Here is a 72,089-nt window from a genome sequence, read left to right on the forward strand (position 1 = left end):
AAATTACTAACCAGTAAATTTAATTGGTTTATGCTGAAATTTTTGTCACTTTCAGGAAATTTGAATTTTCATATGGGTTTCTTAAAATCCAAAAGGTGATCTTCATTTTAATAGTATTAAGTCCAAACATTGAAAATATTAAGTAAGAGGTTTTAGGCTCCTGCCCTTCAAACTGTACCATTTAGGAAGCATCTCACAGAGCCATGCCTTTTTCATATTAAGGATATAGTTTGCAAGCAACTATAATGGCTTTGAATAGCCATTCTGTTCTTTTATTTTTTTCTTCTTAAAACTTCAAAGCACATAGCAACAGCACATTTATTTACCATGTTATTTCAGCCTGGGAACCCATTTTAAGAACTAGAAATAGGCACATAAATGACACGTTAAATTTTCATCAGCAAGTCAGTGAAGTGTTTTCCTATTTGACACATCATAGTGTGTAATGAAACATAATGGTGTGAAACTGCTAAGTTGAAGGAAACTGCATGTGGCCTAACCCAGAGAGGGAAAAAGTCCTTTTCAGAATATATGAATCCTAGTTAAAAGAATAGTGATATATTCAGAGACTGATTTAACAAACTAATCTATATGGACTCTAATACCTTTGTTATTTTAATTTTAAGTATATATTTATGTATATTCTGGATAAAAGTACTCTTTTTTATTATGAAGCAAAATAGGAGAATTTCTTCTGAGAATTTGAATTCAGTTTAAATTTATTTTGAGCATCTATTTGTAAAAGTGACAATAAATCTATATTTTTAAAACTTTTTAAATGCTTTACATGTGCTATATTGTTTATTTTTCAAAAGTGCATAACAACTCATTAATATTCTTCTTGTTTTCCAAATTAACACATGAAGCCTTTAAATATGTTAAGTGATTTTCTAGATAACTTACTGTGTGGCTTCAGAGACAACACTCACTCCCACAGTGATTAAATAATTGTGTAAGCTCCATAAAATTTACAGCAAATATAGAAAATTAAAGTGATAGCATCATAATGCAACATCATTGTTTGTTAGTTAGTTTGTGGAGAATCAAGAAATGCCTTTTCATTTAGGCAAAGGCTTGTGGAAAGTGTGGCATTTCAGTTGAGGATTTAAAGATAGCTATAAATTGGATAGGGAAGGTTGGGTGAAAAAGCAAGTCATGAGGGCCCCAGTGCAGTGACCACTTGATGTGCCTCAGATAAGGGCTTTCAACAGTGATCTAAATCAGAACTACTTGAATCTTATTTTATTGTTGTAAACTGATGAATTCAAGATACCTTTCATTATCTGAATCATAAATTGTTAGTTACATGCATCCTGTGCCAAACCCTTTTATTTTCACAAGAAATATGGACTTTAAAATTCTCCATAGTCAATATTTGGCCTGAAAATTATTAGTGTTTGTTTTCCCTGAACTAAAGAAAGAGAAATTCTTAAATACTGGGTCCTATGTAAGTATTGGTGGTGTAAAATTGGGTCCTATGTAAGTATTTTCCTTCTTCCTCTGCTTCATGGCTGCCCTGAGATAAACCGTTTTCCTCCAGTATGCCCTTAAGCTATGAAGTTTCTGACTTGAGGCTAGCCAACTATGGACTGAATGCCCTGAACCTTGAGCCAAATTAAACCTCTCCTTTAAGTTGTGGGTGTCATGTATTATTTCCCAGCAATGGGAAAGTGATGAATACAATTGGTTTTGCCACTTGACTTTGTAGAGCCAGGTTGCAGATCCTTAGATCAAAAGATAAGCCTAAACTGGGCATAATGGCTCATAGAATCTCAGCACTCTTGGAAACAGGCACAATCTGGGAGTCTTATTACAGGTTTGCACTCAGCATGGTCAACAGAGTGATTTAGGGAGACCCTGTCCTACAATTTAAAAATAAAACAAGACCGAGTTTATAGCTCAGTGTTATGTCCCTAGACTTAATCCTCATAACAGAAACAACAACAAAAAAAGAAAAACAAAGAAAAGAAAAAATTAAACTAAACCAGGCACTCTATTGACTTCCCTCTGGCTTTGAATTTTCCTTTCAAGCATCAGAGTGTAATTATCTTGCAAGACTTCAGAAGATAGTCCTCAAAATCACATTGTCTTAAAATATGTGAGACTCTTCTAAAACTGATTGCTGATGACACTATCATTTTAGTCACATCTGGGTAAAAACACTACTACTATCTTAACTCAAACCCAGAAAGCTCTAGCTTCTTCTGTTCATATTGTTGAGTGCACACCTATGGAAGATGTCTGTGTGCACTCTGAAATCTGTTTAGTGACTCAGTGTTCCAAAGAGCATGGAACAGCCCACAAGATTGGATAGGAAGAAAGCCACAGATTTCCTGCATGTACATGAGTTAAAGATGTGTTTCTTTGTTCATTAAATTAACCTTTGATTTGTTCATTCATTTGCCAATGTATAGCATCACCCCCAAGTTTTATTATTCCAATCTAAGATGATATTTTTCAGATAAAAGTGATGAAAAGACAAAAGCTACTATGTTCCATCAAGGTAAAAACTTCCCTTCCTCTTAAAATATGATTCATTTTTATCCAGTTTGCTTCTCAGTAGTATTATCCAGTTAAATAATGGACAGTTCAGGGCTCCATATGAGTTCATTTTAATAAAAGAGTTTTAATAAGTTTGTGCTCCTTTTCTAGTTGAAAACATGTAAAATTTGCAAGTGAAAGAGAATTTGTACTTATTTATTCTGTTTCGTTTTTGGAAACAGGGTCTTGCTGTGTAGTTTAGGTTGGAACTCACCATGTATCCCATGCTGGCCTGAAACTCATTTTGAATCTCTGCCTCAGCCTCCTGAGTATTGGGTGTACAGGCATGCATCTCCATGCTTGGTTTATTTCTATAATAGTATCTGCTTAGATTATTTTTGATCTTTTGCAAATAAGAACTTTCAGAAAGGAACAAGACATTTTTCTTTCACTAGATGACAGACTTTCTATTGCAGGTTGATTATTAAAAACAGATTGTATAATAGGTATAACATAGAGTTAACAAAATCTCAAAATATTTAGTCATTGGATCACGATAAGGTAGAAGCACATGTTGATCTGTATTTACATTCTGGAATAAATTGAAACGTACACATAAAGCATTCCAAAATATAATAATTTCATGATCCAGCTTTGACCCTATACTCCCCGTGAAATTTACCTGGATAAGTCTAGACAGGAATATTGTCAGTTACACTGAGGCTCCCTTAAGACATTTTATTGATGTTATTCACCTTTGTAATTATTCTCATACAACTATATTTCTTGGATATGGTATCAGAAAATATACATCAATTTTCTGAAGCATGAAATCTATATTTAGTAATTTTTAAAAAAAATTATATCAAATCTTTTGAAAAAACTGAAATTGTTAGTGGGTTTTTAGGGATATATTTATACCTTTCTTAAGATCTCCATATTGTTAGCAATTACTTACAGTATAAAATTATACTTTCTGGAAATCACTATTGGGATTCTTCACTCTTACACTACACTTCTTCAGTCTACAGCACTTCAAATGTTTTTCTAGCACTATAGCTTTTGTATTTAAGTATGTATTTTCAGTTTTTGTCACACACAAAAACTTTTGCAAATTGAGGAAAAATTCAATGTGTTCAACACATACACTTTGTTATCTTCCTGACTAATATCAGTACTTTTCTCAATGATAATTATTATTTTTATTAATAGATATTTTAAATTATTAATTTAATGATTAAGTGTATTAACAGTTTCAGTGTTGGTAGTACAATAATTTATTGCTATGATTGAGAACATCTCTTTCCACGAAATTTTTATCTTTGCCTTAAAACTTATTCTGTTTTAATTTTCAAAAGTACTGCAGGATTTTATTTACTAATATGTTATTTTAGGATTTTTCAGGGAAAATAAAGTAATTTTTTAGCTTTTTTTTTGTTTATACTGTTTTTAGAAGCAGGTTTCCACTGTGTTTCCAGGCTTGGCTTGAACTCCAGGGATCCAGAGATCCTCATTCCTCAGCCTCCTGAATAGGTGAGTACAAGCAAGTGCCTTTATGCCCTGCTTGCTGTAGTTATGTTCTTTCATAAAATTCCTAAGAATCAGATTTTATTGAATAATTTAATAATACAAACAATAAACTTCTGATATTAGCCTGATACAATTTTTGATGTCATATTTTGATGATGTTCTTAATTGATATTATATATATATATATATATATATATGCAAAGTTGAAGTGAACTGTTAGTGAGGATTCAGCCCACTTAGAATTCAAATATTTCAGTTGCGAAAAATGTCACATTAAAATAGTACTTTAATTAACAAATTTAGTTTGGTGGCACATTTCAGAAGAAAAATGAATCTGTTAATTCTCTAAATTATCTTTTGATTAATAAATTTATGTTGTAGTGAAAATATTAGTATATATTATTCAAATTTACACATGGAAAAATCTGAAGAAATTATACAGAGCAATAATTAACAATTAGGAAGACTAAAGGGAAACAGGAAGTAAAGTAATTAATTTATTTTGTTAAAATACAATGGGGGGACAATTTTCCACTTCTTTCTTCCTTGAATCAAATAAAGGAAAACAAATACTAAAACATTTTTTAATAACTTTGCTAATATTTTCACAAGTAGGAAGTACATTTTTAATATAAAAATTCAGGTCTTCCCTAATTTCCTGTCCATATCTAAAAAACACAAAGCTCTGTTTTAGAGATTTCTATATTAATTATTTTTATGCATAAACCAATGTTATACATTATAGTAATTTATGAAATTAGGTCAGTAATTTATAATTACAACCAAAATGACTTAAATCCAGTTGAATCAAATCATATCCTATTTAACTTGTTTAAAATATTGAAATAATCATATATTAATCTATTAAAATATTGCAGCACAATAAAAATCTGCATACATGTCCACTCATTGAATTATTCAAAGTACATAGATCAAATGGTGTTCTATTGTCACTTGAAGAGAAAGGTCTTGAATTTACCTGATGGGTTTTTTGTGTTTTAATAACAAATATTATGTTTATAATCTCAGAAATAACAAACATCTTACTCAAAATGAAATAGTATTTGTAGGCAAAAAAAAAAAAAAAGTCTAAACTTGATTTCTTGGCTCTCGTTTTAGGGTTTCTAAAATGACCTTTTGTCTTTCAAAATGAAGAAGCTAACCAGCCACTGGCTGTTGAATCTGATACTGGCTGTGTTGACAATTAGCTTCTTTGACAGGAGATTCCTTCCTCAAGAGTAATTTCTCTCCACTGCAGAAGGACTAAACGAACAAAAAAAGGCAATGATAATAATCTATTAACTTATCCCAAGAAACAAGAGTACATTTTGCATTATACAGGCATAGCCAAACATTCTGATGTGAAGGCTACCCTTACTTTGTAATTACATTGCCACCTATAGTATCATTTTGTGTTTCCTGGACTCTTGCTAATATGATCTCAGATGTACCAACATTCATGATGAGTCTTCAGGGGATAGTACTCTATTCTAAACTGAAAAGCAATAGTTACAATCCTTAAAATGAGCATGGTCTTTTTTGAATTTAAAAAAAGATCCCAGAATAGGAAAATCTGTGAAGATAGAGAATAGCTCAGTGGTTCCCAGCATTTAGTGGGGAGGGATTAGGAGATTATCCCTGGTGGGTTAAGCATTTTGTTTTTGGATAAAAAATGATCAAAATTTAATTGTGATCATGATTGTGTAACTGTCAGTGTGTGTCTTAGTTAATTTTTTCTCATTGCTGAGGCCAAATACCTAACACCCAAAATTAAAGGGGGAAAGGTTTTTTTGGCTGACATTCCATAATCAGTTGGCTCCAAGGTGGGGTGGTAGAGGGGCAACAGTTCAAGGAAGCAGAACACAGCAAGAGCAACAAGGGACCTTAACAGTGTCTTTCTGCCTCTTTTATTTTATTCAGACTATTTAGGGCAGGTACCACTCATACCCTTAATCCCAGTACCCTCAGGCCTAGGCCCACATGCATGAATCAATCACACACTCTAGATTCAGCCACTTCTGAAAAAGCCTGAGGTTTTAGAAGGACATCTAAACACACACCATAACAGTGTGCTAAAAATTTACTCAACCTTACACTTTGTTTGGAAATTGTGTGACATGCAAATTTTAATTCAATAAAACTGTTATTTTAAATAATGAAGAAATAAAATCATTTGTCCAAGTAGCAACTAATATGCCAAAATAATTCTAACAGACTAGAATGTTTCAAAGCTAATCAGAACTACTGAATATACACATACAAATTTTCCACATTCTATGTAATTTTTTTTGTTTCAACTGTAATAATAACAGTTTAGAAAGCAAATATAGTTTACTTTCACTGTGATACACTCAGTTTTTCTGTTGTTTTCAAATACTATTCCTTTCTGCCTGTCATCTTTAATGAAATAACAGTTTTCAGTAAAAGTTCTACAAGGAAGTTTTCCTTCATCATAATATAATGAAGGGCTAATTCCCCAGTTTTCTTTCTTTCATGATGCAAGTAAGAGAAAACTATAGCTAAAAGATTTTCTTCCCCAAAACTTTGTTAATATTCTCACAACTAACAATGCAGTTTTAGTATAAAATGACACATCTTCCCTAATTTCCTGAGCATGTTCCTAAAACCTATGAGGTTCTGTGTTAGGAATTTCCATGTTAAACAAACGCTACCCATTCTTTGTGGTACAAATCAACAAATTTGCTTCTGTTGACTTCATACTCTTCTTACCCTCGAATGCAACTCCTCTCTCTTCCTAGTTAGTGGTGATATTAAAATCTTCCATTGTAGTACATATTTTCCCATACAGGCTGAGTGAATCTATAGTCATTACAGTTTCCTGCATGTTCTGAGTAGATTTCAAAGACCATAATATATAACTGTCCTCTATATCTAAATGTCACTAAAACTGTCCTGATTGTGAAGCGATGCTGAAAGAAAGACATGTGGAAGTAAATAAATCATTTCAATATTCAGCTACTCTGCTTAACCAGAAACCCCACTTCCTCTCCTTCATTTCATGTCTTGAAGTCTGTTCACTAAATAGTGATAAAATCTATTCATCTAACAATTCTTGTGAAAAATCTTGTATCAGTCAATGAATTCAGAATGGAGAGTCATTTATAAACTGGTTCTTTCATTTAGTATTTTGTTCCTTATTCATCTCCACCATATAATCACTGAAATATCTTTTGAAAACACATATTTTTCATCTTAATACTTTATTCTTGTTCATTTCAAAAAACATGGAGACATCTGTTTCTCACCTTGTCTTCGCTAATATGTCTCTACCATTCCTGCCTCAGTTCCTTTGCCTCCTCTCAACAAAATCACTCTTGTAAAAACCTGCCAGGTGTAATTTTCTACTTCCCATTTCTGTGTATTTTAAATATGGAAAAGTGACTTAAAATGTCATTTTATTATACTAATTGCCAACTAATTTAATTAATGTGACCCATGTAAAAAATGGCAAGAATTTTTAAACACACAAGCTAGCAGTTAAGTTGTGTAGCAGTTGATTATACCTAGACACTACTGATTGGCATTGGGCTACCACAGGAATTATTGTTGCATAGAATTTGAAATCAGCTGTAATTTTTCACTTTAAGATTTTTATTTTTCTGCTTATGACTTTTCTCATATCTACAAGCTTAAGGTACAAGATCTTTCGTATAATGTTAATGATATCTCTTCTCTGCCATTATCCCACATTTTTTTCTGTTCTTTATCATGGAAATTTCAAACATTTTATATTCTTGTCTATGTAATTTGTCCCAGGAAAATATATATCTACAAGGTTCCCCAAACCTTATCCAGAATTGTTACCAGGTCTGATAAAAACATAGCCAAAGTAAGTTTTAGATTTGCTTCGTATTTGTATTCCTACTGTAGTCCAGATCCTTTCTGACTCTCAGTTAGAATACTGTCCTAAACTTCTGAACTATGCTAAGCTTTCAACTTTAACTTTACTAGCCATTCTGAACTACATAGCCAAATTTCTCCTATAGGACGTTGCTCTTAAAAAGTGACATTGTCAAAAATTTTGGAAATAGGCTCTATATTCCAAGACCATACACTTATCAGTCAACCATGCAAGACTAAAATATAGGCTACAACCCAAATTTGAAGGGAAATAAATGAGAAGTAAAGGTCCAATCCATAGCTTTGAAAAAGAGAATCATATTATTTTATGGCATATTCAAATGAAGGCATGAACTTTAACAACAAAATTTTGAGCCCAGCATACTGAGAATAAACCACATTTTCATCATATGCTGCTTGACTGATCTAGACCAGGTCACTTAAGAAACCATTTGGAAATTGGGAAAATTAACACTAAGTATTACTTCACAATAGATACTTTATAAAAACACTTGGTACAATGCCATGATATAAAACACTTTGCAAAATGTAAGTGTTCTTATCAAATTATTTATGGAATATGGTTGCACAATAATCTAAATCATTTGCTAGTGGAGAGAACCCAGAAAGGTGTACTCTTAATCCAATATGACAGGTGCATTGTAAGAAGACAGTCAAACAAAAATATGGGAGTAAACCATATTATACAAGAAGATGCTGGAGTTGTGCACCTAGAAACCATAGAGAGTTAAGGAATCTTGATGACACTAGAAGTGAATGAAAAATCATGGAACATGATTCTGAGACCCCTCTTGAGAGCATAACATTGCCAGCATCTTGACTGCATACTTGTAGTCTCCAGAACCGTAAGAAAAAAGTTCTTTATTTTAAGCCCTCCAGTTTGTTATAGAATATCTATAAAAATGATACCTTAAATATACTAACAGGTTTCTCTTTTAGTTTCTTTGAGCTAAGTTGTGCATTTCAAAAATGTTTCCTAGTCCACAATTTGCCATTATTTAAGGGATTCTTAATGTCTACTTGCTACAAAAATTTGTACATTATATTTTCACAAGACCTGATTTTATTATATCTTACCTGCGAAAATATTTGTTTAAGAACCGTCATGTTTAATCTTTTTAAAGATATTTTTCTTCATCTACTAACTGTGATTAGGCACCTCATCTCTATTTACCATATTTAACCACCCTATAGTGGAAAGAGTTGATGACCTAGACTTTTGCTATTTCTTAGTGGGGAAATGTAAATAGTTTCATATATGGAACTTTGCAATATTGAAGACTTAGAAAGCAGCAATACTTATTCCTCTTATTCCTATTTCTCATATAGTTAAACCATTAGTTATTATTTTTAGTATGACATGAATGGGGACTAGCAAGGTTTAGCAAAATGCTCATTTTGCTGTATTTGTTGTTTTGATTTGGTAATAAACCTTTAGCTCAAATAGATTTTCAAATTCTAGCAAAGTTGCAAGTATAAGGCATTATTATAATCCTCTTATCTAAATGAATTTCTTCCCGAGAAAATTAACAATATAAAATTTAAAAATATAATCCATAATCATAAGAAATGAAAATTAAGAAATAATGTAAGAAAAAAGTTGAAAAGTCAACTTTTGAACATGTATAATATGTTTTCAAAGCCACTTAGCTTGTCTAAGAGTCAAATTAGAGGAATTGGAGAGCAGCCATGGGAAACAAACTACATGACAGAATGACCTAGAATTGGAAAATATCAGAAAATGAAAGCAAAAGGAAGGATATACCCAGAGGTGTAAAAACCATTCTCCTTGTTCACAACAACTTTATCTAGGGTAATCTCTTGGGCAACAGAAGCATCTTCTTCCTGTCCAGTTGGATTTACTAAAAAAAAAGTAAAATTAAGGGAGAATAAGTTAAAAAGTCTAGACACAGCATATAATAAAACAATCTTTTTCTGTGACAGCAGCAAAGAAGATTCTGGAATTTTTAATCTATTTCTCCCTCATTCGAATCAGAGAAAATTCCAGTAGCTGTAGGAAAAGAGGTAGATTGGAAAGAAATGTTTCAGTGATTAATAATAAGAAGAAATAAGAGAACCAAACACAACACGTACACCAAAATGAAAAGTGTTGAAAGAAGTAAATGTAAAAGTACTATCTGGCAGAGAGCAAAGAAAGATCACAACAGAATATTGCCAAGAACAAAAATCAGTTGGTTATTTCAGCAGGAAATATAAAGAAAACTTTCAGGCAAAAGTAAGGTATTATATACAAAAATAAGAATTTTGAAGTAGAAAAATAATGGGAGAAAATAAACATTTAAATATAATGGTATTTCAGGAATGAGTGAAATTTTACTTCCTAGAGGATTGTTATTCATGATACTTTCCTTTCTCCTAGATATTTTAAGATGCTTTCAGTTCCCTCCTGTGAAAACTGATTTTTCAAACTGTAATGCATGAGTTGCCTATGTGTCTCTTTTATTAAATGCAAATCATGAGGAGGCAGGATCCTTTCTCCTTTTTGTTATAGTGATTGTTCCCTTCTTTACATCCCTAGTACACATGTACATGTATAGATGTGGCAAAACATCTATTAAGTAAGTATTTTGGGGTACATAAATAAATCATTATAAATGTCACAAACAGCAATAACTTGCTGAAGTTTCCAAAAGTAATCTTGAAGCTGTGAAATGTATACAAAGAAAATAACAAAATGTGAAATGTCATGGAGAAGATTATGTTTTTCTTTCTTACTTTTTTAGAAAATTAACTTTATTAGAACATTTTGGGTATACATTATGATAACGTTCATCATCGGGAATTTGTACGTGCTCATGATATATCTTAGTTCCTATTATATATTCATATTATAATATCTTTTAATTTATATTTTCCTTCAGTAGATTGGATGTCCCTATAGTTAATTCTATATCAAACTTTTAAGTGGAAAACTCAGAGTTCTTACTAGATATTCTGAATTCCCCCTTTGGTATCTTTTCTTTCAAATAATACATATAGATAAATGGATAGATAAGTAGACCAACAGTGATATGGGCATTCGCCCAAAAGGTTATTCTTATCCTCTCACTACATAGTCAATCATTTCATAATGTTTATAAGTAAATCTTTACCTTCACTTAATTAATCATTTCTATTTTCTAGCCAGCTGATCTTGGGCAGATATCTCTGAAATCATTAACCAAAATAAACCAATACATGGGGGCCGGGGATTTAGCTCAGTGGTTCCACTGCCTGCCCTGAAAGCGCAAGATCCCGAGTTCCATCCCTGGTACTAAAAAACAAAACAAAACAATACTTTCTTTTCTGTTGTACATTACACATTTTGTCTCTGCTGGGCAAAGCCAATCAATACAGAAAATTGGTACCTAACAGTGTGCTTACTGTTGTTATTGTGCCTATACTTGGAGATGTCCTTCTAAGGATTTTGAGCCATAAAGTTTATGGGAGGAGACTGGAAAGTTTGGAGATAGTGTATAGACTAGAGAAGCCATAGAATTGTTGTCAGCAAAAAGTGATGAGTGTTTCTGGTGGGACTTCAGAAGACCATAATACTAATAAGAATGTAGACAGTAAAGAGTGGAAATTAAAACATATAACTTGTCTTTTTTTCATTTTTTTTAAAGGGGCTCATTGTTAAGACTGACATTTTAGATAAAGAATGAGGACTCTTGGAAATTGGAATACAGAGTGAAATATTCTGGCAAAAAAATAATGTCTACATTTTTATCTGTCTCTTGTGTAAGGATGGGTTTAAAGGTGACAGAATAATTGCTCTGGTAGAGAAAATTTCAAGGCAATTAAGCATACAGGTAGCAGCATGGGTATAATTGGCTTCTAGTTAGATACACAGTAAGAACTGTATATAAAAATCAGAGTAGAAAGATTTGAAAAACTTGGATTTGGGCCTTAAAAGAAGCACATGTAAAGTTGGGACCACTGGGAGTATGGATGCTGAAGAGATAATTTAAAGGAAACCAAGCACTTTGAAGAGTGACAAGAAAACGATGCCCAAGAGAGCATCTTAGGAATAAGCAGGATGTCACATTGTAGGATCAAAGGTGTATAAATGTAAACTCCTTTGAAAGACATTGCTTGGAGATGAGAGCTTTAAGGCACCCTGTTCATTCAGGATCACCTACAGAAGGTTTTCCCCTGAATTCAGCCATTCAGACACTCAGAAGTCACCCAGTAGATTTCAAAGAGGAGCTTACTATTGCTCCAGCTGGCTATCCACCTTGGCATTGTACATATGATTTCCATGTGATGCTGGTCTTACAGGCATTTAGAATACAAGCGGTATGGAGGCTTCCATCTAGATTTTAGGGGAAGGTTGGGAGGCTAGGCAATGTCCCCCCACCCCCCAAATCTCTTGAAAGGCAGTGCATGAAGTTGTGAGAGTGCATCCAAAGTTCAAGATAAAAATGCCAAGAACATGGAATGTCTGCTGAGGAAATCCACAAGCAGTGAGAAGTATAAACCCAAACAAGAGGCAATGTGGGCTGTACCTGGCAGGGTCATAGGATGAGGCCATTCAAGTCTTCTCCAATTCATATCTTACCACAAAGTGACCTAGATGCTGGAATTAGAACTACATTACTTAATGTTCTCCTTGTTGGGTTTTATTCTTGCTGTAGTCCAATTCTTTTGTATCGTCTATTCATTTACCCTGTGTCATTGCATTTTTGGAATATGAATTTTTTTTTATTTTTACAGGGTCTGACAGTTAAAATTTTTCTTTAAGTCTCAGTAAAGACTTTGGACTTGGACTTTTGAGCAATGTTGTGACTGCTGAAACTTTGGGGAAGGAATTACTGCATCTTCCTTTGTATGCAGAATCCTTACATCATGTCAGGCAGAAAAACAACATTGATGTTATTTCTATTTGGAGATTGAGTATACTTTAAAGAGATACTTTGGGGTGTGAACTTGACAAGGAATGGGAATATTATCAATGGTGAATATTATCAACTTGATTGGCTTGAGAGATACCTACGAAATTAGTAAAGTACATTGCTGGGTGTGTCTGAGTGGAGAATGAAGGCATGACTTGGAGCCTGATGTTTGGTCACTGGCCCCTTCCTCTCCGTTTCTTCTCCTGCTCTCTGCTTCCTGGATGCCATGATGATTTTCTTTATGTGCCTTTCTGCTGGGATGTTTCTGCCTTGGAGTAGATAACCACAAACCAATACCTATAAAACCATAACCCATGGTCCTTATGAAGGATGATGTACTAATAAAAAATAAAAACTGGAAAAATGAGCCAAAAATAAACTAATTCTTCCTATAAATTATGTATCCAGGCATTTTGTTCTAGCAATGGAAAGCTGACCAATACACAGATCTTGCCCTCATTTTCTCTACCTAACAGCATGGATGTTAGTGAACTGAAATAGTCATTTTGGTCTATTATCTTTATTTTTAGTTTCTTTATTAGTGCATGTTTGCAGTGTATAATGTTTACATTCATTGTTGGAAGATGGTACATGTATATGACACATCTTAATTCTTTTATTTTCATCCCCATTCCCTCTTTCCCTCCCTGCAAACCCATTCTTCAGTCCTCTTTCCGTTTTAAAAAAAAATCTGTCTCACTGTTTCCTATTGTGTTTTTATTTTGCTCTATGATTCATTTATATTTTGAGTTCTCATAAAAGAGAAATCATGAGATATTTCAGCTTCTGTGTCGTATTTATTTCATTTACTATTATGACCTCTATATCCATTTTCTGACAACTTTATTGAGATTCCTCAAAAAATTAAATGTAAAGATTCCTTTCAACCCAGGTAATCTCCTTTTAGGTGTCATCTCTAAAGAGCAAAAGACATCATATTATAGTGACAAATGCTTATCTATTTATATAGCAGCACAATTTATAATAGCTAAATCTTGGAAGCTGCCTATTTACCCATCAACACATGAATAGATTATTAAGAAAATGTGGTTTTTATGCACAATAGAGTATGATTCTTAATGTATACTATCTTCTAATTCCATCTCCTTTGACTTGATTCAAGACTTGGAAGCCTATAATTTTAATATAATTCAACAATCTCAGTTTAGAAATTGATAATTATATTTATGCTGGAATTCTGTTTTATATTTCAACATATTTGCAAGAGATCTGATTTGTTCTGTCTATTATTTAATGCTAGTTCATTCAGTTCTCCTTTGTAAACCTTATAATTTGGAAGTATGTTACTTTATACAGCATAGTTATTTAAGTCATTTATATTTCAGGTGTCATTCTCAAACATTTTCCTTATTGTTATACATTTGGTGCTTTTGAAGGCTTTAGTTCACTTATTTTGCTGTCAAATACTATTGTTTATTATTTTCCTCCAAAATTAGTTAATTTTTTAATTTGTATTCACTGATCATTATTTCCTTCCTGAACAACATTCATTTTTAAGCATTTTGAATCCAGAGATATTATATATATTCTGAGCAAAGGTCCGGCTTTGGAGAAAAAAAATAGAACAGTATAATTCCAACTAGTTCATCAAGTGCTGGGAAGAGTACTTTTATGCCATAAGAGGTGGTCTGGACATTAAGAGAAACACTTTTTTTTCATCCAGCCCTGAAACTTTCATAACCTTTGAAACAGTTTTATCATTCTGTTTAAATTAATGCTTCATTTATTTACCAAATAATAAGTAATAAATTTAAAATCAGGATAAAATAAAATGTCTTTCTTCAGACTCATTGCCATAATGTAGAAATGTAGTAGAAGCCCTGGATTAAGACTTCAAGCAAATGCACCAGCGAGGTTTATTGTCCAATAAACTATGACATGCAGGCATTGCACCATACAAATGTACTCCTATTTTTGACAGTGCCTACTGCTGCATTAAAAGAAAGAAACAATTTTCAAGGCAATAAGCATATGACATGCAAAAGAGGCTGCCTACGTACAGTGCATTAGGTTCAAGGCAGTAGCTATGAACTGAGCATAGAGAAAGGACTTAAAACGGATTTTGTTCATTTCATATTCAGTGCACATCTGCCCTTCAGACTTTCTCTGTTTCAGACCCCATGGATTCGAATCACGTCTCTTTCCACTATTCTTCAGTGCACAGACCTGCTGCAGGAATCAGGTCTCAGACTTGCCGTGGAAGCTCACCCTTAGAACACTGGGGAAGCAATGAGATAATAAAATCATGGAGTCTTAGTGTCTATGGTGACCTCTGTGAGTTACTATTCTATTCTTCCATATACATTCACATATACATAGCAATGAGCACCTAGGATTCACTTGAAAGCTTTCTATCACAAAGAGACAATTTCTCAGTGATTGGAAATCTTTGAATACTGACTCTTCTGATTTTACCCCCAATATATCTGCTAATTCAAGTTTTTGCTTTTCTTGAGGTCCTCTAATGCAAATCAAATGTTTCATGACTATACTTAAATAGTTGAGGCATGCCCACGTGGCCTTATTTAGTTCCCTCAGTTATAAATTAAAAAGTGCATTTTCCTAATGCTGTTTCTCATGACAAGCTCATGTTAAATTTCTTTAACTTGATATGTGTTATGCTATGAGAAACTAACTCCCAAATACATATTAAGGCCACAATAAGCAAGAGAAAAGAGGAAAATCCTCACTCATCTCTCCAGACTTCAATTACAGGCAGGCTGTTATATGGTAATTTATGTTACTCTCTGCTGTTAGCATTTTAATATATCTTTAATCACTATAAGAACAGATTATAAGTCTTTCAATGATATTCAAATATCATTTTGGATTCTTTCATGTATATCTTGAGAATTAAGAAATACAATCTTAGCCAAATTTAAAATATCCTTTGAGTATTTGCTTATGTAAAATTAATTGATTTATATGGTAACATTGGTCCAAATAGAACCCTTGTGCATCTCTTTTTTGAAAGAAATACTGACTTCAGTAGACACAAACTTCTTTAAACATGCAAAATGATGTATTTTATTCTCATTAAAAGAAGGCCTATATGTTAAAACAAAATATAAGATAAAATCAGACTAGGATTGTGCACAAGTTCTGTCACTTCCAAATTAGGTAACTAGAAATTTTATCTAAGCTTTCCTCCCTCAGTTTTCTCATGTGTAAAATGATACAATAGTTATATGTACCTGTATTATAGTGGAATTCTAATTTAAAGCTTTTAGTGCAATCAATGTGTCATCTTATTAAGTTTGGCTCAAAGTGGTATAAATTGGTTGAAGTGTTGATGCTATGAAGATAATGACAGTGATGATGAATTTGAAGTTGGTAATTATGGTAATGATGTTGCAACACAATATTAAGAACAACAAGAAAAAATAAAGATGCAATCTGGAATAGAGTAAAGTAATCCTTGCCATTGGGGCTATGACAAAGAGAGGGGTGAAAGAAGGGAGAGGGGAAAGAAGGAAGGGAGTGAGAGATAGAGAAAAAGAGACAGAGACTGAGAGAGAGAGAGAGAGAGAAGAAATCCTGATTAGTCAATGCATTAGTCATCTTTCCATCGCTACAACATGCCTGAAATACTTAACTATTAACAGAACAGGTTTATTTTTGCTCAGACTTTCAGATCTTCTGCTCCATGCCCAGTTGCCCTGTTGCTTTAGGTCTGTGGCTGGCAGTACAGCACATTGGAGCACAGTGGAAAGAAACTGCTGGTAGCCTGTGCCAGGTTGCAAAAGTCAGATGATGGGGACATAGTCCCACAGTCTCCTTTCCGGGCACACTGCCAGTGGTCTGAGAACCTGTGTAGTCTTCATAGACTAAAGGGCCTAGTATCCCATAGCATCACCCTGAAGATCAAGCTTTCAACACATGGACCTATGTAAGGCACTCAAAATGGAAAATAAAGCAGTTGCTGTGAAGAATTCCAAGAATTATGGTCTCTTCCATGCCAGAAAAAGTTAAAGATCATTGATTCATGCTGGAAAACGTGTGTTATTGAAGTGAAAGTTTAACAATGACCTGTTAAATGGATGAAATAACTACAGACACTAATACTACTGACATCAGAAGAAAAAATAAAATAAAATAAAATGTAATAACCTCCTCATCCAAAACAAACAGAACACAAAGCAAATCAGAATTTAGCAATAAAACAGAGATAAAATGTATTTTTCTAAAGTAAATGGACGAAGAACGACAGAATTTGCAAATAAAAAAGTCATTCAATCTTTTGGTAGACAATCTGTCATACAGAATCTAAGAAAACATCTCACAGAAGACCATGATAGGCTAAAAAGAGAGGAATTGTTTAAAACATAATACAGTCCAGGAGCATGTTAAGTCCTTGTTCTGTTTTCAAACCTATTGTCACAAATCACTACAGAGAAGGCAGAATTAATCTCTTATGAAATCATAACGCACAAGTTCAATTATTGGGTCCAGAAGTGGGGTGTGGAAGCAACAAATGGTTAGAAAGAAGAAAATGAATTGTAAAAAAAAAAAATCTTTACACAAAAAATAAGTTAAGGCTTCCAAACAATTTAGTAAAAGACATGTAGAAATTAGACAAAAAGAGCTGAAACAGCTAGAAATAGAAGTGTTGATAACTAGAAAAGGCATATTTTAAGACCTAATAAGCTTGTGTATCCTTTTTTTGCCTTATATAATACAAAAGGTGAAATTTTCAGGTGTATCTCTCCTCATTTCCCCTGGATTGACATAATTTTAAAAGCAAAGATACTGTCTTCCAAACATGTAACATGCTGGGATAATTAACTAACTGATTTTACATTGTTTCAATTCATGCTGTTAGTTTAATTGTAATTTAAAAATTGTCATTTATGTTATTTATTCTACCTCAATAAAATCATCTCTTAAATTTTTTCTTTATGAATAAAATCTAAACAACTTCTGAGTTAATATGTGATATTTCTAAGAATAACCATCTTTGCCTCTGTTTCATCTTTGTTTGGTAAAATGATAGAATATTCATGTACTATAATTCAGTTTCTCCCTGTGCCTCATTAGCTGTAATTTAGTTCTCAGTTCCTTTAAATCACTAATTGTTTCAATGATTTCACTATGTGGAACAAACTATTTATCAAATTGTCTCATATCAAATATCTTCTTTAATGCTTGCTCCACTACTATAGAGAATTATAGTAGCTACATGGATTTCTATCATTAGGTAGCATGCTACTGAATTCAATGATATAAACACTACACACACACACAACACACACACTTAGAGCTAGAACACAGGTTGTGGAATGAAGGGGAAAATGAAGATGTGGGCTTCCTTTTTCACAAAGGCACTATCGAGTCCTTTCACCACGCTCAGGGAACCTCTGAAAGTAACGCGCAGTGCAGCTACACTGTGCTGATGCTTGTGAGGTCAATCATGTTGGACTCAGCTTCTAATTCCACAGATCTCTCCTTTCCGTTCACTTCCACATAAAAGGGATTATTCTTTTTTCTCTCAAAGGCAGATTCCTTGTGGTTGACAAATCAAGTAGCAGGAAAAATGGAAGATGGGCAATTTTATTTCTTAGGGACATTCTAAAGTCCTGAAATTATTAAACTCTCTACCATAAGACAGTTCTTCTTGTCCTAAGTAATTTATGGGCACAACACTTTTTTTGTAACAGCAAGAAAGTCGAAGTGGAACATATTATTCACTAGGTTAAAAATAAATTTATTTGCTAAAAATGTAAATGTAAATTAAATATATAGCTTTATGAAAATTAAAAGCAGTAAGTACTTTACTCTTTCCATTGTACATTATTTTGTTTTCTCAAATTATTCTATTAATAATTTAAAGATGCTATAATTATTTTAGTTTTAATGTATTCATTATTCAAACCAATTATATTCCATATGAATTTGAAGTCCATCTATCAAAAGTATGTTTTATATATGAAGGTTTTATTTTGTTAGAAGCATGCTGATCATTAGATTAAAATGGTATTATGAATGAATGTTTCTAAATATCTTAAAGTTTTTAATAATCTCCCAAATCATTTGATGACCAACAAGTTTATTATCAATTACTTATCCAGTTAACCAAACCGTGATATTTTATGAAGTCTAAATTTTTGATGTAACACACTAGTCTTTATAGCTCTGAGATGGGGCTGATCTATATTTTAGCCATAATACATAGAAAGAAGAAAATTTCAAAGGACATTAACAAATGGTGATTTTATAATGATTCATAACAAAAAATACCCAGTAAGTATGATAATAGCCATGTCATAGATTATTTTTTGCATCCAGGTTAAGAACCAAAGTATTGGTATTTCAGATCGTGGTTCTTCTTCACAAATTGTTGGCTTACCAGAATGTAATATATGTTTTTTTCCTTTTCCAAATTTATCTTTTGTTCTTTCTTTAATAACTTTCACAGTACTAGAGAATAGAGAATGAACCGCTCCAGTTCTCTGCTGTAATGCATATAAAATATTAAATTTCATTTTCTGGGTGAGAAAAATTAGATATAATGAGTGTTATACACTTGTCTAAAGCCATAGAAAAATATGTAATAGTTAAAGAACTACTAGAACTGCAGTATGAAGGCTTTTATATATTCATTCTCTTTCTTCCTTTCATCCTTTTCTCCTTTTAAATTATATTATTAATTATTAAATCATATTATTAATATTATAAAATACTTCATGCCAAAAATAGCTCCAGCAGCCCAGGAAGTGATGCTTCCCACTTCCTCTATTTACTCTGTTCACAACCACCTCAGGATTCTGTGCAGCTTGTTGACTTGGTAGATCTGCTTTCCCACCAGTACCTTCTGTAAAGATTTGTTTTCTCCCATTACAAGAAGTCTAATCCCACCGCAGTCAAATAGAAATCACAACTTCCCTCACCTGAGATCTCAGACTGCATAGGTAATTATATTATTTGAAAAAATAATAATACAATCATGTGTTAAATGCTGAAAACTACTATGATGTTTCATGGATAAGGGATTTTCATATCAAAAAGACCCATGTGGATGACCTAAAGATGCAAAAGAGAGAAAGTCATGGAATATCTTTGTTATTCTATGTTGTGTGTTAATCAATAATTTATCACTGTTACAAAATAAAACTTAAAGGAAAAAACACAACAATATTTTAAATACAGTATTTTAAATACAATATTTTAAATACAATGTTTTAAATACAACTTAAAAGGGAAAAAATGGTTTGCTTTGATTAACAGTTTCAGAGGTCTTAATCCATGGTCATTTGTTCCTGTTGCTTTGTTCCTGTAGCAACCTAGTGTATTATGGCTGGAGCACAAGGCCAAGGAGGCATATTAACTTCATGTCATGCAGAAAGTGAAAGAGAAGGAAAAAAGGAAGGACAAATGTCCCAATGTCCCTTCAAAGTATGCATCCCCAATGATCCAACTTCCTTCTATTAGGCTCTACCTTCTAAATGTCCCACCTCCTCATAATGTCATGGGCTGGGAAGCAAACCTTCAGTGCATGGGCATTGGAGGACCATGCAAGATCCACTTTGTAGCCTTGGAAAGCACTTTCCCAAAAGAAAGACATTCACTCACTTCAAAAATATGTCAAGACAAATACAAATTAACAATAGAAATAAATCCTTATGCATAATATGGCATAGCCAACACTAATTTTATATTTTTCATCCTTTTCCCTATAATTTAATTCCATACTTAATCTACTTTATTCTCCACAGCTCCATTATTTATGAATCACTGCCCCTGACTCTTGCTATTTATTCATTTATTTATTCAAGCATTGGCAATTCCAAAATTGCAGCAATCTATAGACCACATATCAGCATGTAAATACCTTTCCATCAGTGACCTCTCCATTCCCAGAACAACAGTTTCTTTCTTACTCCTGTCTCATCTGGTCAACCTTCATGTTATAAATGAAGTCTAAATCTAAGAGCAAAATTAATTAAACCAAAAATTACAACACCTTCCTTGGTTATCTTTTTAAAGTTCACATCTATTAATAGAACAATCAAAACAAACATTGAGCAAAAGTGTAAGAAATAAGCTGGTGGTAGTAGGCCATTCTTAATTCTCCCTTGACAAGATGAGCTAAACTTTTCAATTTAGATCATTTATCCTTTTGGAGTGGAATGGCCACTAGTTTTTCACAGTTCCAGGTGGAGCTACTGAGAATGCTCTAGTTTTGTGATTTAGACAATTGATTGATATCTGGATCTAGATATATTGTTCTTATTCATAGTTTTCCCTTCACTTGGACATTTTTTTGTGTGTGTTCTTGTGAACTTTTAAAATATACAGCTGCATCCTGAGGGAAGCCTTTCATGACCTCTTAAACACAGGAAAGAAAAGCTTTTCTGTCTTTGAGCACAGAAAATTGTAGGTTAAAGCAATATTTTACCAATATTTATTACATAATCTTGTTTGCTTTATTTATCTGTTCTGTATTCTCCTAAAATATCCAAAACAACAATGTTTTTCTTGCAGAGTAACTTTAACGATAATGAACACTAAAGTACTCAGCGCATTGGGGATATTCAATAAGTCTTAGGTAATCTTTTATTATCACACTTCTCATTTGTTATTTCCTGTTTTATGGTAATTTATTTTACAAACTTTTATTGGATTTCATTGTATCCACCACTATATATTACTTCAGGCTCAAAAGAAATGTAGGTTGGAGGATTGTAATGCTAAAAAAAACTTGAAAGATACAATTACCGAATGACAAAAAAGAATAAAAGCAACAAATGTGATACAACACAAGACATTTATTCACTGTAATGTTAGCCATATCAAAACTACTGGAAGACAAAAATAGGTAAAACACTTGAAATCATAGGTATTGGAAAAGATATTTTTTAAGCAGAACCCCAGTCACAGAAGAAATAGCAGCAAGAATCAACAAAGAGTGCTCACTTCAGCAGCACATATACTAAAATTGGAATGATACAGAGAAGATTAGCATGGTCCCTGCGCAAGGATGACACCCAAATTCGTGAAGTGTTCCATATTTTTATCCAGCAAAATTATCTTTCAAAATCGATGGGGAAATTAGATACTTTCACAACAAATAACACCGGAGAAATTTCATGAAAACCAAACCAGCACTCCAAACAATTTCATGCGATATCCTAGAGAAAGACAATGAAGGTCACAACTCCATGAGGGCCAACAGAGAGGAGACACCATGCAAGTAAGGCACTAAAGGGAAAGGGGGAAAAATAAGAAAAGAGCCAGCAACAATAAAACATCATGGCAAGAATGAGTCAATATCTCTCAATTATAGCTATCAATGTTAATGGCCTCAATTCACCAATCAAAAGAAACAGACTGATAGAATGGATTAAGAAGGAAAACCCAGTAATATGATGTATACAAGAAAAACACGTAACTCAAAAGGAAACTCATAGACTGAAAGTAAAAGGATGGAAAACAGTTCTCCATGTGACAGGATCCCAGAAAAAAGCAGGGGTAGCAATCTTATTTGCAGACAAAGTAGATTTCAAACCAAAACTAATTAAGAGAGATAAAGATGGTCACTACATCCTTGTGAAGGGAACAATCCAAGAGGAAGAGATGACAATCCTAAATATTTATGCACCAAATACAAATGCCCCCAATGATACAAAACAAATATTAATGGACAAGAAAAAAAAAAAGTACTAACACAATTGTAGTGGGGGACCTCAACACCCCTCTATCACAAATAGACAGATCATCTAGGAAAAAAATTAACAATGAAATTCTAGAAGTGAACCAAGTTATTGAACAAGTGGACTTAAGAGATGTTTATAGAGTGTTCCATCAAACAAAATCAGAATGTACATTCTTTTCAGCTGCACACAGGTCATTCTCCAAAATAGATCACATGCTAGCTCACAGGGAAAATCTAAGTAAATGTAAAAGTATTGAAGTTATCCCCTGTATATTATCAGACCATAGTGCAATAAAATTGAAGATCAATAACATAAGAGACAGCAGAACACCCACAAACACATGGAAATTGAATAACACTCTCCTGAACAACCAATGGGTCACAGAGAAATTAAAGAAGAAATTAGAGAGTTTCTACAAGTAAATGATAATGCCAGTACAACATACAGAAATCTGTGAGACACAATGAAAGCAGTTCTACGTGGGAAATTCATAGCAGTGAATGCCCATATTAGGACAAGAGAGAGAACTCAGCTAAATAACCTAATGCAGAACCTCAAACTCCTAGAAAAAGAAGAGAATAGCAAACCCAAAGCTTGTGCAAGAGAGGAAATTATAAAGATCCAAGCAGAATCAATGCAATGGAGACTAAGAGAACAATACAAAAACTCAATGAATCAAAGAGCTGGTTTTTTTAAAGAATAAATAAAATCAATAAACTTTTAGCCAAGCTTATCAAAAAAAGGAAAGAAAAGGCTGAAATCCATGCAATTAAGAATGAAAAAGGTGAAGCCACCACAGACCCAGCAGAAATTCAGAGGATCATCAATACTTACTTTGAGAAACTGTACTCTAATAAAATGGAAAACACAGAAGAAATGGACAGATTCCTAGATACATACAAATTATCAAATTTAAATGAAGAAGATATAGAAATTCTAAACACCCCAATAACAATGAGTGAAATTGAAAATGTAATAAAAAATTTACCAACAAAGAAAAGCCCAGGTCCTGATGGCTTCACTGCTGAATTCTACAAGATGTTTAAAGAAGAACTATCACCATTACTCTTTAAACTCATCAAGAAAATTGAAAGGGAAGCAAGGCTTCCAAATTCTTTCCTGGAAGCAAATGTTACTTTGATTCCAAAACCAGGGAAAGACCCAACCCAAAAAGAGAACTACAGGCCAATCTCCCTAATGAACATAGATGCAAAAATCCTCAACAAGATACTAGCAAACAGAATACAGAGGGTCATCAAGAAGATCATACACCCTGACCAAGTTGGATTTATCCTGGGGATGCAAGGATGGTTCAACATCTGTAAATCAATAAGTGTAATACACTATATTAACAGAGTCAAGGACAAAAACCATATGATCATCTCAATAGATGCAGAAAAGGCATTTGACAAAATCCAGCACCCATTCATGATAAAAACGCTACAGAAAATTGGAATAGAAGGTCTTTATCTCAACCCGATTAAGGCTATCTATGAAAAACCAACAGCCAACATCATACTAAATGGTCAAAACCTGAAAACATTCATGCTAAAATCAGGAACAAGGCAAGGATGCCAACTATCACCACTCCTGTTCAATATTGTTCTGGAAACTTTAGCCATAGCAATTAGACAAGAGAAAAAAATAAAAGGAATAAAGATTGGAAAGGAAGAAGTGAAACTGTCATTATTTGCTGATGATATGATACTTTACATAGAAGACCTAAAAAACTCAGTCAAAAGTCTTCTAAACCTAATTGACACATTCAGTAGAGTAGCTGGATATAAGGTCAACACTCAAAAGACAGTAGCCCTCTTATACACAAAAAGCAGACCCATTGAGAGAGAAATTTGGGAAATAATTCCTTTTACAATAGCATCTAAAAAATGAAATATCTAAGAATCAACCTAACAAAGGAAGCAAAAGACCTCTACACTGAAAACTACAGCACTCTGAAGAAGGAGATAGAAGAGGACATAAGAAAATGGAAAGACATCCTTTGTTCCTGGTTAGGAAGAATCAATATGGTGAAAATGGCCATATTTCCAAAACTACTATATAGATATAATGCAATACCAATTGAAATTTCAACAATATACTTCACAGAATTAGAGAAAACAATCCAAAAATTCATTTGGAAGCAGAAGAAACCTATAATAGAGAAAGAATTCTGGGCAACAGAGACATTACTGGGGCTATCACAATCCCCAACTTGAAACTATAGTACAAAGCTACTGTTATAAAATCAGCATGGTACTGGCAAAGAAACAGACCCAAGGATCATTGGAGTAGATTAGAAGATGCAGAAACAACTCCAGACATACTCATCCACCTCATCTTTGACAAAGGAGCCAATCGCCCTCATTGGAGAAAAGATAGCCTGTTCAATAAATGGTATTGGAAAACCGAATTTCAACCTGCCAAAGATTAAAACTAGATCTATACCTATCACCGTGCACTAAACTAAGATCAAAGTGGATTAAATAGCTAAATATCAAGGCAGAAATAGCAAACTTGCTGGAAGATAAGTTAGGTAGAACTCTCAATGACATTGACATAGGAAAAGACTTTATGAACAAAACTTCAGTAGCACGGGAACTAGCACAAAGAATCAACAACTGGGACTTCATCTTACTAAAAAGCTTCTGCACTGCAAGAGAAACTAAAAACAGAGCTAAGAGAAAATCTACAATATGGGAAGAAATTTTTAGCAGCTGTACCTCAGACAAAGGTCTACTATCTAGAATATATAAAGAATTGAAAAAAATCAAACCCCCCAAATTCAAAGACCCAATTCAAAAATGGGCATCTGAAATAAACAGACATTTATCAAAGAAGTAAAAACAGCAAATAAATATATGAAAACATGTTCAACATCGCTGGTCATTTGAGAGATGCAGATGAAAACAACACTGAGATTCCACCTCACCTCACAAAGAATGGCTGCTATCAAGAAATCAACCAATAATCAATGCTGGCTGGAGAGTGGAGAGAAAGGAACCCTTCTCCATTGTTGGTGGGAGTGCAGACTGGTGCAACCACTGTGGAAATCAGTATGGAGATGCCTCAAAGAACTAGGACTAGAAGTCCCACTTGACCCAGCTATTCCTCTACTGGGTATCTTCCCCAAAGAATTAAAAGAATCATACCACAGTGATATATGTGCACCTATGTTTATAGCAGCACAATTTGTAATAGCTAAGATTTGGAAACAGCCCAAGTGCCCATCAACTGGAAACTTGATAAAGAAGACATTTTTTTTTATAAAATGGAGTACTACTCAGCCATAAAGAACAAGAAACTGGAGTCATTTATAGCTAAATGGATGCATATTGAGGCCATACTCTTAAGTGAAATAAATAGGACACACATGTGTAAATACTGAATAGTATCTCTAGTGTGAGAAACTGAAAGTATAAATAATGATGAAAATGATTAAAATGAATAATTGATAATTTGAAATAGGAAAAGGTCCAAAGGTGGAGGGCTGGTGGGAGGGGAAGGGGAAAGGGAAGAAAGGAAAGGATAAATTATGAGAAAGAAAAAAAAAGGAACCAAAGTCTATGTAAATAGGGAAGGGTGGTGGGGGTGAAGGGTGCATAGGTAATGGGGAAAAAAATAAGAACTAAGATACATCATGTTCAGGTACAAACACCGAATGATAAATGTAAATGTATCGTATGCCTAAAATGTACCAATTAATATATATATATATAAAGAATCAACAAAGATTACATTAATATAAAAGCTTCTATAAGAAACCAATAGCCAACATCATATTAAATGAAGAGCAGCTGAAAGCTTTCCTCTAAAATCAGGAATAAGACAAGGATTTCACCATTACCACTCTTGTGTATAGTCCTTGAAACACTAGCCAGAGCTATTAGATGAGAGAAAGAATTGAAGATGGATAGGAAAGGAAAAGTTAAATTATCACAATTTGAGGATGACACAGTCCCCTACACAGAAGACTCCAAAAACTCTATCAAAAGAATTCTAGAATTAATAACCAAATTCAGTAGCATAGCAGGATACAAAGTCAACACTCAAATATTAATAGTGTTTCTGTATAGCAATAGCAAATTTACTGAGAGAGAAGTTAGTGAAACAATAAGTTTCACAATAACATCAAGAAAACTGAAATATGGAGAAATTAACCTAATTATGGAAGTGAAAGAACTGTACGATGAAAACTATAGTTCTAGAAGTGATGTCCCTTGCGGTACAGTGCTTTTTGAAAATCTTACAGAAGTGGGTCAGCTTGGTGAAGGTGACCTGAACACAGGAGACAGACTGGAGAGGCTGTGGGCACACCCAGTCTGTATGCCTATGTAGTGTCAGTCACATCAGGCTGAGTGATACTTGATAGCAGAGACTACTTTTCCTCCATTCTTATTTTTCAGTATCTAGTATTTGGCATAGTTTCTGGCACTAGGCATCTGCTTGTAATATAAATAAATGATTGATTTGAAGACATCCGGAAGCAATATCATGGTACTAAGATAGATTCTCTTAATTCATTTCTTGAAAGATGGGGTAAAACAATCATTCGATATATTGCATCAGTTGGTTGACTCACGTTTCTTGTTTAAATTATTATTACTTTATTCTAATTAATCTAATTGAATGAACTACCTATTTTCTTATAGGAATTACTAAAACTACAGAGAAACATCAAAACAAAATTATTTTGCATGATATTCGTTACAGGTTACATACTCAGAAATGATTGTCTTTCTTCCCTTTGCATGTACTTCTTCATTTGCAGTTTCTTAAAACATTCTCAGTACTTGTTGATACTTTCTTTACTTTTACTGTTAGTATTTTATTGAAAAACACAGAAGAGTCACAAATACAATATGAAAAATACATTCCTTCCACACTTTTCATGTTAAAATATTTTTGTTCTTTTTCCTCACTGTGTGTTTGCATGTGTTGATATGAGTGCAGTGGAAAACACTAGTAAACAATTACAATAATTTAAAAACATAAAACTGCCCAATTATCACCTGGAATCATTACCTTAAGGAATTTGCTGGTAGTTCAATAACATAGCATAAGAAATATCTAGGCAATATGAAGGGAGAGTCCAGGGTGGGAGTCTTTCAATTGTTTTCCTTTACTCTGACACAGATAAATGGAGAATAAATTTGTGTAACTTGTAGATAGATGGAGTATCTGCTTCTGAAAAAATATATTCCTCCCCTTTAAGCCAGTCATTGGCTGGCAGGGTCTTTCCGATCTTTTCAGGTTGATAGTCATGCAGTACAGGAACCATACATTGCTGGCTTTCCCCTTCAATCTACCTCCCCTCTGACTTCACACGGCTTAGCACTGCCTAATCATTTATTTCTGCTTTATTTTGAGTTTGGAAGAAATAATCGTAAAAATTTTGGTGGGTTAGTTCCCCTTTCTCTGCTTCCCAGACACATTTTTGATAATTCATCCTCAGGTTATTTTATATTTATTTGCCACTGATCAGAATAGGCTTGAGTGGGGTTTAAAGACCACAGTAAAATACTTTAAAGCTCTGACTTTACTTGCATAGAGTATATAAGAAATGTCATCTCTGAGCACAGGCAAAAGTTCACAAAGCCAACAACAAACAAAAACAAAAGTATAGCCAAGAATCTTCCAAATTGCCAAATGTGTTCTCCCATGCAATTGGATTAGGGTTTTTCTTCAGGGAAGTATTTCTTTTCTTTAATTTTCTTTGTTTCTTTTTTTTAATGGTGAATTGAATTTTGGAAGCATGAATATTATTATCTATTCTCCTTTCCCAAAACTATATGTATATTCATGGAATTTATGTTTAATTTAAAGCCTCAAATAAGACCTGAAATAAAAATAATGTCTATTTTTTAAATGGATATACAAAATATGCATTTAAGTGTTCAATGCAATGTTTTCTTCAGAAAAGCTTTTGAATTTTAATCGAAGATTCTTCATGAATTTTAACAACATAAATCATGCTTTGCTACTGCCTTTACTGTGGTTATCTGGAATAATGGACAGTGAGGTGTGCTAAAGAGCATATATTGGTCTGTCGACAAGGTTGTACTCATAAAGAAACTGAATATTGTTCAAGTGAGAACTTGAGGCTCAGAGTAAGATAAATGAACTTATTCAACAGAATTGGGAAAGAATTTGACAAGAAACTTATCAAAAGGAATAAAAGAGTCATAACAGCTGGCAAGGAAGAAAGGTAAGAAGGGAAACAAAAATATTTAGAATCTAATTTTCCTCAGCTAATATGAATTCTTAACATTTTTGGTAAGTCTGTCACCTCATTTAGATGCAAAACATACCCAGAGAGCATGTCTTAAAATGGATTAATATAAAATAAAATCCAAACTGTGAGTCTACTTTATTCGGAATGATAGGTTGAGTGCATAAATATATAAAAGTCTTTATTAGCAGAGTTGAATTAATAGAGTGATGAAAGGGGACAACAGTGGCACCAAGAATTATGAAAACTTGGTACTTGGAACACCTATCTGACTGAATGGTTTTTTAAAATGTTTCATTTGTATCTTAACTATTTAGAAACAGTACCAGTCCTTCCCTGCCACCTATCAGTTTCAGAAGCTGGTTTCCTATGTACAGAAGAATTTACTTTGACACTTCCTAAGACTTAATCTAGACAGTACAGTAAAATTTGAAAATAGCCACTGAGCAGGATTCACTTAAGGTCTAAATTATTCCTTGCTGCTGAAATTGCAATCTTATTAATGTCCAGCTGAAAACACAGTGCTTACAAGTATCTAGACCCAAACCCAAGATTTCTTCTTTATAAAGACTACTGAACCAATTGTTTCAAATACCCAGATAATTTGTCCTCATACTGTTCTTACACGAATAAGTTTGATGCAGATATTAATGAATGACTGAAGGGCACACATGTATTTTCTAAGAAGCATAGAATCTTTATTCCACAAAATATAGTGAAGTTACAATATATAAGTAACAATAATGGGAAGGATTCCTATGTTCATGTCAATAGTTCATTTTTTCACTATTCTTTTGAAAATTTGTTACCTACATTAGACACATAAAATCTTTATGCTGAGAACTGAAGGCAAGGTGGAAGAGATGTATGTTCATTGTAACTTTAGTTTGCTTGAAGCCTCTCATTTGTTAATTCGTGGGTCAAATGTGACAAGTGGGAGGAGAAAGAGCATTGTTTTTCTAACAAAGGAATAGGTTAAGACAAAACTAACTGAGTGGGCTTGCAGTGTCTAAGCTTGAAAGTACCAAAAGTGTGAGTAGAATATCCATGAATTAGAATACCTGAATGTCAATGAAATACTAGGACTGAGGAATGTCCCTTCATCTTACAAGAAAAGCTGTCTCTGAAATGTGAACATATATGGCCTAGCACCTGAGGAAGTTAGTTTGTGGGGAAAAGGAAAAATCTCCAGGAGGAGTGGATACAATTGAGAACTCTGTCTTCTGACAATCCCAAATAATTCTAATCTTCTAATCCCAAACATGGAAACAGGGGACTAGCTGGGTCAAATGGGACTTCTAGTCCTAGTTCTTTGAGGTATCTCCACACTGATTTCCACAATGGTTGCACCAGTCTGCACCCCCACCAACAATAAAGAAGGATTCTTTTCTCCCCACACCCCACCAGCATTTGTTATTGGTTGATTTCTTGATAGGAGCCAATCTTTCAGGGGTGAGGTGGAATCTCAGTGTTGTTTTCATCTGCATCTCTTGAATAACCAGTAATGTTGAACATTTTTTCATATATTTATTTGCTGCTTTTACTTCTTTGTCTGAGAAATGTCTGTTCATTTCGGATGCCCATTGTTGAATTGGGTCTTTAGATTTGGAAGGTCTGAATTTTTTTCAGTTCTGTGTATATTCTAAATAGTAGTCCTTTGTCTGAGGTACAGCTGCTAAAATTTTTTTCCCACATTTGTCTTTTAGCTCTGTTGGTGGTTTCTCTTGCAGTACAGATATAATTTCTAGCTGTCTATCCTACAATACTAGTAAAAAATTAGAAGCTACATTTACTGTAGTAAATGACTGTATTGCTAATGTAAAAACTTAGATATTCACCAATATTCAGTGGCTAAATATAGTGCAAAATTAATTGGAATGGAGATATACTATATGTAATTGTCCTGAACATAACTTTTAAAGAATTGAGTACTTTTTCAGAGAATTTCAGAATTGGCTAAATGCTTGAATAACTGAGGAAAAGTATTTCACTTAAACTTAATTTTTGTGTTCTATGTTGTCTACTAATTTTTTGTAGCATTTTCTCAATCTGGAGTTTAAACTGCGGTAGCTCCAAATATTTGCTACCTTTTTCTCATTATGTATGTGAATTTTGTTGTAATAAATGTCTAACATTTTCTTTCAGCAAAATTATAAATTCTTCATGAAATTAATAGTGGGTGTTGTACTTAACTTAGTAAAAGGATACCTAAATCTGAGCAGTGTTACTATATTTCTGTCTAAAAACAAAATCAGTTTGCATAAAAACACTAATTCATCAAGATGTAATAAAATATATGAAAAGACAGAAAAATGGATAAGTCTTTCACGAATGTCTCTTTCACATTCACTTCAACTAAAATCCTTTACTGTTGTTGTGGAAAATATTGAGTATCTACTAAAAATAGATTAAAATCTAATTATTTATATTCTCAGTAGATAATGAATGCTTTATTAATACTATAGTATATTTCAGTTATTTCAATGCATTCAAAATATTAATATTATCCTATAAAGATATTTATACATGTTTTATTTCAGTAATTGCTCCTATATTTTATATGTAATTTTACAAATACCGGTTTCAATTAAGACATGGATTAGTATTATACTTTAGAAATATAAGATGTATTTCATGAAGTGTAACAGACCCTCGACATATGACATTTTGATAAATTTATTAAAATTGGAATAGATTTTAGAATAGTATTACTATTACTGTCTTCACAGTTTATAATAACCAGATTAATGACCAATTTACTGAGCTTACTGGGCAATATAAATTATTTAAATATTCCCCCCAAATTTTCTTTAAGTTGTAGATGAAAATTATAGTTATTGTTCTCATATTATAGTTGAGAAAATGAAATCAAAGAGATTAAAATTCTTCCTTGACATCACAGAGAGAATGAAGGATGCAGTGGAACCTGGCATATATCTGTATGTGTTTGTAGTCACTCTCCCATCAAGAGTAAAGTAAACAAATTTGAAAAAAATAGAAGCAGCAAGTTTGAGGCATGGCTCTCTTCCAACAAAAAACAGAAACAGACAGAAATACAATATACTGACACACTTTTCCCTACTGCTTTTTAGCCAGTAGGGTAAAAACACATTTTAATATCCTTCAATTCTAGAAGTTTATGCACTAATCCTTCCTAATCTTAAAACTGGGTGAGCTAACTCTCCAAAGGAACTTAATCTAGAACTTGATTTACATTCCTTACTCTATCATCTATCACTGGGAAGCTGAGGGTGGTCCTCCAATGAAATGTGAATTACCTTCTCATAGGTAACAGATTAAAAATCTAAACTAGTTTATGTAAAGGATGCAAGGTCAGCATCTTAATGTACAATTGATAACAATAAGAATGGGAGACTAAGCTGAGCAGAGAAATAACAATGTTAGTTCAATGAAAAAATATTCATAACATTAGAAGACATTTCAACATTTCATGGCTCAAAAGTAGTTCTTCTGAAAATATTTCCTTTGTGAAACAGAACCAAACTTCTCAAAAGCACCTATATAGTACTTACTTTATTAATAAGATGAGTATGAAACAAAAATAAAGGAAATAAACATATCACAGTCAAAATAAAATTTCAATTCAAAAACTGAACAATCTTAAATGTGTATCCTTGCTAATATATTGAATTTGAGAACTTATTGAGAGTATAGGTACATATTTTAAAAATGGAATGAGAGAGGAGGTACCATGGAAAATGAGTCCCAATTATATATCAAAATACAGACAAAATAGTTATGAAACAGCAAATGAAAACATTTCTAGATATTAGCTTACAAATTTTACATACAAAGTTTTATACCATTCTGAGCAAAGGTAGTCATCAGAAATTGTCAAGATAGGTACTGTGAATAGTTTTGCTAAACTACTATAAAATTTTTTTTATTTCTAAACAAATCAAGTCTTACTTTATTTTATTTTCAGATTTCTATTATTTACCAGCCTCTTGAATATGCTCCCATAAGAATATATTTTTGGTAAATAAAAAGTGTGGGATGAAGAGGGGTTCGGGACTACACCAGACCAAGTTGTTATAAAGGCCTTTGGTTTTCTTTTTGAGGGGTGGCTTTACTTTATTGGTACATTTTAGATATACATAATGATCACACTCATCATAGGGAATTTGAACTGGTACATAATATATCTTGCTTTTATTTTTCCCATCCCCTCCTCCTTTAACCCTCCTTCCCCTCTTTTACAAAAGCTTTGCTTAAAATTTATAATTTTGAAATTTTTCCATTAAAAAGCATTAAATTCAGCTTAATCTCTGGTTCTCTTTTGTATTAATCCATGTAATTAGTAGGACAAAAACATAAGGGGAAACTATTTGGACTACAAGTTTTATTTTTCCACTATACTATGACTCATATGAGAAGAAACTAAAAATATAATTCTCCAAAAAGAGAAAATAGAAGATTACAACATGTAATTAACTTTGCTATAAAATTATCTAAAAATATTCACAGCATTACCAACCAATAATAATACAAAATTATTGAATAGAACAGTTGTTTTTAAAAATACTTAGAAGATCTTTTTTCTCAAGTTGTAATGTACATTATTAACATTTGTTTTTTGCTCTAAAGTAGGATATTTCTTATAGAATATATATTCATTGTTAACCGGATTTAGTCATGAATCCTCTCGCAGATTCTTATCACCTCTTCTCTCAGATATTTCATAAGGTTTTTCAAGCTTAAGAAACTAACATGCTTACACATTATCTCTGCCTCTGATTCTATATTTTGTCAATGAGTACCTGTAAACTTATAGTTATTTAAGACAGAGCTTGAAATAAACTTTCCATATCCTTACTCCATCATAAAGTACCAAACATCTTACATTCAAATTATAATCTAACTCTATCACTTCTACTTGTATCCCTTGCCTTGCACGTTATATACCCATCCACTTTGATTTTTCTAATATAATGGCCAGAATAAATTTTTTAAATGAAATAATAATTTTTGAACATACTTTATCCTATCCTTGTCTATTTAAATGCTGCCATAGCTGAGATTTAAGATTAAATTTCCCTCCTCAGAGTCCTTCTTTGATTTTCAAATCAATGGAAACTCTTCCTCCTAATGTCTTTCATGTTACCATGGAGCTTTTTTTTTTCAGAATGTTTATCAGCTTCATATACTTACCTCACAGCACTTTCCAAAATTTATACACATTGCTCTCTGCAAAGTGGTCAAGGCAGAAACGTTGACTTTCTTCTCCTTTGTTTCACTTTTCTTAAACCTATTCATTTTATCACATCCTTCTCTGTTAAATTGTGAGGTTTTTGACAAAGGGGCTTGTATTTAGGGTGATCAGTGCATGTATCCTTGGAGCAGAGACTCACTAAAGTGGGACTAATACACGATTGGAATTTATGGGGAGGGACAGTGCTAGAGATTGAACCTGAGGCTTTGCACACAATAGGCAAACGCTGACTGAGCTGCAACTCTAATCCCAATTGACAATTATTTTATTTTAAATTTCCATTAAACAATGTTTCAAATGTCACAAAATTGTTTTAAGAAAGATATTAAGCTAATTGTGAGGAATGATGGCATGCATTTAATGGTTTGAGAATTAGCAATTTGAAACTTACTGTTTATAAACTCTTGATAGGATTGTCAACAAGCTAACATCTTTAGCAGATCAATCCAGGGCATTTTGGTCCCCTTTACAAGGATCCTTGGATATATTTTATGAAAGAAGAAGAAACAACTATTTTTGCAATCTAATAGTTTCCAGGATGGAGGAAGAGCGAGATGAAGCGACAATCACTGAGAACAAGGAAGTGACAGCACAATTTTCTCTTCTCTTAAACTCTATTGGATAGAAAGATTATATAGTTACTCAGTTCATCTCGTTTTAAAATTCTGGGATGTATTGCCTTAATTTTGAGTAAATCTTTAGTTGATAGAAGCAGATGCGCACCAAGGGAGAGAAAGCTTCTATATTGCCACTCGAAACCTTTCTAAACATCAAGAAGACAAGTTTAATGGCACCGAGCACAAATCATATGGTAGGAATCTATCACCACTATTTAAGAAAGTAAACCAAAGGTGAAGAAAGTCTGGGTTTCTGTTGGCCATTTTTCGGAGAGCAATCCTTTTCCTACCTGCCAATTTGTATAGGCAACAAATTACGAGGGAAACAAAATAATCGTAACCACACTTTGAGTGCCAGATGGAAAAGAATCAGAATCTTCCATTTGTGTTTTGCTTCTTGGGTATATTTAGGGAAATAATTTACCTAGGCATAGAGTTTTCACGATCCTTTATTGGACGTGTAAGTAAAAATGTTCTTAATATCAGTTCATTACTTGCTCCAATGGCAACAGCGTCATCATTATACCCCTGTGCTGGTAGAGAATATTTAACTTTCATTCATATGCAACTCAGTTTATGGTACTTTTAGCCACTGAAAAGATTACACTATATTTTATTGTAAGGTTAATTACCAACAGCTCATCAAGGGCAGCTGCAACATCTTTCAATGCATGAATGGTGGGATACATGAGTACAGTTTTGTCCATTACCATGGTTTGTTGTTACATCAGCTCTATCCCCAACCTTTGGTTTTCAGTTACTGATATCTAATGCAGAAGAAAATATTTTTTCTTATTTTTCTCTAAAGGGAAAATTTATGATCTATATGTAATATTTTCTATATTCAAAGAAAATGTTACTAACCCTTACATTAACCCCCAAACTTGAGCTCCATTTCTCTGAGTTGTTAGCCCCATTTTCCAGGACATTGTGTGGGAAAGTATGAAAAGTCATTACAGGCAGCTGAATGCTTGTATTTTAAAGGAAGTTATATATTATAGCAAAAAGAACATAAATTGAAATTGATTTGATTAAAGATAACCCACATAACATAACACCCACAGACTAATGATGCTGCTTTTTCTTTAGGGACATTGCTGTGTTTCAGTTTTGCTTCACTAAATTGAAAAACACTGTCATGTTGGTAGTAAATTCTGAAATGTGTTACTGAGAAAACTCTAAAGGCCATATAGAGGCCAGGAGATCATGTATATCAACAGAAACAAATTAGATGTAAAGTTTAAAAATCAGCTTTCATTACAGGAAACTTTGAAAGAACATCAACATTTCATCATTTTTTAATACTCTATTTTAATGACTCAGAAGATGACTCCACTGATATTTAGCTGCTGAAGGAGGTAAATTTAATGGTGCTAAGTATTTCAGAGTTCAAGAATATTTGGACTATGGACTACTGCACAATAATTGGAATTTACTCCGAATGATTTTACCTATCCCTATTTTCTAAATGAGTGCTTAAAACAGGCTGGTAAATAATTTCAGTGGAATGGTTTTAGAAACTAGTCAAATGACCAGCCATATTTTACCACCTGAGAAGATCACTGTTAATGATGCCTAGGTGAAAAGCTTGTAAATGTGTGTAGGGTGGGGTGGGAATATATGTGTATGTTCAAATATTATACTAAATTTGATGATTAAGTCATCTTAAGAAGAAAGGATTGTTCTGCTTGCAGTTTTCTAAATGGTGTAATCAATACAAATGTCACAAGCACTAACAGAACAAAGGAGAAGTAGACAAGTCCCTGTCCTAGAGATAAATTCCTATAAGCCAGATACCAGAAGGAAATGTGGATGTATAAAGATTGTTAAGTACAAGCTGAAGACAAAATTGCTGGACTCATTTCATCAAAACAGGAGAATATGGAATGATGCATCTAGACAATGGCTTGTCAGTAAAAATGAGCCCTAACTCAAAATATAATGAATCTTTGCCATTTTTTTAGATGAAGAAGTGAAAAATCAGTTTTATATCTCCTTAAATATAAAAAATCTCAGGTTTTATTCTCAATTTGTTATAGACTTTTTGCAAGATCTTTGGCTAGAATTTCATTGTCAATTGTGATTAAATGTATTTTCTTACATAAAAATATATTCTAGACATTATTCAAATCTCCCATAGTTTTATATATATTTCCCAATTTCATCTATATGTAAACTTACATTTCTATTAATAAGTTGAACTCTGGTAATTGTTGAATTTTTTTACTGCTGTAGAAAAGTTGTTTTTTGCACCTTCTCCTAAACATTTTGCGAAATCTGTGTGGTTCCTCATTGGTACATTTAAACATTTCATAAAATTTTTCTGATTTCCCATTATGTACAGATAACCAAAGGTTGCAGATTTCTCCTATACTGTAACAATGTTTTAGGGATAGCTTATGCCTCCTATTCCAATTGAGAGTAAAGTTCCAGAAAAATAGTTCTACCCTCCCATTAATTTAACCTCTAGTTCAACTGTCCTCATTTCTTGGCAGTTTATCAAACTTCAGAATGACAATAATTATAGTCCAAGACAATAAGTCACCATGTTAATGAATGCATTCATGCCCAATAGCTTCAAACAAAGCAATGAGTTCAGAATAAAACAGTGTAGTATAATTTTACTCTAAAATTCCATTTTAGGTAACATGACATAATAAATAAAATAGTATCCCTGCCTTTCCAGCTATTCCAAACATTGTCCATTTATGTTTGTAATTTCTTCTGCAATTTTAAACTGGAGACCCTGTAGGTACTTCTATAGTTTCTTCCTTTATCTTATCTCCTAATATAATTCAAAAATAACAGTTAAGACAGCATGCAATGAAATGAATAAGTAAACCACATACTTAAAAGTACAGAGAGAAAAAAATAGTAAAAATTTCTTTGTCAAAATAATAGCAAAGAATTCCAAGATGTAGTTCTCACTAAAATAGTCTATTTGCTATTTATTTTCCCAGTTGATCAATTTCTCAGCCCATAAATTTCTTCAGTAACAATGACTTATCCTTTGCTTTATGTTTTGTCCCTAAAATGTCATTTTGGACATTTGTTATTTCTTCAACTCCTTGATAGTGCCCCAGTTTATGAAGCAGCATATGATACTTGGTATAGTACTTGTGGTCTCTCTGCACAAGTGAATAACAAATTCTAAAGATTTGGAGAAGAAAGGAGAAAAGAATGTAATGTTCCACTTTCTGTATAAGTTTTAAACTGTGTTCTCCAATGCAGGTCAGATATTGAATATAATATTTTAGCTAGGAACAAATATAGCCTCTGTTAAATATTTAATTGAATAGTAACTGATTCAGAACAAAACAAATTATTAAATTTTCTTAAGCCTTCAACAAAAAAGGTGTACACACTAGAACTGACAGTGGAAATGAAGAACCCAGCAATGATCAGGTTAGACTCGATTCAATGATGCTTGCAACACATTAAGGAAGACTGGCATTTTTAAAAAAGGTTTTTGCTTATTTTTAAAATTCTTATCAACATTTTTGGACACAGAAGATTGAGAGTTTTTAAAATAGTTTTTAGCTAGGTTTATGTGGTTTTTCTTTGGCTATCCTATGCACAGATTAATGCTACTTTGTCATTAAAAGGATAGAAAAGTGATTCTCTATCATTTATTTACACATTACCAGGAACAAATCGATATTATTCCAGTATTGTGCCTAGGCTCTTTTCTCTATATATCTAACTAAACTCTACCACCAGATTATTTTCATGATAATACATATTGATAACTCAAATTGTGATGAATTTTCTAAGTCACTGAGTAAGGTAGGTAACACACACTTATGAGATAAGAAATTCATTATGCAAGTAGACTAAGGTACAGGAACATGTGTATGAGATTTTCATAATGCAGAGAACTGTATATTAGAAAAACCAGCCTATATTCACTAAAGAAAGCCTATACTTGAAAATCCTTGGTAATAGGATTCAGGTTGGCATGGGAACCATGCAAAATATTAGCAATAAACAGGAGAAACTAATGTATATTTCAAACGAACATAAAAGAAATATAGCTCAGGAGATAGGGAGCTTTAGAAAGAAAAAAGAACAAATTGGGTAAGTTTATGAAAAAGGAGAACGGTTTACAAAGGAGAGTCTTGAAATATTACAATACTAACTAAGCATGAAAATGGAAAGACTGACAGCAGTACTGCCCCAAAATAGCTTACTTTAAATATTTTTAGGAGCTTATCATGAGCCAGGTATCTTATGTTTTATGAAACATTACAGAATCCAGAAGAGTGAGAAAACTTAAGTCCTTTATTTAATAACCAGAGTGATATCTACCAAGAATGTCTGATCCAAGAAATTCTTGAGCACTTAAAAGCGTGGCAATAATAAACAAGTAGAAGAAAATTTTCTTCAAATTAATGGAATAAGGACAACAGACATGACTGGATATGTAAATACTTTTACTAAGTTTTAATGTAATGGTTATTGTGGAAACTGTTATGAAAGCTAGCATGAAAGAGCAAGTGCCAGGTTTGTATGGAGTTAGAGCTCTTGGAAAAACCCCTGTCAACATACACACAACTAAATGGTAGCTAAGTAGGAAACAGTAGTTAGATGTTGAGCTGAAAACACAGTAACTTCTGAAGGAAATCATTGTCTTCAAAAGGCTGACCTTGGAATATATTTTTTGAACAAATAAATGGTTTCATGGGAATGAAATTGACCCACTTATTTTTTACACCTTGGCAAATCACCAGACAGCATGTAAGGAGTGGATCAACGAAGTAAAGTTAGGGTAGCTTCATGCTCAAGATTTTAGTCACATATGGAAAGAGTTATTTAGAGAGAAGATGAGTAGCATTTATAGCTTGGGAATGACAGAGATAAGATAAAAGAGAATAACAAATGAAATTGTGCAGATTGTAACATCAAAGTAGGTCTTAATTCAATTCCACCACTCAGAGAGGACTGTTTACTATTTGAAATTCCCATGGAAGAAACCAAGTTTCTAGTGTAGCAATAAAGACATGAGACGGGACAAGAGTGGACTGCTGAATGAGACAGTAAAACATTTAAAGAGCCATGGCACAGGAAGCACAAGCCAGCTTTAACACCAACGAGCTTTTCTCCAATAGGAATAGGACACTTATGCATGTTTAAACTGGGACGGAAAATGCTTGAGATCAAAGTTTTAAAGGAAACTAATCATTCCTTTTAATGAGAGACCCGGTGGCATTTGAATATTCTACAGTATTTCTTTGCATTTCTTCTGGGTCACCCCCCAACTCAGTTATTTATTCATTTTATATATATATATATATATATATTATTTTTTTTAATTTTATTTTATTTTTTCCTACCTGGGATTGAACTTGGATCCTTGCGTTTGCGCAGCACTGAGCTAAATCCGCCAGCTCTTCATTTTATATCTTGAAAATGCATTACCTTATTATAAGACATTCCATGAAATTGCTGACTTGCATCATTAAATGCTATTCTTTTTATGTTCCCCAATATTGGTCTATATTAACATTTCAAACTTTATTTTTCTCAACCTTGTTGTCGTGGGCTGAGGTGGGTGGAGAGTCCCCGCAATACCAGGCCAGCCAGGCCTGACTCTCCCCATGCAGAAGGTTGTAGAAGAATCAGATAGAGATCGAAAGCGTAGGAGCAAAGTTTGTAATTTATTCAGCAAGTATGAAAGAGTACAGCTGCCTTCTCTCAGAGAGACAGGCAAGGAGTGTCATTGAAGGGGTCTCGAGGTATTTATTTTATAGTAGTCAGGGGTCTATCCTGTCTCTGGACTGAGGGCACCCCTACTTGATTGGCTAATTGCTTAATTTGGCTAATTACTAGGGAAGGATCATTGGGGGCTTTCACACCTTAGGGTCAAGTTTCCTTTTTATTTTAGCAAACCAAGCTTTTCAGGGTACAGTTTAAAGAGGAAGCATAACTGCAGGCTGTCAGCTCTTCACAGTTGGTTAAGCCTGTTCTGCCACCCACCTAAACTCTTGGGGGGCGTTCCCTCATCTTTCCCTGTCTACAGGTTTCTATCCCTACATTGTAATTGCTAGGTATATTCTGCCCATTTAGTTTCAACAACATTACATTAGAAAGCAACTCATATATACATAAAATGGTGAGGTTTAGGGTTTTTGTCATGCTCTGGATTTTCTCTATAAATAAAAATAGTGTTAATGATTTTTTCAACCCCTAATGATTTCAATCACTTCTGTAAATGGCAAGAGTAAAGAGTATAGTTTTTAATCCCCTTTTTCCTGCTTTTTACACTTAAGGTATATGTTTACACATACATAATTAATAGAATTATTTAACGTTATTTGACATCATGCTTCTCCTAAAAAAATTATAATTCTCTATTCTTTAGTGCATGGCTACAGATGGTAAAAATCCAATAATATTACAGTGTCCACTGATGAGCAATGGATGCCAAAATGAACTAACTCAAAAGAAAACAGCAATGGAGATAATCCCTTCAACAACACTTGAGAATATGGACACAAAAAAGGAAGTAGGTTGTTCCTGACTAGAAAAGCGAGAGAGTTTACAAGCTTGGGAAATGAAAAAGTACAGTGAATTAGTGATTTTCAGTGTCTAAAGGAAAATGAAATAATGTGTGAAAAAAGTGATTACAAGGCTATGCAAAATAGTAGCATTTCTGTCATTCCAATCAAAATGAGTCAACATTCTAGTCTTTGCAATTTTCACCCTCAAAGGCACCACAAAATCAGAAAAAAAATAAAGAATTTAACAGGAAATTTGGCTTTCCAAATGTGTGCAAATCAAAAATAAATGTTATTATAAATAAAGATCAAAATGTATAATTGATATTGTGAAATAGGAAGAAAACATCTAAAGAAGTAGGGGAAGCAGGAGGGGTAGGGGAAAGGAAAGAAGGGAAAAAATATGAGAAAAGGAAAAACATGGAAACAAAGTCTTTGTAGATAGGGAAGGGTCAAGGGGGTGAAGGGAGGGCAGGAGAATGAGGAAATGTAAGAACTAAGATATATTATGTAAAGTATAAGATCCTAATGATGAATGTAACTGTATTGCATACCTAAAATGTACCAATAAACTTAATGGAAAATAAATAAATAAATGTCATTAATCTCTCTCTTAATTTTTTTCAGTCTCTCTCTCTCTTTCTCCATTGTGTGTGTGCATGCCACGAGATACACACATACAGACACAAAAAAGAAATGTGGCTTAGGCCATCCCACGCTCCTAGGGCAGAGAAGCTGAGCCGGCCCAAGCACCCAGAAGGAAGCTCCCCCACCACCATCCCAAGCTCCTAGGGCAGAGAAGGTGAGCCCTGTGGGTGCCAGAAGCACCTCCCACCCCATGGAAATGAGAAGACACATAAACAAGCCTCAAAAACAGACTTCTGGATCACCTACAGCAACCCCAAAGGGAAACGAGATGGAACAATCTGATACTCAACCACCTGGACTCTCTGAACTGGCAACAAAAGAGGATCTGTGAAAAATGAAATCAGAAATAATTACTCAGATAACAGCAAAGACTGTGTTCATGGTGCAAGACATGATTAACAAATCTAGAGAGGACACAGATAAAAAAAATAGAGGATCTGAGGAACATAATGGAATCCCAACATAGGAAACAAATGGAATCCATAAAAGAGATGCAAACAGATGCAAACAGATTTCCAGGAGATTAAAAACTTCATCGAAAGTCTGTGCAGCAGAATGAACCAATGTGAGGATAGAATTTCAGATATAGAAGAAAAGATTGCAGTTAGTGACCAGGAAAATAAAAATTGCTTTAAAATTGTAAAGAAACATGAGAAATTAATTCAGCAGCTGCTAGACGATGCAAAGAAGAATAACATAAGACTGATTGGAGTCAATGAAGAAACAGGAGAGAGTGCAGATGACATAAAAAAAACTCTTCACAGAAGTGATGGGAGAAAACTTCCCAAGCAGGAGAAAAGAACTTGACATACATATAAGTGAGGCATATAGGACTCCAGCTAGGCTTGATCAAAAAAATCTACATATAGGCATATAATAGCTAGGATTCCAGAAATCCAACAGAAGAATAAAATTCTACAGGCAGTGAGAGAAAAGAAACAAATTACATACAAAGGAAACCCCATCAGAATCATAGCAGACTTCTCAATGCAAACCCTCAAGGCAAGAAGAGCTTGGAGTGATGTATTTCAACCCCTAAAGGAAAACAGCCTCCAACCCAGATTGACGTAACCTGCAAAATTATCTTTCAAAATTGATGGAGAAATAAGATACTTTCATGATAAAGAGTACCTCAGGAACTTCATGAATATCAAACCGGCACTCCAAAAAATTTTAGACAATACCCTAGGAAAAGACAATGAGGATCACAACCCCAGGAAACCCAGTGGAATGAATCCATTGGGCGTGACAAATTAAATGCAAAGGGGGAGAAACCAACAAAAAGAAAAAGTCATGACAAGGCTTTTAAAACTTTGAACTTCATCTCCCTAATGAGGGTATAATTCAATCTTATTATTTTACTGACTAGTATTTTTCTGATTCTAGAGCTGCATACCTTTCCTTGTGCTATACTGGCTATTTATCATCTTCTTATGTCTACTTTTTAATTGGGTTGTCTATTAATGAGCTGTAAGAGTTCTTTATATATTCTGGTCATAGGTTATATGTATTGTAAATATGGTCTGTTTAAGGACTACTTTTCATTTTAATGATGTCATTTCAAGTTGTAAATTTTGATGGAATCTCATTTATCGATATTTTTCTTTTATACATCATGTCTTTTGTATCCTAGGTAGTTCTTGCCTACACTGAATTCATAAATATTTTCCCTTGTAATTTCTTCTTAAAGTTTTATACTTTTAGGCTTTCTTATTTAGGTTCATAAATCCCTTCAAGTTATTTTCATGTATGGAAATAAAGGGTTGAGGGTAATTTTTTATATACGGATACCAGGTGTTCTAGTGCCGTTTGCTGAAAACACTATCTCTTCCTCGGTTCTTGAATTGACTTTATATTCTATAAAATGCTAATGTTAAATAATCTTTCGAAACTCAGTGGACCATATATGTGTGGTTCTATTTCTAGATTCTCTGTTTTATTCCAATGATCTATATGTCTTTCCTTACACCAACACTGCCTTGATTACTGCAGCTTTAGAAGAAGTCTTAAAATTAGGCACTAAACATCTTCCAACACTGATTTTGTTTTTGGTTTTGTTTTTTAACTTTTCTGGTCATTTGTACTCCTACATAGCTTTTAAATTTCAATATCCAATTCTTCATTTATAGTAAGTATACACAGATCTGAATTTTTATATATACCTTGTGTTTTCTAATCCTGCTAAGTGCAAATACAAGTTCTAGAGGCTCCTAGAGATTTCTTAGTATTTTCTCTGTAGATGATCATTTCATCTACATATAAAGATTTTGCTTCTACCTTGCCAACCCTATCCTAGTTGTGTCATTTTATTGCCAGACTATTTTGGTGGGGCCTAGGTTTCAAAGTTTAATGGACAGATAAAGAGTAAGCATATCTGCCCTTGTTCCCCACATTAAGAAGAAAGCATTGTATCTTCTCCATTCATATAAGGCATTCTCCCTGGAAGTATGGAGTACATGTCTTTAATCTGTTGAGAAGATTCTGTTCTACTTCTAGTCTCCTGATAGCTTTTACCTTGAATGGCTGTAGAATTTAGTCCAATACTTTTTCTCCAACTAGTGACAGGATCATGTGGCTTTCTCCTTTCCTTTGTTAAAATGATGACTTTTAGGGGTGGATCTTCCAATGCTGAACCAACACTGCCATCCCTATACCAAAACCACTTTCTACATCCTGCCAGATCTGACTTCTAATAGTTTGTTTTGTTAAACAAATTTCTATCTATGTTCATACTTTTTCTTCTATTATCTTTATCCAGTTTTAATATTAGCACAATGTTGATTTCCTAAAATGAGGGGAGAAGTGTTCCTTCTTTTTTCTGCTTTGTTTGATATAATTTATCAGTTAAAATGTATACGAGCCTGTTGTTGTCATACAGGTAGGTTTTCAAGCTAGGAATATACTTTCTTTAGTAGGTGTTATTCAAACTTTATATTTCCTCCAGAGTTAGTTTCATTAATTTGTCTTCCAAGGTACTTCTTAGAAGTTGTCAGATTTATTTCAAAAAAGATTTTTGTAATATGCTTTCTATATCTTTTTAAATTCTGTAAAATCTGTGGTAATGTTTCCTAGATCTTAATAGTGTAATTTTAAAAATGTATAATTGATATTGTGTAACAGGAAGAAAAGGTCTAAAGGAGCAGGGGAAGTGGGAGGGGTAGAGGAAAGGAAAAAAAGGAAAAGGAAAAATATGAGAAAAGGAAAAAAATGGAAACAAAGTCTTTGCAAATATGGAAGGGTGGAGGGGGTGAAAGGAGGGCAAGGGAAGGGTAAAAAAATAAGAACCAAGATACTCATGTAATGGTACAAGATCCCAATGATGAATGTAACTGTATTTTATACCTAAAATGTACCAATAAACTTAATGGGAAAAAAAAAGAGTAGCAATGATAAAAAAAAAGAAATGTGGCTTAACAAGAAATCAGTAAAAAGATTTTTTTTATTAACATATTCATGTTGGTAAGTGAAGATACCATAAATATGAAACATAAATTTGAACTATAAAGAATAAGATGTCTCTTACATACAAACAAAAAGATAATTGTGAAAGTAACTGCTCTAACCATCAAGGATGGATATGTTTGAAAAGAAGTTTAATGATTTGAAAGATAAAGACAAAAATTCTGAGAATAAACCTCACCAATTAATGATAGTCATCAAAATCCAAAATAAAATAAATCCCTCAATATTCTCCTTTAGGAGTTCCACTGCTTCTATTGGGAAAGATAAGGCAGAAATAATATTTATTAAAATAATGCTGAGCGTAAGTCCCTGATTAAGAAGACACAGCTTACATTCCTCAAGATACATTAAAGAAAATTCCATTAAAATAAAAACAATAATAATAAGATAGGCAAGAACTGGACAATATAGTGTTAAGTAGAGATAGCACCATGAGTAGAAACCAAGATTTGCTTTTGATATCAATTTTCTGTTCCATTTTTCAGTAGCATGAGATTCTTAATTCAATGCAACAAAGATGTATTAAGCACTTTTTATGTACTCATTACCATATTAATCACTGCAAAGAATTATATGAAAAAGACAGGATTTAAATCAACTAGAATGAGAAAGAAATAAAATCCAGTTTGAGCAAAATATGGGCATAAACAATGTTTTTATGGGTGATCAGAAAAGATTTTACAGCTTCATACATTGTCTCCTTTGACATGAAGGAGTAATCTCACTAATTCATTTCTCTCTTAACTCACTTTCTTCCATCTATCAGGCAATAGGAACCTTCTAATATTAAGTATCCAAAAGTATAAAAAGCAAAAGACTAATTTCATCATGAGGTGTCACAGCCTGAAAAAGTAGGACATGATAGTCCAGATAAAAGCTATTTTTCCAAGAAATGTACTAGTGATTAGTGCATAAATTGTACCTTACTAAAATTATCAAATACACAATTACTTTAAACATTAAAAGATTAAATTCAAAAATCATTTAGTGAACTCAAGCTTTTCACCAACCCAACACAATTAATATGCTCCTTGGCCATACAGATTAATTTTTTAGAAATATTACGTTTCCCTTTATCTAATTAGATTATTTTCATTTATAGATTGACTTTGCATTTTCTTTGTTGTATCCATTAATATGCAGAAACTTTTTAGTTTGAAGTAATCCTTCTTATCTTTGCTTTTGTGTTTGTATTTTATTGCCATATATAAAAATTACTATTAAAGCAAATGTCAGTCAGGTTTTCCCTATGTTTCCTTTTAGGAATTTTTCAGTTTCACAGTTTGTGTCTTTAATTCATTTTGAGTTGATTTATACATGTACTGTGAGATAGAGGTCCATTTCTATTATTTTTATCATTTTTTCCTATGAATGCTTGGATTTCCCAGTACTATTTCTTGAAGAGACAATCTTTTGCCTATTTTCTGCTTTTAGCTCCACTTCTAAAGATCAGTTGATCATACATGTGAGGGTTTGTTGTGGGGCTCTCTATTCTGTTCCACGGACCTATATGTTTTTACACCAGTATTGTTTTGTTCACCACTGATTTATATTTTGAAAACAAAAACTTTGTTGTTTCAGCTTTGTTCTTCTTTATCAAAATTGCCTCGATGTTGGTGGTATTTTATGGTTCCATGTAAATTTTAACATTTTTTCTATTTATTTAAAAGCCACCATAGGGGTATTGATAGAAATTGTATTGAATATGTACATCATGTTGGGTAATATTGACATTTTAATAATACTTAATTGTGGTATGTTATCCTTTCTAATATGTGACTAAATTCAGTTTGGTAGTATTTTATTGAGGATTTTGGCATGTGTGCCTATAAATGATATCACTCTGTTGTTTTCTGTTTTCCTTTGTCTAGCTTTGGAATGAAGATGATGCCAGACTCAAAAAATGAGTTTGGAAGTATCACTTGTTAGCATTATTTCCACTTTGAATGTCTGGTAGAACTTACCAGTGATGCTATCTGCTCCTGGCCCTTCCTTGGTGCAGTGTTGCTGATACTGACTCCATCTCGGTGTCTGTTCTACTTAGACTTTCCGTTTCATTTTAGTAGGTTTTGTGTTTTTAGGAATTTATTCAGTTCTTCTTGTTTTGCCAATGCGCTGCAATATAAATAATCATAATAATCTGTTACATACACTTTTATGTACGTGCATTCATCTTTACTAGGCACTGAGTTTAAGAATATATGAGTTGGCCTAGAGGAGTTACTTTAGTTACTAAAAGTAACAATTATACATTAAAAATTGTTCAACCCTAACAAGAATTTAATGTTTAACAAGGGCATAATCTTTATTTCTGTTGATGAAGCATGAACCAATCTCCAAGTACGAACACTCAAAATACAGAGACCTCTTGAGGAAGAAGATAAAGTTGGCTTAAGGTGCAGCGCAAAGAAAGGACCCATTCATATGTACAGCAGTTCAATGGTGTTACTAGATCTGCTGGGAAAAGGTTCTGACATTTTCCCGGAAATGATTATTCCATCATTTTCCTAGAAGTGGGCTGGAATCTCCCAAATGACATATATATTATATTGTGCCTGCCTAAAGATCTATAGTTCAAGCTAGAGCATTAAAACTGTTCTATAACACAGAGCCTCTAGCTATATTTTAATTTTCTACTTCAAAACTAAAAAACAAAAGGTGTCATTGTTAATTTCTTTTTAAATTTAGGTTTAAATTGTAGGGAAAGCTGAAAAAGAAAGATCAATGTAAGTAATATAATTTGCAATAATATATTCAGTATTTATGATAAATGATGTATCTCTCTTATTTTTAAATTAATGGTATATGAAGTAAATTGCCATAATTTGGAAGAAGTTAATGATATATTCTTCTCAAAAATTAAGAAAATATCTACTACCAAGAAATTAACTCATAACAAATGCTGGTGGCACTGTGGGGAAAAAGCAACCCTTTTCAACTGTTGGTGGGAGTGTGGACAGATGCAACCACTGTGGAAATCAGTGTGGAGACTCATCAAAAAAATAAAACTAGAGGTTCCACTTGGCCCAGATATCACCCTTCTTGCTATCTTCCCGAAAGAATTAAAAGCATCATAGCATAGTGATATATGCTCACCTATTTTCATAGCAGCACAGTTTGTAATAGCTAAATCTCAGAAACAACCCAAATCCCTATCGACCAACGAATGGATAAAGAAGATGTGGGTTTTTTACACAAGGGTGTACTAGTCATCCATAAAGAAGGATAACCTTGAGACATTTATAGCTAAATGGATGCACCTAGAGGTCATACTCTTAAGTGAAATAAATCAAACACATATGTATAAATATTGCATAGTTTCTCTGGTGTGAAAAACTAAATGTGTAAAAAAAGATAAAAATGTATAGTAGGAAATGTGAAATAGGAAGAAAAAGTTCAAATAGGAAGGGACACTAAGGAAGGGGGAGAGGGAAAGGAAGAAAGGGAAAAGGGAAAAAAAGAAAAGAAAGATAAAATAGAAATAAAGTTTTGTAAAGAAGGAGAAGAAGGGAGGAGAGGGGAATGGGAAAAATAAGAATTAATATATATCATGTGCAGTTACAAATTCCATATGATGAATGTCTCTGTGTAACTAAATTAGACCAATAAACTTAATTAAAAATAACAAATTAAGAGAAAACACTTTGTATTGGTTAGGTTTCTCTAAGGAACAGAATCAATAGAATATGTACTCTTTTCAGTAGGTAGGCTTTCCAACTCGGAGGTGTAAGAGTTCACAATAACTGTTAGTGTGCTGGAGAGCAGAGAATGAATTTGCTGCTCAGTCCAAGAAGTTAGAAGATATGGAGCAAAAGGGATCAAGGATATGGCACCAGTTCAGACCAAGACCTGGACACTCCCCAGAGTCACTGGTAGCAGTCTGTGTTGGAAAGTTGAGGAACCTGGAGTCAAATGTCCACAGGAGATGGCAGCAAAAAACATACCCGCTCAAGCAAAATGGAGCTCTTTAAAACACATACCAAAAAACCAAAAAAACCCATACAAAAAAAACACATCCCAATTCTTTCTTTCCCTTTTTTTTTTCTCCATCCAGGTTACCACCCTACTGGTTGGGGCCACCTGCAACTCGTTTGTCCATTCCCTCACACTGCTGACTTACATCCCAGTCATCTTCTGGAAGCACTGTACATACAGACCCAGGACATTGTTTTACTAATTTAGAGGTGTTTCTTACTCCTGTTGAACTGATACATCACAGTTAATGGTCAGAACAGTACTGTATTTTGAAGTGTAGTTTTTAAAATATATATTCTTTTTTGATGAAAATTTTTACTGTTTAATTGAAAGTGTGTCCTTTTCTTCTACATCTATATAACTATAACCACTCTTAAAGTTCATCTTTCTTTTAGGCCTAATACACAGCCTCTTTTTTTCATGAGTAATAATCTTAATATCAGTCTACATTATATTATGATTGCTTTAAAAGCTAGGTTAACCATTTAATTATAAGGAAGGCTAAAACAAGTATAGGTTATGATGAGATGTTGCTTGTATGGTACACAGGCCATATTTTTTAGTTTATGTCTAAATCTGTATAATATGAAAATACTAAAAGTTATTTTTAAATGATCAGTATTAACAATGTGCTACTATGAGCTTTATACTTCTTCATACAAATTATTTCATTATTTTAATTCTTGGCTGCATGTAGCAAAATGTCATATTTGAAGTGGATTCACCAGTTAGATGTACAAGTATTGGGCCCGAGATTTAGCTCAGTTGTTCCGCCACCTGCCTTGCAAGCTCAAGGTCCCAAGTTTGATCCCTGGTACAAAAAAAAAAAGATGTACAATTATTTCACTTAACAGCCAGATGGAAGGTAGCCAGTTTCAGAACATTTTCAATTTTGTATCTGCAAAGCATCAATGGCTTTGTTCATATAATGGGTGCAGAACCATCCACAATCAAACTCATAAAAGTTCTGGGAACTGGATGAAAGGAGAAGAATCCTTTTTCTTTTTGTACTTTAACATAAGAAATATCTTTTCTAAAATCTTCCTACCACATGCAATATTATTTTTTATTTTATTTTATTTGTAATTGACCCATGCTAATCACATATGTTTATAAATTACAGTATGAGGTTTTAACATCTGTAATCATTGTATAATGAAGTCAAGGTAATTACCATATCTGACACTTCAAAAATGTATTGTTTCTTTGGGGTGGAAGGATTCAAGATGCTTGTTTTTAGCCACCTTAAAATATGTGATAGATTATTATTAGCTGTATTTATCCTACTATACAGTAAAACTTATTATATCTAACTGTATCTTTGTACCCATTGACAAACTTATCCCCAAATGTGTCTCCCACCATCCTAACAAGCCTTTGGTAACAACTGTTCTCTACTCTCTGGCTTTATGGGTTAACAGTTTTAGATTTTACATATGAGTGATATTATGTGATATTTGTCTTTCCCTGCATAGATTATTTCACTTGACATAGTGTCCTCCAGGCTCACTCATGTACCATGAATAACAAGACTTTTCTCTTTTATTTACTTTTTTCAGTATAGAGATTTAACCCAGACCCTTCACACAGAACTACATCTTCAGCCTATTTTTATTTTTTATTTTCAAATAAGGTCTTGGTAAATTACTTAGTTGCCAAGGTGGGCTCAAACTGAGATTACAGGTGTGTGCCACTACCCTTACCCTCATTTTTTAAAATAGATGAATAAAAGTCCACTGCACATTCATACAAAATATTTTTATCCATTTATCTGTTGAAAAACATTCATGTTGATTCCATCTCTTGATTACTGTTAATAGGGCAAGAGCACCACGAACATACATTGGGGAAAAAGTGTCTTCAGTAAAGGTTGCTGGAAAAATCAGATATCCAAATACAGAATGCAACTAAACCCCTATTTTTCATCATAAACAAGGACCAACTCCAAACAGATTAAAGACTTAAGCATAAATCCTCAACCTGGAATTACTATAATAAAACATAGGTATACTTCATAATATTGGATCAGGCATGAATTTTAGTGGTAAGATTTCAAAAAGACATGCAACAAAGTATAAATAGACAGACTTAACTGCATCAAACTAAAAGCTTCTACACAGCAAAGAAAAAAATCAAAAGTATAGAGATACGACCTATAGCATGAAAGTACTTAAAAACTTTGCATAGTAGAGAAAGTTAATATAAAAAGAACTCTACTCAATAGGAGTAATAATAATACTACTAATAGATGAGCAAAGGACCTGAGTAGATATTTTACAAAAGACATAAAAATAGCCAGCAGGTAGATGAAAAAATGATCAAAATCACTAATCATCAGTGAAATGCACACCCATGCTTTAGTTGGATAGTATTAGTTCGCCCCAGATGGGATGGCTAGTATCAAGAAGAAAAGAGTAACAAATAATGGTATATGGTCAGAATAGGATACTCGTCTACCCTGTAAGTTGAAATATGACTTAGAATAGCCACTATAGAAAACAGAGTTTACTCGAAAAAATTGAAAATTGAATTATCATATAATCCAGTAATTATATTTTTAAAAATTATTGTATTAAAACATACCTTGCTGTTAATATCCCCTCAAAGCACTACTCTCACTTTGAAACACTTATCTAATCATTCTTGCCACTTTATGAAGCAGTCCTCTTCTGTGTGTGTCCTCACGAATTGTGAGCAAAACCACTGTGAATGTTGCTGCTGAGTGCCATCTAAGGAAAGGCAGGTTCATAAAAACCTTATGGTATGTCCTTATCCACCTTATTCACTGGACCTGGTACCTCATGACTTCTGGCTCTTGACAAAGTCAAAGAAACTATGAAAGTTAATGATTTTGAATTGATTCAGGACATAGAGGCAGCCACGACAGTGCAATTAAAGACATACAGAAGAGGATTTTAAGAACTGCTTCAGAAAGTGGCAAGAACAAGGGAATAAGTATGTTCAAAGCAAGGGTGGGGATCTGTTTTGAGGGGGATTGATTGTAACATGTCTTTTACTGTAATCGTATTTTAATTTAAAAATTTACAATATTTCTCAATCATAACTCATATATCTAAAGGAAAGAAATCAGTTTGGATGATATATCTACACTCTGGTTTATGTCTATTGCAGCTCAATTCTATTTCTATTTTCATTAGAAGCTTTAAAGAATAACTGGCCACCACTGAGTCATATAGCCAAGCTATATGAGGGGACCCAACAAAGCTAGCATTTTATGTATTTCATCTCTGTTTGAGGGAAGCCCATAAAAATATGCTTCCTACTGGAGGCAACCTTTGGGTAACCAAATTTTAACCTATGAAATCAAGAATATTAATGTTTACCCCAACATTAAATTAGAGAAAATTTTTAAATGGAAAATAAAAGACTTTTTAAAATCTAATGTGAGAGATGAGGGGTGGGGTGGCCTTCCAGGTGCAAGGAGCGCTCTAAACTGGAAGGCCTGGGCCCTTTTCAGACTGCAGCAGACTCATGGACACAGCTCGCTTGCATGGCGGATGCCTCGTTGGAGGCTAGCTAAGTGGCTGCTATCGAGTTAGCAGAGCCAACCACCTGATAGCCAGAGGATCCCAAACCAGTGGATGTTCCAACAACCAAAGGGCAGGGATATTCCAACTTCCCAGGAACCCTCAGTAGCTATTTCAAGAGAGAGGTCTGCTCCACGAGGTCCCTGCAACCCAAGTTTAGTCCAACTTTCTCCTGCACTCACACCCCTGCTGAGTACCTGAGGACCACTTCTGCAAGCTCAAGCAAGAGAATGAATGGGAAGAGAAGGCAGTGCTTGAGTCCCAAGTTCAGGAACTTCTAGCAGAAGTCAAAGACAAAGATAGTAAAATAAACAGGCTTCGAAGCAAACTAAAGAAATCCAAGGAGCGGGCCTGGGATTTAGCTCAGTGGTGCAGCCACCTGCCTCAAAAGTGCAAGGATCTGAGTTCGATCCCTGGCACCAAAAAAGGAAAAAAGAAAGAAGGGAAGAAAGAAAGCCCTGAGCACTGACAGGACGGATGCATCGGTTCCAAGTTCAGATGGAATAGCAGCTCCACCATAAGACATAAAACCTTTGGTAAGAACCCTTGAGGAGAAGAACAAGACCTCTCAGGAGGACCTTGGTGACCTAGAAGAAGAAAACCAGGTCTTGAAGGAAAAACTGACTTACCTTGAGCAGCCACCAAATTCAGAAAGGGCAGCAAGTCATACTGGTAACAGGAGCTGCACAACATCTATACCTCAAGAGTCAAGCTTTGGAATTCCAACTGGAAATAAACTGTCAAGTGACATTGATGAGTATAAGAAAAACACATATGGAAATACGTCACAGACATCCAGAAAGAAGAAAATGAAAAATTGAATGGGTGTCTAGAACTAGAATGGTGTAAAAATAAATTAATGACCAAAACTTCTGAAGAATGTAGAGTGACCTTGGAAGGCTTGAAGATGGAGAATGGCTCCTACAGGCTCATTTGGAAGATGAGAAGCAAAAAGCAATGGAGACCAGTAGTACCTTGGGGCAGGGAGCAGAGAACTGTGCCCTTCAGGAAATGTTGAAAATAGCTCAAGCTGAGAAAGATCAGCTATAACTGTCTGTACTTAGCTCAGACAAGAATTGTTAAAAGCAAATGGTGAAATTAAACACATTTCAAGCCTGCTAGCTAAGATGGAAAAAGATTATTCTTACCTGAAGGAGATCTGTGATTATCAAGCAGAACAGCTGAGCAGAACCAGCCTAAAATTGCAAGAGAAAGCATCAGAGAGTGATGCAGCAATAAAAGACATGAAAGAAACCATAGTTGAATTGGCAGATCAGGTGGAACAGCACCCAGCTGTTAACTTACACAACAATCAGCTGATTCATGAGCTAGAGAACAATGTGATAAAGCTGGAAGAGCAGAAATCAGACCTGGAATGGCAGCTAAAGACCCTGACAAAGATAAAAGAGGAGGCTGAGGAAAGGAGGCAGTTTCAGCAGACCTGGAGATGCAGGGGTGGTGGGCAATGATGTCAAATTTGAGGCGCAACAGCAGCTATGCACTGTGAAGAGGAGGATTTTGGAGGAGGAAGAGGAGAATACCAGGCTACAGAAGGAGCTGTGGGACATCCAGGGTCATGACAGCTCTGTGGTCTCTGTCAGCTAGCAGTTTTTGGTCAAAGAAACACAGCCCAGCCCTTACCATGACTGGAAACTACAGCCATTTCTATATGAAAGGGGGAATCTCTAGTGGAGGAATTACCATTTCATATAAAAGAGTCCAGTTGTCTTCTGTACCACTCACTGTTCCAAACTGTGGCATATTACAATCAAATCTTTTTAGGTTTTTTCTGCATTTTCAAAATCAACTTCTGCATGATCAAAGATGAACTTTCTCTTTTTTTTCTCCTTATGAAGATTCAGCAATCTGATTTGGAGAATAAAATGAAGCTCTGGAAAGATAAAATACAAGTATGGTGAAAAAATATTTCCTATGCTCTTTGAGAAGAGTGGCTTAGCAAACTCCCATGCCTGGTTCTGCTTTTTTGTTTTTATTTTCATGCTGCTGTTTTGAATATAGGATCTGGTAATCTTGGAATTGACACTACTTAAGGCAAAAGAAGTCTTGATTGAGCCTGTGCAAGCTGAAATCTCACTTTATTACCTCATTTGAAACAAACTGCCACTAAGCTTTGGTTTGATTTCCAGAATCTTTGTTGTACTAAAAATAAGTAAATGTTTGGTTGAGAATTTAAAAAATGTAATTAGCCAGATAAGTATGCAGTGACAGTGTTAACTGAAACCTAACTGAAAACTAATGAAGGAAACTTACAACAAAAGCTTTATGAATAAAACTTACCGTAGGAACTTAAAGACTTTTAATACAGAAGGGTACAACTCAGAGTAATCTAGAATTCAAAGTACAACTTTAAATTTTTGGGTAGTGTGTATGTTTGTAAAGATCTGTATCCAATTCAACAGACTCTACCAGTGAAAAACTTACTACACTTCTCATGTGAGGAACATTTTATATTATTTATAGCAAAGGACCATTAGCTACATTATAAAAAGGAAAATTGGGATTAAGAATTCTCTTTAAACTCAGGAAGATATCAAATTGGAGCACACAGACTCACCAGGAAAAATTAGCATGGCATGAAAAAAAAGATGTTGATACCTTCTTTATGAAGATGATTAGATACTCGCTGGATTATCCTCATGTTCTGGGAGATCTTTATGTTGGGTTGAAATTCTTAGAATGACTTAAAATGTACTTGGTGGGTGTTTTCTAATCTAGACAATAAGAAAAATGAGACCTTACCTTAAAATGTACAGCTGTGTTAACCTTCATATTTTGATCTATCTTTACTCTGAATTTTGTTGAATATTTTTATATGTAAGCATTTATGAAGTGCTAAATAAATATGGTATTATTTTTAAAATCTAAGGTGAGATATTTTCATTGAATTGAATTATTTGAACAATTTACTGACAATCTAGACAAATAACATGGACAAACATAACCTTGATGCTGTCTTACTTATTCCACATTTCTCATTTATAACACAATATTTTAAAAATATCACTTTGAGGAATATAAAACTAAAAATGATTGATTATTTTCCAAAATTTTAGTCACCTCTTCCCAGCTGGGTATCAGTTACAGAGTTGTGAGATGGTGTAGTGGTGAAAGAGAAACCAAGTAGTTAGTATAACCCCAACCTTCAAGGGTAGCTTCTAAACAAGTTACAATGATTCATTAGGATCACCCAGGCCTAAACCAATGGAGCAAATTAACCCAAATAATACACTAGAAAGAACAATGACTTTTTCTTAAATTGCACAAACCAATCTCTGTAAGTTTCCAAAGAAAAAGAAGTATATTCACATAGGCCATTTATCATCTTGAGGAAAGACACATCATTAACTGCATAGTGGAGATGGTGTAGCAGAGAAACTGAAAGACAGTGAGACTCGATGTATATGAATACGGAAGTTAACCAAGGCAAACTATGTACTTGCTTCTGGACTGTTTAAATACATATTTCAATAAATCCCTTTTATATTTCTTCTATTTTGAATTATGTTTTTATTGCATAAAATATCCTAATTTCTCATAGAGTTAAGATTGCATTATTTCTCTGTGATATCATAGTATCTCTATGATAGATATTTGCTAAAATTGTCTTAAACTGTTTAATAATTATTCAGTCATTTATTTAATTGAATGAAAAATTTGAAAATGATTTAAATATTGACCATAATGAGCTGTGTGTCAATATTTTATGTCATGGTATGTTTGATCTCTTCCTAGAAGAAACTCAAGTATATATGATAAAAATATACTTGATACTATTTATATTTAGATGTAGTTTTCAAAATTTATCACACAGAAAAGCAAATTTTGATTGAGTTAAAAAGTGATTTGAATTTACCTGACCAAACCACGATAAAATCTATCTCATCTTACCTGTCCTCACCAGCTAGAATATGCCTATCTGATCTTTATACATTGCCAAGCAAAATCATTCACAAAGCCTCAATTTAAGCCTTCATTCTTTCATTGGGTTATTATATAATGTATTTCTTTCTTTCTTGACCTACTCTTAATAGTATTTTTCTTTTAAAAGCTATTTCGGTATGATTTGAGTTGCTTCAGCAGGCCATCTTTCACTAGGTCGTAGTATCTATATCCATTCTCAGCTTTCCCATAATACTAAATGCAGTACTTGTTTCATGTAGCAATCTTATTTCATAAAACATAAAAAGGCATGTGGAATTTAGCTAATTGGAGGCTCATGATTTAAGTTCACAGAATTATTACTTTATTATCAATTACACATCACCTTTATTACTTTATCATCAATTACACATCACCTCTATAAGCACAGCTTCATGATAAATACAGCTTAAGATAAATATATTCTTTTTAGAAAATAAGATTATCACAAATAAATATGTAGTCAAGTCATGTTCACATGAATCATATATCTTACAAGTGATTTACCTGCAATTTCAAGGATACCAATAACTTTGACGCATAAATGAATCAGGGAGAGATCTGGTGCTGCTAATGCAGTTCCTCAGTCTTCTTTATGCAACATGTCTCTTCCTCCAACACGTAGTCTCTTTCTCTATAATATAGAGCCAATTATAGTCACAAAGCATCTTCATTTTATATTTAGATTTTTACTTAATATTTACTGGAGAATATGTTGTAAATCAGAGATTACTCATTTAATTACAGTAAATAATCACAAGCATCCCAATTATATCCTGTCAAAAATGTTTTATAAATACAAACTTTTATGTTAGGTTAAAATATTAATTTATTTTTTAGAAAAGTCTTCCAGTGACATATTTAAAATGAAATTTCATTAGGTTGCCATCATATTTTTCACGAGACATTCCCACAGCACATAACAAAGAGAGAATATAGATTGCAAGCCTATTAGTAACCATTTTCCATCCCAAAACACAAAAATATACTTCTCTTCTAAAATAATGTAATTTCAAGTTTTTTCCACAAACTTTATACCAATGTGAATTTAGTGAAAGTATTTGTAACAGTTAGTAACATTTTAATATCATATTTTATGATACTATCAATTGAGTTTTAATATCAGTGGAATAGAGATGACTGGTTTATTTTACATATGTCAGAAATCTCAAGTGTTCAAGATAGCATAGATTGAGTGTTTGTTTTGATAATTCGGAATATAGGGCCTACTTAGATTCATGCATAACTGATAATTTGCCTGGTTCATTGTTTGTTCATTTAACTTGCCTTTGTGTCAAAATAAACAGTTCTTTCAGAATTCAAGAAAATAGGATTTTCATTAGGGTTAAAGTAATTTTACTTTGCAGTGTAATTTTCAAGTCACATTATTGTAACTGGCCATATTATGTACACCCTAAATTCATAATATCTCGGCACATCTTTAATTTTCAATATACCACTGCTAAACACCATATCTGATGTCTGTGAATTGGCAAAAATCAAAAGGATAAAAATAGAGTCAATAAATGTCAACATGCCCACTTATTCTAATATTCTTTATTTTCTGACCAATGATTGAATAAATTCAAGTTCTCAAATTTTGTCTTTTTTGTTGTTGTTGTTACGGGGGATCGAACTTGGGACCTTGCGCTTGCAAGGCAGGCAGTGGAACCACTGAGCTAAATCACCAGTCCCAGATTTTGTCTTTTGATTCCATGATTATTCTATTTTATCTCTCTGAATAGCTAACACTTGAAAATTTGACTATTACAAAATATGAGTAAGGGAGTTAGGTCTGACACTTCAAAACATTTTAAAGATAGTAGAACAATGTGAATTGAAAACAGTAGAATTGAGTCTGCAATTGAAAATCAAGATTAAAGCATGTTGTGCAACTTTGAAACTTTAGAAAAGTGATATGTAGTAGAGAGGTATGTAGTAGATTACCACGGAGTTGCTCCAATCCATTTAAGATAAATTTATCAAGGCAAGGACGTCCCCAAAGTCAATGCATGGAATCCAGATTCTTACATTCTGAAGTTAGATGAAAAGCACAGATACAACTTATGTGACTGACTGCTAAAATAATTAATATGAACTTGACAAGCTACAATACAAAAGTGAAACCAATAAGGTAAATTTTACATATATAATGTATAGGTTTTAATTAAATAGCAACTTTCTGTTATCATTGTATGTAAGAACCTTGAATGATGGGGAAAACATCAATGTTGGGACATTTGAGCTCCTAACCCAAACATCAGGTGACTTCCCAGTCCATGAATATAAATAAAAACTGCATTAATAAAATTTTAAACAGCCTTTATGAGGGGAAGTAATTATATTTCACAGTGATAAAAAGGAAGTGAACTTCTTTTTCTAATAAAATGATTTCCAATTACAAAAAAAGCTTCCTTCTCCAGATAAAGTTGACCATCACGATGTGTAAAAATGTTTAAAGGATTGTGAGATGCTCAAATATGTTTATTAATATTTGAAGGATATAGCTAAATGGATGCACATTGAGGTGATACTCTTAAGTGAAATAAATAGGACACACATGTGTAAATACTGAATAGTTTCTCTAGTGTGAGAAACTGAAAGTGTAAATAAGGACTAAAAGGTATAATAGATAATGTGAAATAGGAAGAAAAGGGGCAAAGGGGAAGGGGAAGTGGGAGGGTTGGGGAAAGGAAAGAAGGGAATGGCATTAATATGAGAAAACAAAAAAATGGAAACAAAGTCTTTGTAAATAGGGAGGGCAGGGGAATGGGGAAAAAATAAGAACCAAGATGAATTATGTAAAGGTTCAAATTTCTAATGATGAATGTCATTATATTGTATAACTAAAATGTACCAATAAAATTAAAAAATATTTGAAGAAGTACAATTATCAACACTAAAAATATTGCTCTCTCCAACAGGTTTAATAGAACTAAATGTTGAAATCTGCAAGTAACTAGATTCCTTTCAAGAATAAAATTTTAAGCAATTATAGTTGCCCTAAGCAGTAATGAGCTATTTCAAGTAGAATTATTTAGAATTTTTTTTAGATATTTCAAAACAGCAAATCAAAACAAATATTTTTTATTGTTGTCAATTTTTATATTATCAAATAATTTGTCCAACAGCATAACTTCTAAAATTGATGACTGCACATAATCCATACATCAAAATTCAAATGTACATGACCTCTTGGTCATATACATCCAGGTTTTTTTACTCCATGCAAATTATTGTGTCTTCAGGGTAATTATTATTTTTGTACTTTTTTTTAACTACTAGAAAATCAATTAGGTCAAGTTTCAATGGTCTACACAATCAAGCATATATTTTTAAGACAGGTTCATTTAATATAGGTGTGCCAAAAGAAGTAATGAAATTAAAGAAATAAATTATAAAAATTTATATGGAGGATTGAGAATGCAGTTGCCCCAACACCTATTATTTTGCTTTCTGTGTCTGGGTTTCAGTTACACACAATAAATCCCAGTGCAAAATTGATAAATGGAAAATTCTAGAAATAAATAATTTATAAGCACTCAATTGCAAACTGTTATAAGTGATGTGATGAAATCTTGCACCATTCTCTTGTGTCCAAAATATATTTTCCTTACATGCTACTCACCCCTTAGTCAGTTATTAACTGTTACCAGATTGACTGATGTGCAAAGCCTGTATAAAATCCTTATTTTCCTTTATCATTGCCCCCAAAGAACAACAGTTTAGCTGCTAACAATTCAGATACACCAAAGGGAAACCAAAAAGTTCTTCCTTTCAGTTAACAGATGAAAGCTCTCAACTGAAGGAATAAAAAAGATCATGTGTGAGATTTCTAAGATCTATTATAAAAATGCATCCTCATGAAATTTTTTTAAAAAGAGAAATTTTAAAAATCCCTTCCCTCCCCCATCTCAGAGCTTTTTACAAATGGGGAGAGGAAAACAGGTGGAGGGAACAGGGAGACATGGAAAGAGAAGAGGGAAAAAGGAAGAATTAAGATATGTTAAGTAGGTACAACTGCTCCCAGTCCAGAGGAAGGGGCTGCCCGGCCACCATTCCACTGCTCCCAGTGCAGAGGAAGTGAGCCATAAAGGCTTCAACAGAACAAACCCCCTGCATCAAAATGAGAAGACACATAAACAAGTCTCAAAACCAGTCTTCCAGATCACCGACAGCAACCCCAAATGGAAACAAGATTGAACACTCTGATACTCAACCACCTGGACTCCCTGAACTGCAACAAAAGAGAATCTGGGAAAAATTAAATCAGAAATAGTTTCTCACATAACAGCAGAGATTGTACCCATAGTTCAAGACACGATTAATAAATCTAGAGAGGACACAGGTGAAAAATAGAGGAGCTGGGGAAGATGATGGAATCCCAACATAGGAAACAAATGAAATCCATAAAACAGATACAAACAGATTTCCAGGAGATTAAAAACTACATTGAGAGTCTACACGGCAGAATGAGCCAATGTGAGGAAAGAATTTCAGATATAGAAGGTAAGGTTGCAATTAGTGACCAGAAAAAGAAAAATTGCTTCAAAATTGTAAGGGAACATGAGAAATCAATCCAGCAGCTGCTAGATGATGCAAAGAAGAATAACGTAAGACTGATTGGAGTTAACGAAGAAAAAAGAGAGAGTGCAGATGACATAAAAAAACTGTTCACAGAAGTGATGGCAGAAAACTTCCAAAGCAGGGGAAAAGAACTTGACAAACAGGTAAGTGAGGCATATAGAACTCCAAATAGCTTGATCAAAAAGAAATCTACACATAGGAGTATAATTGTTAAGATTCCAGAAACCCAACAGAAGAACAAAGTTCTACAAGCAGTTGGAGAAAAGAAACAAATAACATACAAAGGAAAGCCCATCAGAATCACAGCAGACTTCTCAACGCAAAGCCTCAAGGCAAGAAGAGCTTGGAGTGACAAATTCCAAGCCCTAAAGGAAAATAGCCTCCAACCCAGATTGCAAAGCTATCTTTCAAATTTGATGGAGAAATAAGATACTTTCATGACAAAGAGCACCTTAAGAACTTCATGAATATCAAACCAGCACTCGAAATATTTTAGACAATATCCTAGGAAAAGACAATGAGAATCACATCTGCAGAAAACCAGCAGAATGAATCCATCAGGCACGATAAGAAATTAAATGTAAAGGGGGAGATTCCAACAAAAAGAAAAAGTCACGAGAATCATAAGTCAATATGCATCAGTTATAACTATCAATGTTAATGGTCTCAATTCACCAATCAAAAGAAATAGACTGGCAGAATGGGTCAAGAAGTAAAATCCAACAAGATGCTGAATACAAGAAATGCACTTAAATCAAAAAGAAACTCATGGATTGAAAGTTAAAGGGTGGAAAACAATACTCCATGCAATGGGAACCCGAAAAAATGGAAGAGTAGCTATCCTCTTTGCAGATCAAGTACATTTCAAACCAACACTGATTAAGAGAGACAAAGAAGGACACTACATTCTTGTAAAGGGAACAATCCAACAGGAAGATATGACAATGATAAATATATATGCACCAAACACTAGTGCACCCAACTATATAAAACAAATACTAATGGACGTGAAAAGTCATATATGCACTAATACAATAGTAGTGGGGGAACTCAATACCCCACTATCACAAATAGATAGATCAACTAGACAAAAAATAAACAACAAAATACTAGAACTCAATCAAACTCTTGAACAAATGAATTTAACAGATGTTTACAGAGTGTTCCACCCCACAAAATGAGAATACACATTCTTTTCAGCTGCACATGGTTCATTCTCCAAAATAGACCACATACTCACTCATAGAACATGTTTATGTAAGTGCAAAGGAATTGGAGTTACCCCCTGTATATTATCAGACCATAGTGTGATGAAATTGGAGATCAATAGCAAAAAACCCCACAAAAATCACATAAATGCATGGAAATTGAACAACACAAATCTGAATAACCAATGGGTCACAGAGGAAATTAAAGAAAAAGGCAGACAATTCCTAAAATTAAATGACAATGACAAAACAACATATTCAAATCTATGGGACAACAATGAAAGCAGTCTTTCGGTGGAAATTCATAGCAGTGAATACATATATTAGGAAAACAGAGTGAGCCCAATTAAACAACCTGATGCTGAATCTCAAGCTTCTAGAAAAAGAAGAGAAGGACAAAACCAGAGCACATATAAGGGAGGAAATTATAAAGATCAGAGTAGAAAATAATTCAATGGAGATGAAGAGAACGATACAAAAAATCAATGAAGCCAAGAAATGGTTCTTCAAAAGAATAAACAAAATTGACAGTCCCTTAGCAAACCTTATTTGAAAAAGGAAAGAAAAGGCCCAGATCCATGCAATTAGGAATGAAAAGGGTGAAATTTCAACAGACCAAGTAGAAATCCAGAGGATCACCAACACCTACTTCCAGAAGCTATATGTCAATAAGATGGAAAACACAGAAGCAATGGACAGATTCCTAGATATGTATGAATTACCAAAATCAAATTAAGAAGATCTAAAGGTTCTGAACAACCCAATATCAAACAATGAATTTGAAGATGTAATTAAAAACTTACCAACTAAGAAAAGCCCATGTCCTGATGGATTCACTGCTGAATTTTACAAGACATTTAGAGAGGAAATACTGCCACTCCTGTTTAAACTCTTCAATGAAAATAAAAGGGAAACAATACTCCCAAATTCTTTCCTAGAAGCAAGCATCACCTTGATCTGAAAAGCAGAGAAAGAACCAACCAAAAAGGAGAACTATAGGCCAATCTCACTAACGAACATAGATGCAAAAATCCTTAAAAAGATACTGGCAAACACAATGCAGAAGATCATCAAGATCATACACCCTGACCAACTGGGATTCATCCCAGGGCTGCAGGGACGGTTTAATATACGCAAATCACTCACTGTAATACACTATATCAAAAGAGCCAAGGACAAAAACCATAGGATTATCTCCATAGATGCAAAAAAGCATTTGAAAAAATCCAATATGCATTTATGATAAAAACTCTACAAAAATTGGAATAGATGGTCTCTACCTCAATCTGATAAATACAATCTATTACAAACTAACAACCAATGTCATACTAAATGGTCAAAACCTGAAATCCTTCACACAAGATCAGGAACAAGGCAAAGATGTCCACTATCACCACTCTTGTTCAACATAGTTTTGGAAACATTAGCCATTGCAATAAGACAAGAAAAAGAAATAAAAGGAATAAAGATAGGAAATGAGGAATTCAAATTGTCATTATTTACAGATGACATGATACTCTTCATAGTAAACCCCAAGAACTTCACTGAAAGTCTTCTAGTCTTAATAACCAAATTCAATAGAGTAGCTTGATACAAGGTCAACACACAAAAATCAATAGCTTTCCTCTCCACAAATAATAGACTCACTGAGACAGAAATGGGGCAAATAATTCCTTTCACAATAGCATCCAAAAGACTGAAATACCTAGGAATCAACCTAACAAAAGAAATCAAAGGCCTCTACTCTGCAAAATATAGCACTCTAAAAAGAGATTGAAGATGATATCAGAAAATGGACAGACATCCCCTGCTCCTGGGTAGGAAGGATCAATATAGTGCAAATGTCCATACTTCCAAAACTGCTATATAGATTCAATGCAATCCCAATTGAAATCCCAGCAGCATACTTCACAGACCTTGAGAAAACAATCCAAAAATTCATTTGGAAAAAGAGACCCAGAATAGCAAAAGCAATTCTAGGTAACAGAGACATGGCAGGGGGTATCACAATCCCCAACTTGAAACTATGCTACAAAAGTACTGTGAGAAAAACAGCATGATACTGGCAAAGAAACAGACCCGAGGACCAGTGGAATAGATTAGAAAATGCAGAAACAACTTCAAACACACTCAGTCATCTCATCTTTGACAAATGAATGAAACACCCTCCACTGGAGGAAAGACAGTTCTTTAATAAATGGTGCTGGAAAAATTGGGTTTCAACTTACTAAAGATTAAAACTAGACCTATATCTCTCACCATGCACTAAACTGAAATAGAAATGGATTAAGGACCTAATATTAAAATAGAAACGCTGAATTGCCTGGAACAGAGGTTAGGTAGAACTCTTGAAGACATCGGTGTAGGAAAAGATTTTATGAACAAAATCTCAGTTGCCCATGAACTAGCACAAACAATCAAGAAGTAGGATCTCTTCTCCTTAAAAAGCTTCTGCACAGCAAGAGAAACTACCAGCAGTGTGAAGAGACAACCCATAATGTGGGAAAAAAATCTTCACCTGCTCTTCCTCAGACAAAGGTCTACTATCTCGATCTATAAAGAACTTAAAAAGATCAGACCTCCCAAATTTAAAGACTCAATCCAAAAATGGGCATCTGAAATGAAGAGACACTTCTCAGACAAGGAAATAGAAATAGCAAATAAATACACGAAAAAATGTTCAACATCACTAGTCATTTCAAGATGCAAAGGAAAACAACACTGAGATTCTACCTCACTCCAGAAAGAATGGCTGCTATCATGAAATCAACCCATAACAAATGCTGGCGGAACTGTTGGGAAAGAGGAACATTGATCCATGGCTGGTGGGAGTGTAGACTGGTGCAACCACTGTGGAAATCAGTATGCAGATACCTCAAAGAACTAGGACTGGAAGTCCCATTTGACCCTGCTATTCCCCTGGTAGGTATCTTCCCCAAAGAATTAAAAGAATCATATTACAGTGAGATATGTGTACCTATGTTCATAGCAGCACAATTTGTAATAGCTAAAACTTGGAAGCAGCCCAAATGCCCATCAACTGGAAACTGGATAAAGAAAATGTGGCTCTTTTTTTTTTTTTTTTTTTTTTTATAAAATGGAGTATTACTGAGCCATAAAGAATGAGAAATTAGAGACATTTATAGCTGAATGGTTGCACATTGAGGCGATACTATTAAGTGAAATAAACAGGACACACAGTGTAAATACCAAATAGTTTCTCTAGTGTGAGAAACTGAAAGTGTAAATAAGGACTGAAAGGTATAATAGATAATATGAAATAAGAAGAAAAGGGGCAAATGGGAAGGGGAAATGGGAGGGGCAGGGGAAAGGAAAGAAGGGAATGGAACTAATAGGAGAGAATGAAAAAATGGCAACAAAGTCTTTGTAAATAGGGAGGGATGGAGGGGTTGAAGGGAGGGCAGGGAAAGGGGAAAAAATAAGAGCCAAGAGAGATTATGTAAATGTGCAAATTTCCAATGATGAATGTCATTATATTGTATACCTAATATGTACCAATAAAATAACATTTTTTTAAAAAAGATATGTTTAAGTATATGTAGAATCTTCTTATGATAAATATAATCATTATGTACTGCAAACATGTATTAATGAAAGATTTTCAAAAAGAAATTTGTGCCACTTTTTTTGTCACACTTCAAACTGCAAGATTTACAGCTGCACTGTGTACTAAATGCTTGGTTAAGATGGAAAAGTGTTTGGAGTTGGACTTTTCAGCAATGCTGAAACTGTTAGGACTATGACAAATCTTAGAGATGGACTAAATGTTTTTTGCATAAAAGCTTGTACATGAGCCTTTAGGGGAGCTGGGGCGAAGGAATGTATGGCTTATATCTAGATATCTCTACAAAACCCACATGTGCTCATAAGTGGAGTTTCTGGAAGTGGCTAGATCATGGGTGTGTGATGCTGTATTAGGGTCTGTAATACTGGGATTAAGCATCTGTGGTACTAGTTAGTCTGCTTATTGGTTTAGGATAGTTCTGGTTATCAATAAATGGAAGGCCTACCCTGGGTGTGAGTGGCACCAACCAAAAGATTTGTACCATGGATGAAATAAAAGGGAATAGGAAAAAAAATGGAAAAGGGATTAAATTTTGGAAGACATGGACACAAAATGTTTTGGTTGATGGCAATGTATGGCACCAGAAAGCACTGAATCTACACAAAGACTTCATGAAGGAATACAAATGACAGCAAGTTATTCACTATAAGAAAGGTATGGCTAAGCAAATTCAGGATGGATTTGGGCTGAAATACATAAAAATCACCGGAAAGACTCTGAAGAAGCCACTGCCACATTTCTGGCCTAGTTAGTGAAGCTAATTGAGAAGAAAGAATAACATTAAAAGCAAGTTTGTAGCTGTGATGAAACTGAGCTGCAATGGGTGAAGATGCCAAATTGAACCCACAGTTATAAATGTACAAAAGAGGCACTAGGACATAAAATACAGAAACGTTTTCTATTGCAATGTTCTTTTGGAAGATTTCAGCAAAGAAATTTTCAAATATTGATGATCTTCAATCATCTATATCATTATGTCTCTATGATCCCGGATCACTCAAAAAGGTGATTTCCATTCTGAAAGTCATAGTTAGCCTAACATTACATCACATTGCCTATGTCACCCATTTCACTCAATCTTAGCATGTTTTACTGAATCATTTTCATCACAAGAAGGCTGACTAAAATAGAATAATACATTTTGAGAAAGATCATGTTCATATTACATTTATTAAAGTATATTGCTGCATTTATTCTATTTATTATTAACATTAATCTCTTCTAATTTGTAATTTATAAATTAAACCATCATAGGTATGTCTGGAAAACATGGTATACATAGAGCTCAGTACTATCCAAGGTTTCAAGTAGCCACTGGGAATGTCAGAACATATTCCTTGTGCAGCATTTAGGGCAGAGTTTCAACTTTATTGACTTTTCAGAGCATCCCAGGAGATGTGGAATACACTTTTAGGTATGTTGGAGAGGCTAGAATTCAAGCTCTCACACTGGTTCTTTGTCCTTCCCACTATGGATCTCTTCCTCTGCTCTGCTTCCTGGCCACCAGGCCTTAAGTAGCTGTGTTCGGCCAGACCTTTCCACCGTGATGTCTCTGCTTGGAGAGAACACATTGAAAACTGAAATTGTGATCAAATTAAACCTCTCCTCCTTTAAGTTTTGTGTGTTGGGGAAAAAGTCTCAGCAGTGATAAAGCTGACTAAAACATCTTGTAAGTGTTCAGCAACTATGCCACTCTCTATATTTTAATGTAAGGGATTTGGGGGGACAAAATAAAAGAGTTTATGACTATCTTTCTTTAATACCAAATTTGTTTATTAAAAATTAGATTAACACTAAAGTTTTTAATAAAAGGAGGGTCAGTTGAATCCAAAAACTGCCCAAAACATAATATTGAATGTTTCCTCAGCATGTTTGGTATCTAAAAATATTAATACAAAGAAGATTTCAAATTAATTTTATAATATAAAATTTAGGAAATATACAATAACATTGCTTAATTTAACAGAACTATGAACTAGAAATTTTTATGGAGCTTTTAACAACTAAAGTAAGTAACCTTACAATACTAGGCAAAAAGGACAAAGCAGGGGGTATCACAATCCCCAATTTGAAACTATACTACAAAGCTATTGTGATAAAAATAGCATGGTACTGGCAAAGAAACAGACCTGAGGACCAGTGGAATGGATTAGAAGATGCAGAAACAACTCCAGACCCACTCAGCTACCTCATCTTGGACAAAGGAGCCAAATACCCTCACTGGTGGAATGATAGCCTCTTTAATAAACGGTACTGGAAAAATTGTGTTTCAACTTGCCAAAGACTAAAACTAGACCTATATCTCTCTTCATGCACTAAACTAAAATAGAAATGGATTAAAGATCTAAATATTATAACAGAAACATTAAACTGTCTGGGATAGAGGTTAGGTAGAACTCTTGAAGACATTGGTATAGGAAAAGATTTTATGAACAAAACCTCAGTTGCCCATGAAATAGCACAAACAATCAACAAGCGGGTCCTCTTCTTACTAAAAATCTTCTGTATAGCAAGAGGAACCACCAGCAGTGTGAAGAGACAACCCACAATGTTGGAAAAAAACTTTCACCAGCTGTCCCTGAGACAAAGGTCTACTATCTAGAATCTATAATGAACTTAAAACAATCAGACCTTGCAAATTGAAAGACCCAATCCAAAAATAGGCATCTCAAATGAAGAGACATTTCTCAGACAAAGAAGTAGAAATAGCAAATAAACCTATGAAAATATGTTCAACATCACTGGTCATTGGAGAGATGCAAATGAAAACAATGCTGAGATTCCACATCATCCCAGAAAGAATGGGTCCTATCATGAAATCAATCAATAACAAATGTTGGCAGGGCTGTGGGGAAAGAGGAACACTGCTCCACTGCTGGTGGGAGTGCAGACTGGTGCAAGCACTGTGGAAATCAGTATGGAGATACCTCAAAGAACTAGAATTGGAAGTTGCATCTGACCCAGCTATTGCCCTGGTGGGTATCTTCCCCAAAGAATTAAAAGAATCATACCACAGTGATATATGTGTACCCATGTTCATAGCAGCTCAATTTGTAATAGCTAAAACTTGGAAGCAGCCCAAATACCCATCAACTGGAGACTGGATAAAGAAAGTGTGTTTTTTTAAATAAAATGTAGTGTTACTAAGCCATAAAGAATGAGTAACTAGAAACATTTATAGCTAAATGAATGCACGTTGAGGCGATACTCTTAATTGAAATAAATAGGATACATATGTGTAAATACCAAATAGTTTCTCTAGTGTGAGAAACTGAAAGTGTAAATAAAGACTAAAAAGTATAATAGATATTGTGAAATAGGAAAAAAAGGTGCAAAGGGGAAGGAGAAGTTTAAGGGTTAGGGGTAAACAAAGAAGGGAATGGAATTAATATGAGAAAAAGAAAAAATGTAAACAAAGCCTTTGTAGATATGGAGGGGTGTAGGTGTTGAAGGGAGGGCAGGGGAATGGGGAAAAAATAAGAACCAAGATGGATTACATAAAGGTGCAAATTTCCAATGATGATTGTCATTATATTCTATACCTTAAAAGTACCAATACAATTTAAAATAAATAAATAAATAAAATAAATAACTTTAGAGTTTTATGTATTCAATAACTTATATGAGGAAGTAAATCTCTCACATTTCAGAAGTCTTGTACATTTGCAAGTAATTTGCATATATACAGATAAACATATTCATATAATTTATGCCTTTATATTTCCTTCATATTATATATAAACATAATAACATATTTATGAACCTTATTAATGTTGTCAGTCCACAGTTTCTCTCTGGACTACCACTGAATTTATGACAGTTATCATTAATCACACATAGTATGATTTATATTTTTCTTCTACATTTTTCATAAACCCAAACAGTACACAGAAACTAATATGTGTTTAAGGAATACATGTATCAATTAATTGATAGCAGTCAATCACACCTCTGTCTAAATGTAGATTTTTCTAAGCTCCATTAACTTGATTGTCTTACCCAGGAAGTATTTTCACATAATGTTATGACCTCAGTATGTAGTTTAAAGTAAATTGCCAGGTCACCAGTAAGGAGAAATGCAACCAGTTTAATAGCAGAAAGTAAGTGCTTGCTATTGAATTGAATTCACAATCGATTCTGGTGAAATATACCACAACTGCTGGGATTTCTTGGTCTCATTACTGTGAGATCATGGGAGGATTTCATCCTAGTACCAATGCAAACATCCCATTTATTTGGATGACCTGTATTTGGCACATCTGTGTGTATGTGAGAAATTATGGGGAGGGAGGCCAAACAAAAATTGTCATAATGCACCTGTCCATTATTAAGTCATCATGCCCAGGAGAAACTTCCCGGTACCATCTGGTTATAATCTTATGCTCTGAAGCATGAGCATTGATGCACCTTTTAATTTTTACCTCAGCTAGTATAATTGCAGATGCTATTCTTATTCACCATGGATTACATTTTGCCCACAGCCAGAAGCATCCAGCTTCCACTGACTTTAATGTGAGGACAAGCATAAGAAACTGACAGAAGAATTCAGCCTAGTACTCCTAATTGCTTTATGAATCTTAATAAGACTGTTTGACTTAATAATATTCAGTTGTGGAGAGTTTAACAGGTTATTTGTTCATTTGCCTTAGAAAGTATTTTCTTGAACTCTTTCAGAAAGGCCTGTGTTGTCATTGCAAAGCAGATTCTTTGCTTTCTGTAGCCAAGAAGCATGGCATTGAGTCATGTATATTATGCAAACAAAAGGCAAATGAAAAAGACTGGAAATACTCTTGCCAATGTTGCAGCAAACAAAGAAAATGCAAGCCCAAAAAGGATGAAGGTTCGGGATGATTTATTCAGTCCCATTTTACACAAAGAGAAATACAATTTGTACAGAATATAAAGAATCATAGCTAATTAGACAGGCTTTAATTGGGTTTGTGGTAAATCCAATGCTTTATAGAATCATCAGTGCTGAGGAGGAAAAAGAGAATCAATTTGTAAAATATACAGAGAAATTGACTACAGAACACTAAGAGAGAAAAATATAAGCCATATCCTGATATTAAATAATCAGCACAAGGTAAAAATAGAAAATGCCTTGCTAAGGGGGGAAAAGGAGGTAATTTGTTTTCAATATTAAAGGTGACCCATTTCTTTATGTTTAAATTTTAAATTTAGTTAATTATAATAGGCCTATAAGCTTGCCTATTTTCTGGAACAAAACTTAAAAGGCCTTCTTCAGGAATGGGGTTACACTCACTTTATATCAATGGGTAACTGAAGTTGGAACTAAAACAACTGCATGATAATAAAAACAGTCATGGCAAGAAGGGGTGAGAGGGTAGGGGCACCTGACCTTGTGCATTTCTACTGGGGTGTGGAAATATAACTGTCAAAAGAGAGTTGACATTAAACTCTCTGCACTCCACACACACACACACGTACATGTACACATGTATATCAAAACAACCTATTGTCAGACAGACTTACTAGATCTTGTGATTAGAATACATCACTTTTCTCTTTTGTGGTCTTTTGTGAGTAAGCAAAATTTATGCACTGGTATATTTTCAAGGCAAAAAACTTTCTAATTTTCTATTCTACACTATCACTAGTTAGTTAGAGACTTCTGTTAAGCACCATGTTACTGCTGGTCTGTGTTCTATTGTGAAAAACTCTATTTTTGTACCATATCTGATGGGAATTATTTAAAGGCTTTATGTTAGACAGGCAGGAAGAAGAGGCTGGGCTCAAACAATAAGTGCTTGTACTCCATCATATCAAAGAGTCGCAGGGAAAAACTACACTATTTGTCCCTGATAAGGGTACATGAGCCCAAACCGTACAAATGTGCATTTCTCAATTAAATTTTATTTCTCACAGTTCAAAAATTATCTTCATATATGTTATCTTAGCATAAAGAGGATATTTTGACTTTCTTACTGGTCATGTAGATTTGGTGAAGGGGGCTTAGGGCACAATTATAATAATTTGGTCAGTCTAAACTGTATAGTATCGTGAATTATTAAAGTTAACCTTCAGTGTATATAAAAGAATAGTAAATTTTATTACAAAAATAATAGAAAATATAACAT

At 33.7% G+C, this 72,089-nt stretch overlaps 1 non-coding gene and 1 pseudogene across 1 annotated transcript; both read left to right on the top strand.

Moving 5' to 3' along the window:
• The first annotated feature begins 11,994 nt into the window (after nucleotides 1–11,994).
• Nucleotides 11,995–54,276, top strand: LOC101701342 (cytospin-B pseudogene; annotated as a pseudogene).
• LOC147829803 (U6 spliceosomal RNA) lies at nucleotides 21,715–21,821 on the top strand. The gene has a single exon (XR_015448576.1). It is a non-coding gene; the product is annotated as a U6 spliceosomal RNA (small nuclear RNA).
• Nucleotides 54,277–72,089: the final 17,813 nt, after the last annotated feature.

This window comes from Heterocephalus glaber, unplaced genomic scaffold, assembly GCF_053883595.1.
Source record: "Heterocephalus glaber isolate CG9 unplaced genomic scaffold, H.glaber_assembly_v1.0 deba00000470, whole genome shotgun sequence".
NCBI lineage: Eukaryota > Metazoa > Chordata > Mammalia > Rodentia > Bathyergidae > Heterocephalus > Heterocephalus glaber.